This window comes from Lepisma saccharinum, chromosome 6 (genome assembly GCF_977018435.1).
Source record: "Lepisma saccharinum chromosome 6, izLepSacc3.1, whole genome shotgun sequence".
In the NCBI taxonomy this organism is placed as follows: domain Eukaryota; kingdom Metazoa; phylum Arthropoda; class Insecta; order Zygentoma; family Lepismatidae; genus Lepisma; species Lepisma saccharinum.
This window is the reverse complement of record NC_139234.1, coordinates 10,140,131-10,212,219: the sequence shown is the minus strand read 5'-3', so window position 1 is coordinate 10,212,219 and position 72,089 is coordinate 10,140,131. Positions and strand designations below refer to the sequence as shown.

Here is a 72,089-nt window from a genome sequence, read left to right as displayed (position 1 = left end):
CTGTACTCCTCAGCCACTCTCACAATACTAACTGATATGTAATACAAAAAGCTCTTGCATCATAATTTGTTGCATAATACAAAAGCTCTTGCATCATAATTTGATGCATAACATGATGCAAGAGCTTAGTTTTAGGTGTGGGCAAAAAAATATCAAGAGGGGCATATTTTTAACAAGCTTATGGACAACAATCTGACAGAAGTGCTTTTTGTAAGTGTGGACAAATCAATCTGAGGGGGCTCATCATTTCTCAGGAACTTCCGGAGGGCATTTTTACAAAAATCTTGGATTAGACGGAGTACCACACTTGAGCAAAAAGCTCATATGGGCATGTTGAGCAAGTTTTAAGTGTAGCCAAATCTGCCTGAGGGGGGTTCATCATTTATCGAAATGGTTGTAGCACAAATAACACTACTCACCACCTCCAAAGGGTGTTATTTCAACGAAACAACATTGTGCATAACGCTCATTAGGTCTTCTATACACATGTTCAAGCCCGTCTGATGAACGTAGGTTGAATTCTGACTCATCAGAGAATAAAACCTTTTCCCACTGCTCCAAATTCCAACGTAAGTGTTTTGTAGAAAATTCCAGTCTTCGCTTCCGGTGACGTGCTAACAACCTGGGACCTGCAGCCGGCCTCCGAGATGATAAACCACTTTCATTCAGTCTTCTACGAACTGTTCGTGAAGAAACCACAGTTCTATGAACATTTCTCAAATGCTGTGCCACAATATTTGAAGTCGTACGACGGTCTCTTAAGACTATGATACGCATTAAACGATCTTCCCGTGCTGTTGTGCATCGTTTCTGACCAGAACCCGGTCTTCTACCATAGGAACCGGTTGCGTCATACCGTCTGAGACCTTCATGGATAGTACTTCGTGCTATATTTAGCACCCTAGCAATATAGTGTACACTACGACCATCATCGCGAAGAGCTACTGCTTTTACACTACCTCTTCACGTCTCATTTTCAAGCTAGCAGCAAACTTACAATACACTTGCAAGAAAAATACCAGCAATGACAATGTCAATAATATATGTTCCTATGGTTACTATGAACCAAAATTCATGCCTCTCTAGACATTAAACAAAATAACATCAACAGGAATTGAAAATCAATAAATTAAAACAAAATTGCATGAAATTAATTTTGAGCCTACTAAGTGTTCCAAATAAGTAAATACGAGTAAATAAATAAATAAATAGATAAATAATAAACGGAAAACTGTGGAAAATGTTCAATAATGAATGTTCAATTGTTCAATACTTAACTGAGAGCGTAATTCATAAGTAATTGCAATTCAGATGTCAAATATTAAGGAGTCCGGTTTTTTTTTTGTCCAGCAGTATATATAAAATCAGTAGGAATCAGAATTGGCGTATTTAGCGGCGGGGCACAGGGGCACTTCCCAGTCCACAAAACATGACTTTGAAATCGTTTTTTTCCGAACGAAATAAATGTTGGTTTCGTACCACAGTCATTAAGGAACATTTTTCATGATGGAACATGCACTGAGGAGTAGCTAGTCTAGCAGAGATAGATCAATCGATCTCACACCTCTAATTATTTTCAATCGCAATATTTATTGTGTTGTTGAAGCCACAGCAGGCCCGGTTGGCTGTATAGCGCAAATGTGCAATGAACCCCCAGTAATATACAAAATAAACAATAACCGAGATGTTCATAAGCGTAGAGTGCCAAATTCTCTTAGTGAAAAGGAGAAACCGCGGGCCAGAGCCACTCAGCTCCCCTCTAGTTCCGTTTCGTGCAAAGTCTCCGCAAGGCAACTCCTGCAATGCTAAAAGCATAGGACGGCTAGCAGAAGCTCGACCGTACATATGGCGAAAATACATGCAGTCTGAGACTGGAGGAAGGCCGTCTCGTCAAAACGGACATGCGCAGTTCGTAGGATCACCAGCGAGCTGGAGTGAATCACGCTCTTCTCTCTTCCAGTGTTGCACTGTGTGTTTCAATTTGAATTCATTTGGCATTCTCTTTGTATTTTTATATTTTACAAGACTTATTAGATTAATGAAGAGGGTGTAATATAAATGTAGAGGTAACACCGAACGAAAGCTAGAAGTAAATATGATGGGACAAATAAGATAAATATGATAGAAAACAACTTGCCTACACATTCAGAGTTTTCATCTTTAAGATGGAAACACTTCAGGTGGAAGGAGCCGAAAAGTCAAAAATAGCGCGAGGGCGAGGGGTTGCTTATCGGACAAGACTTAAACAACCTTTTGGTCTTCTTACGTCAGACTAAATGCTTTCGTTGACATGTTAGGCTTTTTAGGTTTAGTTGTCTTAGAATATATACACTCAATTTTCGGGGCTTACCGTGCTTGACCAAATTGTAATATTTGCTATTTATTCAAGCCTAACCTAACAATGAAGGCATTTCGCACTTACGTCAGAAGACGACCAAAAAGTTGTTTGGGTTTCGTGCGATCAGTTATACTCTAGCGCGAGAGGGTGTTCGAAGGGACGCGCGCATTTAACTTTGTTACGTGTCATTGTCTCCATACTTGTTAGTTTGTTTTGAAGTGCATGCAGGGACGGCGCCAGGGGTGGGCACGGGTGGGCAAGCGCCCACTCAAAAATTCCTGTGCCCACCCGATTGCCCACCCAATAAAATTCAATAAGTACATATACTTGGAGATATATGAATAATTCGATAAATAAGTGTATTCTGGTGAACATAACATGTAGGCTATATTTTACTTTTATCTATGCTAGAAATATTCACATATTATCAACCCATAAAAAGCCAATTTTGTCATTAGAAAGTGAAAGTAAATACTAGAGCTATTGAAACAAAAACTGTGATGAAATGAATACTTCCATGATTAAAATCAGCTAGTAGGCTTAGGAGGCTCAAAATTATTCAGGGTATGATCAAGATTAAATCAGAACTTAGGGTGAACTTAAGGACTGCAGCTCCGGGCCTCCACATACGTATATAAATCCCGGCCTGGGTATGGTTAAAATAATCTCCAAATAAACAAATAAAATCATCATCTTAGCGTTACTTCCTCCGGCAACACAATGCATTATTTTGACGTTTTAATTATTATTATTAGAATAATTTAATCAAGAAGACTTAGATGGGCAGGCCATGTGACACAAATGGCAGAGGAAAAAATAGTTTACAGGATTCTTGTTGGGAAACCTGATGGTAAGAGACCAGTAGGAAGGCCAAGACGAGGATGGAGGGATAACGTTGAGATGGACCTAAAAGAAATCGGCAAGGATCGAAAAGATTGGATTGATCTTGCCCCGAATAGGGACAGATGGAAGGCTTCTGTTTCTGAAGCCATAAACCTTCGGGTTTAAGTATGCTAGAGAGTATAATATAGTTTTAATTAGCTCGGCATTAAAATTCCAGATGTGTTCCTTTTTTATTTCATTACAATTTTTATATACTTGTTATCTTAAAATATCAATATGGTATGCGAAATATCAACTTTATATTCATTCTATACTAATAAGAAGGAATCACAATAATCACTACAATACTGCAGTGAATAAATTTTAATAAACCAGTTATGTATGGAAAAAGCTACAGAATTATTCAATTGCTAATGAGTGGCTTATCCTATTTAGAAATCCTCGTCCCACACATAAATTTTGCCATATGAATCAGCCGAAAATGTCAACAGAATCTGTAGATGCAGCTGAAGTAAAGAAAGAAAGTTATGTCACGAAGTATCCAGAAGACGATTTTGTTAGTTTGTTCTAAAGCCCACGTTTATGCTCAGATAGGCTAATCGGGACTAAACCTACAGTTTAACGTGTAGTCCGAACCAGTGTGCATTGTGCTTCCACCAGAGGAGGGGGGAGTCGAACACAGGACCTCTTCATTATAATGCGACAGCGTTATGCCTTGGGTAAAAATATACAGAAAGAACTCGCACCAAACGTGGCATTTTATCACCACAGAAGATGCGTCCATTTTAGAAAGGTGATTGCCTGAGACAAATATTTGAGACTTTCGGAAAACAATATCATTGTTCACGGAATTAGCTGTCTTGATCCACTAATGAAACGCTGTGCAATTGAAACTATATCTCAACTATCTAAGAGGTATGAACTAATGCAACTCCATTTTTGGAAGAGTAAGTTGTGGTTGATTTGTTATACAGGGTGCTCGGAAATTCCCCTTACAAACTCCTAGGGATAGTAGAGGGGACTGAGTAGACAATATTTGAAATAAGAACCCATGTCCGGAAACGTACCGTTTCTGTGCAACAACCATGACAATGTGTCGGATGTGCCTGTGTTGGTATGCAACCGGGTAGGCATTACATGACGTCAGAAGATCACCTTATGGCACGTGACGTCTACCCTGCCGCGGTATCCTGCCTGGATCCCCATTCACGTGCCTGTTTGTGAATAGGCCGAGGTGGTCCAACCGCGTGGCCCACACGATCGCCGGATTTAACGCCATTGGACTATTTCTTGCGGGGTCGTATGAAGAGTATGGTGTACAAGACTCCTGTAGAGACAGAGGGGTTGATGCACAAGAGATTGACTGGGAACCAGGTGTGATGGAGCGAATGCACCGGAACATGATTCGTCGGTACAATGTGTGCAACGACGTTGGTGGTCTTCACAATCGAGCCACTGTTGTAGTTGCGCAGTGCCGTATGCGACACATCCAATGCAGAAGACAGAAACAAATTGTTGCGTTTAACTGTCGACGCAAGTGTTATTGTGATCAATGAATAGTACGTTTCTTTTTTGTTCCCTTGACATTGTTACCAAATAAATTTGTTTGTATTATGTACTGAGTAACCCGTCATTCAATTCTGTACCTTACGTAACACCTCATTTGACATCGTTGTAATAAATGATTACACTTTATATTATCAGTTGATCTTCTGACGGCATGTACTGCCTACCCGGTTGCATACCAACACAGGCACATCCGACACATTGTCATGGTTGTAGCACGGAAACGGTACGTTTCTGGACATGGGTTCCTATTCCAAATATTGTCTACTCAGTTCCCTCTACTTGCCCTAGGAGTTTGTAAGGGGAATTTCCGAGCACCCTGTATTTAACCTTTAATACTGTATATCATGGAAAGGCCTTTTCCGAATCCGCCTTCCTTCTGCCGATAGAGCGCGTACAACGTTTACACCACCAGATGTTTTGTCCAGGCCAGCTTCGCGAGGTCCCTCAAGAACACGCCTCCTCCGGTACACGGGCAGTTAGTGATTGACAGGTCGTAAAACCCTTGTCATTTCTTTTCTCAGACATGTCCTAGGTTTTGCTGTTCGGGTCGATTGGCATCTTCATTGCCAAAAGCTGATCTTAGGCTGTGTCCGAAAGCTGCAAGACCATACTTCAAGCGAGCATACTTCGAGAGCATACTCGCAGTGCGGTCTTGAAGCCTGGAAGCGGAAAGCTTTCGAACTGCACTTCGACTGCAGCGCCAACACAAGTGAGGAATGCAACAAATGTTGCTTCGAAACTAAAATTATCAAACATCGACTGTATGTGCCACTCTTGTTTTCCGTGAACAACACACACATGACTCGGCGTGCAGTTTATATAACACAGCACGTTATTAATTATAGAAATATGAAAGAAATTTTCACACATTCCGCAACATGGTTTACGATCGCGGGAAAAGAAATTGTTTTCTCACTTTTAAACACCTTCTCACTATAGGAGAAATAAACCACGCATATATGAATAAAACCAATAAATAAAATTACATAGTATTTTAAAAACTTGTTTACTTACATTTCCACACAATGGAAGAACTACAACTAGCAGCTGATTGACTTCAGACGTCCATTTTTTTAACAAATGAAAAGCAAGCACAGATCGCAAGTGTGCACCGCTCGTGTGCTGCGTCCTCTGGTCTTGTACACTCGTTTGCTTGGCGCTTTCGAACTGCACTACGTGACGTCACTTCCGTCAAGACTGTACTTCAAGTATGTACTTTGTACCTTTTGGACACAGCCTTACCATTTCGTGTCAAAATTCCAGACGATAATATAATAGAGTCCTGCAGCAGCAATATGTGGCTTGTAACATACATAATTGTGGAAGCTTCTCTTCAACGAAAAAGGAGTCCCAGTAGTCTACTATTTGACCTCCGGGGCGAGGTAGTTAGCACAGCGCGCTACGACAGCAGGGGTCCCGGGTTCGAATCCCGAGTAAGACATGGATGTTTATGTTCTGAATGTGAATGTTAAAAAATATGGAACTGAGTAAATACTGATATATGAGAATAGCAGAGAAAATATGACATCGGACTGCCACGTAGTAAAACCAGATTTGATTCTCAGTGTGAATGATTTCAAGCGGAAAATTTTCCAACATTATCCTTGCATAAAACCGACACTGTGAGTGTATTTGGTCTATTTTTATAAAACTTTCACTGATACGCAATATATGCACTAATTTAATCAAACTTGCATATTTTAATTAATATTAGGTCTAAAGCAAAATATGATCATTTAATACCATGTGGTCCAAAAAGATAATAATTGACAAAATGGTCAACTTTTTCTATTTATATATATTTTTGTTGTTGTAACCCCTATGCAAGGGTAGTATTTTCCTAAACTTGACTTCGTTTAAAAATTGCCGCCATGTTTGACTTCGAAAGTAACCCCTCTCTCGCCGCGCACTTTGCGCGTGATTTTTAAATTTTTACACTTATTTCAGAAAAACGTTATATCTATGAGACTATTTGAGCAATTTACTTCGGATAACTTTTGTTTGAAAACAATATCATCGGATCACGCGACCGTGTACAATTCAGAAAGCCCAATTGAGAAAAACGGGGTTAGGAGGGGCCAAGTCCCTAAATTTCAATGAAAAAAAATCTGGCGTTCGCCCCCTCTTCTCCCGTTATTTTGGAAAAAGGGCGCAAATTTTTTCATTGTTTTCAAAGAATAGACTTTTTGCAACAAAGGGAACTTAACTTCTTTCAAGTCTCTACCTCATACAGGCTGAAATATGACGTAATATGTACAATCCCGCATTTTGGCAAAAATGGCTAATTTGCATATTAGAGAATAAATTAGTATATCTCGGAGACTATTTGAGCAATCTACTTCGGAGAACTTTTGTTTGAAAGCAAAAACATCGGAGCGCGCGACCGTGTACAATTCATATAGCCCAAGTGAGAAAAACGGGGTTGGGAGGAGCCAAGTCCCCAAATTTCAATGAAAAAATCTGGCGTTCGCCCCCTCTTCTCCCGTTATTTTGGGAAAAGGGTGCAAACTTTTGCATTGTTTTCAAAGAGTAGACCATTTGCAACAAAGTGAAACTTGTTTCAAGTTCCTAGTTCTCATACAGTCTGAAATATGACGCAATATGTACAATTTGCATTTTGGCTAAAAATAGCTAATTTGCATATTAGAGAAAGGGGGAGGGGGTTGGGTTTTCTTCCACATGACATTTCAATGTCTTATCTCAACATCTGTCAGCGTTTACAACCTCACATACTTGTATGACGGTCCTAAAAGCACGTGAATGTTGTAATCGGCACCATGGGTCATATATGACCTTTTGACCTTTAAAGGTTAAAGTCATTTTTCTGCTAATTTTGATAATGACGACGATAAGGTTCAATGATGATTAGATTTAAAGTTACGAAGGGGCGAAAACAAACACAAGCTGACACTCAAAATACAAACCCTCATAAATTATTACTTTGGCAGTGGTTCCAAGCGCTAGGGACTCGTTGCCTGAAAGAATCAAGTTTCCACGGTGTGCTGCACAGGATAGAGGTTGACATTCTAGTGTGTTCGAAATGGTCACGCCATGCAACCCAAGTCATTATGAAAAATAGATGAATTATTACTGGCACGGTGATCAACTTCGATGAATTCCTTGTGTCCTAAATCATTTTGTTACCTCAAAAAATATGTTCATGTAACCAACCATACGTGTATTGCTTCTCCCGCATTAGTAACATGACAGTTCAGAAAATAAATAGCAACTTAGCTAACAATCTCTTCAATTCTGAACAAAATTTTCGATCTTACTTGTTTGTGAGTGATATTCTGTCAAAATAGACTTTCATTAGCCTAGGAATACTTCATGGACAATGAACAAAGAATTTGATTTCCGTGTGTGTTTTAAATCATTCCTAACAAGACGTTCATTTCAATCCAAACATTCAGTGGCGGTGATTAGGAGGACCGGGAAGTGGGGGATGCAGTTCCCTCGCCAAATTTTGCCACATTTTGCCACCGCACTATGGCCTTTTTATGCTAAGCCTTTTGTACCAAGAAAAAGTATATTGTCCTTGCCCCTCAAATGTTGGCACCCAATCGCTGCTACTACAAACATTCAGATAGATTTCTCAGTTGTACAAACCTTGTAAGCTAAGAAAAGTGACCCCAAGGAATAAGAAAACCCTTTCAGTGAAAAACTCATTCGATGAAAATACTATGCTCAGGAACATGCATTTAAATTACGAGAAACTTCACGATTGTCTACCATCGCACGTTCTACCATTGTCTCCGAATACAAAATCAAGTATTTGCCTTGTATTTGCAACACAAGCTTAAACCTAATTCACATTCATTTCACTGTATTAACATCATGAAAGAATGTGATTAGAATGTATGGCTGAGCATGGGTAAACACTTCCTTGAAATAATTGTGTCCATCAGAGACAAAGCGAAAGGAAATGGAACAAGATGCGAGAATAGATTAGAAAACAATAAAGAGGAAAACAAGAAAAGGAAAGGGAAAAGAAGTAAGAGGAAAATCGGGAGTCTAGGAGAGGGGGGGATACATACGTCTTACATACACATACGTATATACTATATATGGTCCTACATTTATACTGCCCACCCTAATCTATCAATATGGAGCTTCTGCCCACCCGGTCGAAAATTTCTGGCGCCGCCCCTGAGTGCATGGCTGTCGATTGAAATATATATGGCATAGTGATACGTTGAGTGAAGTGAGGTGCATTGTGTATTGGAAGGAGTGTAGTTGTTGCTGTGCGAGAAGTTAACATATTGCATAGAATAGAATCTAATCGCTTTGATTTAGCGATATACTTTCGAATAGTTATATAAGAATTATCTTGTAATCAAGGGGTCTTGGGTTCGATTACTGATACATACTCATTTTAGAAGGCAGAGATTTGTATTTTTTAACTGTAGATTCAGGATCCAGTTCCAATAATATAGTCTATTTGACAGTGGTGGGACCAGAAAAGAGTTGGCAAGAGTGGAAGAGGCAAAATTGAGTCGAGAATATTTTCTGAATTCTGAGATGCCCCTAAATACAATACCATACGAAAATCTTAAATTAAAATGATCGCCCCCTACACACACCCTCCTTGGTGCTGTCACTGTTATCTGAACATAAAGCAAATTAACTTTGTCAGTAATCTACCGGCCAAAATTTGATAATTTTCCCAGTACTATCTCTACGAACAAAAGCGTGTAGTGTCTCAAAAAGTTTAGATAAGTCCACTTTGCATAATTTTGGTGAACCCCCAGGAAAATTATGCACGAGCTGCGCCTGAGCCACAGTTCACATATAACACTTCTTTTTTCACGCGCTTCTCGTCCCTCGGTGAGAAATGCGGGAAAGTCTGGAAGGGGCTACTACTCTAACTGGGTTTTCATCCGCCTCACCAGTTTCAGGTAGACATTTGCGAGAAGGGAAAGGCAAGATTTCTGCCTCTAACTCCCTTGCCCCCTCGTCCCCCGCTGCAATGGTTGAAAAGTCGTGGATTATGGTACTCCGGTCTATCTCCAATAGGAACAGATAGGGGATTGGTTTCCCGATCGGTTCCTTTATATATCCTCTGAAGAACTTAGAAATTTCTGAAGCAGGGTGCGAAATCCCGGGGGGAATTCCCCCCACCAACGATCTTGTCCTGAAATCCACCCCAAGCTCTTCCGGGGGGAGAGTTTTGTTTTAATAACGAACATAAACAATTAGTTTGGGATTCGAATATACGAATAACATACAAAAGGAACGGATAACAAAGATCCTCTCCTCTTAGGACACTGAATCCAGCAATCCCCAGAACACAGAAATTATACCGACTTATTTCTTCTCCATTTCTCATCGCCTTTCGTTAGCAACCACGAAGTATATACATATATCAATAAAACATGTAATAGCACTTATATGTGAATTTTATTATCTTCTTAATGTGTTGATTTTTGTCTCTCTTCTCTTACGTAAATCATTGTTTATAGCATCAGTAATACATCAAAATCTTCAGTTTGCAATTACATTTGGAATGAAAGAGTCAATATGCAGTGATTTCGCACCCTGTTCTGCAGTACTTAATATCACAGACTAGAAATGATGTTCTCTGTATTTACACCACAAATTTATACACGTTTTATGATATGTATGTATCATATACTCAGTCGGTAACGCGTCTGACTACTATGCTCAAGGTCCCGGGTTCGATCCCCGGTCGGTTCAAATCCGGGAACTTTTCTAACGTTGGAAGCGGCCCCGGCGCCCACCCAGCGTCGAATAACATGGGTACCTGGGGGAAACCCTGGGGGGTAAAGGCGGTCAGGGGCGTGATGCTGATCACATCACCCCCACTCACGACCGGATCAAGAAAGTGTGGGGCGTTACCCCCACACGCCTTCATGGTGTGGTGCTAAGCACAGGGGAGCACTTTACTTTTTTTTACTTTTTTCATATAATGTGTAATGTAAAAAAATAGTTTTATTGTTTCTGCAATGGGAACATACAAAAATACTTGGAAATGTTATTATGCTTTCCTATTATTTATTTTTTTCAAATTTGGAATTGCTCACGCTCTCTCTCTCTCTCTCTCTCGCTCGCTCTCGTCTTAGTAGTGTTTTAATTAATACTAATCTCTTGTACTCGAATAAAAAAATGGGTAAGCTAAACAGTCATAAATACGGATGTATTTTTTTGGGGCAAGAGAATGCACGTTCTTATTGTTGCTTTGGTTTGGTTTACTTTACTTCGCTTTTCTGCCACATTTGGTTATCGCGGAAATGAGGATGAGTGGTGATATGATGAAATTGATGAAGAGACCTCACAAACAACATCTATATCCAGGCCGAGATTCGAACCCATGGCGAGCGCGAATTCTTGTTCCTATGTGTTGTAATCTGCAGTGAATAATAAAATAATTTGGAATGAAAAAGTTAAGCAAATTAATATTATTGAAGACAGTAGCGTACGCAGGATTTCATCAAAGCGGGGGGGGGTTATTTCGAAACCTTTCTACAAATTCACAGTACCATTGTTTTATTATACTTTAATTAATTAATAATTAATTAGTAATAATAATTAATTAATAATAATTAATTAATTAATAATTAATTAATAATACTTACAATTAATTAATTAGTTTAATTACTACTAATAATACTGCTAATGCAGCTGCTGTTACTACTTATATCACTACTATTATTAAGTAGTAGAGATCTTCATAAATATATTTATGAAAGCAATAGAACAAAATTATTTTTTTTTTGTTTCTTTGTTACGAAATAAGTTGTTACATTCTAAGTGTGAAGAAAATCCATAAAAACAAGCAAATATATGAAATTTATTGAAATAATCAAAATATGAAACTCATTCAAGGGTCCGCGGTGGTCTAGTCTGACAACCTCGTGGGAGATCCGGGTTCGATTCCAGGAATTGGTTGGAATTTTTCCAGCCTTGTCTCCGCACCCAGCCTCATATCAATGGGTACCTGAGAGCAACCCTGGGGAATAAAGGCTGCCGGAGCATGGTGATGATCACATCCCCTGCAAAATGGCCGAGATCGAGAATGTGTGGGCCCCAGCACACCACTACATGTGCCTTCATGGCACGTGCTATATGCACGGGGAAGTTTACATTACCTTTAGCTATGGAACTCACCCAGGACGATGATGAGCTGCGAGAATACATGTTGCCAAATTCCGCTGAGTCTATGTTTTCGTTCAAAAGTAAGTTTATAGACATTCCAACACATTTATCACTTCTAGGTGATTCACAAAGCACTTCATCAACATTATTTAATGATGTGGATGTAGACTCAGCATCACTTGAGAGTTCACAAGGGGATGCAAAATCAGTACCGGGAAGAACGTTTTGCAATAACGTCGGCAGACTGCGACGAAGCAAGGCATTTTCACAATTCTCGCGAGAGACTGCGCGACTTTTTGCAAAATAATTGCAAAATTGAACATTGTGGCAGGTTAGATTGTGTTTGGAATGTTGTTTTTCTCCATTCTACATTGGAATAATAATTCGAATTATTATTATTATTATTATTATTATTATTACTGTCGCAGATCTTTGACTGATAAATTAGCCATTTTTATTTTTTTCTACAACATTTTCCATAGTATTTCAAAAGCTCAAGGGGGGGGTTTAAACCCGGTAACCCCCCCCTTGCGTACGCCACTGAAGAAACTACAAAAAAGTGTATTTTGTTGCCAGTTTATCCTCCTTTAATACATTGAATTTTTGCCACCTCCCATCACTTTTTTCTAGCTGTATAGATTTAATCGCGATAAGTAGTTAGCTAATGAGCTTATGGAAGTCATGAGGGACAATCGTAATGCTCTGGATAGAAATTATTTGTATTTTTTGAACGTTGTTCTTCCATCATTTTACCTAATTTCTGCCATGACGATGAACGTAGATTCAATTAAACGGGTGAAGGGTGGATACAAGAGAAACACTCATGCCCAGGCCAGGGCTCGAACACGGATCCTTCAGTAACGACATCGTGAGATGGAGGAATTAGGGAAATCAAGCAAAGCAATTTTTCTTTCAAGGAACATTAATCATGTACAAAGATGGTGTTTCAAAAATTCAATTGAAAAATACCACTAAGGAAACATGCAGTTTGCAACGTATCCGAACGCTTAGCGCTTTTCTCTCGTCTCGTCTTTGCAGTCGGCAGACGTCCGTGGGGAGTGAGTGGTTATTACAGCGCGCTACGACAGTACAGGTTCCGGGTTCGAACCCCGATCTGGGCATGGGTGTTCTTTGTGTGTGTTACTTTATTAATTTTATCGTATCATCATCGCGATTAATCAAATGTGGCAAAAAGCGACGCTAAGTAACAAAAATCAAATCAGATCATTGATTGATTGTTTGATTTGGTTTATTTTTCTTCGCTTTTCTACAACTTTTAGCTACAACACAAAGAACACCCGTGGACAGGCCGGAATTCGAGCCTGGGATTTCTGGCTTAGTAGTTAAATAAAATATATTTTTTATTATTTTCGAAAGAGGAGTTACTGGTACATGTACCTTTTTTAGTAGTCATTCCTTAATTTGCAATATTTTCCCCCTTTCACGTTCTTTTTTTAGGAATACTGGGCCTTATAAGGGCTGTTGACCCCATCAACTTCCCTTGGGCACGCCACTGATTGCTACCCCAAGTGTCGACGCCATCGCAAGTCACTGTTAGGAGACAATGATTAATCAAGTGGTTGATACAAACAAGTGAACAATAAAATTAAATAACAAGCCGTCCCCTTTGGCGGAGTGTTTAGCACATCGCGCTACGACGCCAGGGGTCCCGTGTTCGAATCCCTGCCTGGGCATGGATGTTTCCGAGTGTTCATCATCCATTTCGGTACACGAACTCGCTCTAAGCCTACATCGCCATTATGCGTGTGAGAAAACTTTAAGCAGTTCAGTTGCTATCACTAATGTTCACTTAATAGCTAATCACAGCAACGCAGCTTCCAAATAATAAACTCGAAACATGGATGATATTTTAATCTTCCACCTTCCGAAAAATCAACTCACTTAAACAATATCTTCAGACTCTCCAATATTTTGAAATATTAAAGACATAATTATCAATAAACTTACATTTCACAACATCGTCAATGTCCACCACTACCAACATTCCTTTGTTCTTTCTCGTTCTCTCTCCCAAGAGTCTTACACACAGGTTGGTCGTCAACCACCAGTTAAACATAAATGCGTCATACTTCTGAAATTACAGATCTGCACAGGCCTGTTACAATATCATCACTCATCCCCATATTCACAAATTGGCCAAAAGTAGCACAAAAAGCGAAGTAAATAAAGCAAACTGGCGTTCTGATCCAAAGACCAACGTTTTAGCGAGTACAAAAAATGATTAGGATTGTTTGCGGTATTCATCACAATTATTATTTAACTTATTCCATTTTTCTTGCATAACACAACACATTGGCGCAGGCACGTATCCAGAAATTCCTTTCGAGGGGGGGGGGGGCTGAACAACATATTTTTAAGGGGTATGGATAGAACCTCACAAGTGTATGATTAAGGCCAGTGGTGGCCTTTGGTGCCAAAAAGGGGGGGGGGGAGCAAGGAAAGTTTACTTTATCTTGGTAGACAGGCTTAGCATTAAGAGGCCATACATAGTGCGGAGCAGAGGCGTGGCGTGCATGTAGCCGCTGTTACCGCAGGTAACACCAAAATATAAAGAATTGAAGAACCCGTCTTAAAATATTATTACGTACATAAACTGGTAATATTGTCGTAAAGTAAACATTGCAGACTGACATTTTTTCTGACACCGGCAAAAGCGAAGAGGAGGACTGATCCGGTACCCTCCTCATGCAACATGAGGAAAGGGCCCTGAGCCCACGCAAGGAAGACTTCGCGTTGCGGCAAAGACTGACCGCGGGAGGAGGAGGCAGGTTTTTGGCATGCCTGTTTAGCCGGCGCAGTTGCCGGTGATCCTTACCGGATACAGACCAGTGTTGCCATATTCAATTGACAGAAAAGAGCTAAGTCGCCTAATTGGGTCTATCTTACTCTGAAGGTGTCCAGTCAGACTGGGGAACGATGGCGCAGTGGTAGCGTCGCCGCCTTATAATCCAGGGACCCCGGGTTCGATACCCGGTGGAGGCACAAGTGGTTCGGATCCAACTTTAAACTGTCCCGATTAGCATTACTGTGCATGAAGTGGACTTAAATCGCCAAATCAAAATTTTAAAAAATCAAATCACACTGGGGGAAAAGCAAACTACCAAGTGATATTTTGTATTTACACTAAATATCAGCGATTACGAAAGTCCTCTTTGTCCTTCTTCGACATCGTGGGCGAGGAGAGGAGAGGGATGGGTATGATTAAGGGATACGCTGTCCTTCTAAAAATGTCAACCTAAAATTCTATATTTCACACATATAATATTATTTCGGTTACAGGAATTTGTGATAATTGTTGAAAGGGCCTATTGAGATTGACATACGTTGTCGCAGGAATGCAATAATTTCGGATTGAAGCAATGTTTTTGAGGTGGTAGAACTGTTTTTGGGTGAAAACATTACTTACAAGCATAATTTCACGATTGTTATCTTAGCACGCTCTGAAGTGTCAGGTGTCGCAGGTTCGAATCCTCAGCAATAAATGGTTATTTCAATGTTCGTTGTTATTATTTTACTTACATAATTATAAAAATTAATAATTACATACACAAAGAAATAATAAGTTTATTTCAATAATTCACCATGCATCCTCATCGCCACGATTATCCTATAAAGCGAAAGCTTTAAAGGTAGCAAGGGATGTAAAATATACGAAATAGTAGTGGTGTCAGAAATGAGATTTCAGTGGATTTAGCGAAACATGGGAGTGGGAGTAGTTAGGAAACAGATGAAGACTACATCTACTCTACATACGTCTTATTTGAAACGAAAAGTTTCGCGATTTGGGCAAATCTGGTTTCAAAAGAACTAAGATGGCAACAGTAGTAGAACTGGACTTCTTGCAGGTTCCGAAGGAAATATTGGGGAAGCGCCGATGCTGAGAGGGGAGGGGGCAAGGAGGGTGCTTCAAGTGTTACAAAAGTAAACAACGGTTTGCGGGAGGGATTGTGCAGTGCCAGCTTTATGAGTGGTGTCTTTCGTCTTTATGTTGTTTTCGGGCATTGTCAATTAATTAACATGCGGAATGGAGCTTGCTCCGAGTTCCGAGATGGCGGGTTCATCATATCTGAACAGTGTGTGTAATCGTGCGATAGAAGATATTTTGAAGCAATCTTTCGGTTCGGTCTTTTGCAGAAAAAATCGAAATTGTGGCGAAAGGGAGGCCAAAGCCTATTTTGAACGATTTAAATACCAAGTCGTCTGCTGGATATGACCGACATTTCAATGTTTCGTTGTATAACGACTATAAGTGGTTATGTGGATGTGCGCAGTTGTCGAAACTCTTTGTTGGCCATGTACTCTATTTTCGGGTGTAAAAAAAACGTGTGGAATTCAGATGTGGATAACATGGACCATGACCATGACGCACCCAAAAATTCAAATTCAAATGAAAAACTTCACTTTATGACAGCATCATAGAACTTTTTTGATTTGATTTGATTGATTTTGCTTCGCTTGTGCCACTTTTGGCTAAGTTGCGAAGATGGGGATGAGTGATGATATGATGAAATTGATGAAAAAACATCACAAACGTCCATGCCCAAGCCAGGATTCGAACCCGGGACCCCAGCATCATATAACTATTTTCAAAGAAGAGTCGTCGGATTGATCTGCTCTATAAGTAGCCTTCGATGTTTCTGTAAGTGTCAAATTACGTATTATTGTGTCAACAACCAATGTTTGCGATTTCACTTCAGTCCTTATGTCAATTTTTTTTTAATTGCAGACGTACCAGATTAATATTATATGAACTACTTGGAAGACATTGGGGGGGGGGACATGAGGTGGGGAGGCGCCCAAGTCTCCCTTAAATGTCCTACTGATAACCGGCAACATTTTTAAAAATCCCACGCCACGCCACTGGTGCGGAGGCAGAAAAATGGGGAGAGTAGAGAGGCAGCACTTCGTTCCTACGCGTCAGCAAAAATTCGAAGCGACTGGTGTTATGTTACATCCGGTGTAGCGGTGTACGAGCGATTTTATTGTTGAGTCAGCAGAACGTGTCTGATCACGTTGAAGCCATCGGAAGCGGTGGGGGAGGGGGTCAATGGATTTGTCACGTTGTTTTTTGATGTATGCTAACCTAACACGTGCGTATGTTTGTGTGTGTGTGTGTTTGTGGAGGAAATGCGCGCGCAACCATTGCGTATGATGCAAACACATGAAGAAATGATTTAAAGATGGCGCCGAATTTTGCTGTACCCCGAAAGCTTAGCGGCTAAGGTTATTGCTCTGTAAAACAAGAGGCGTCGAGGGTTCGATTCCTGGTAGAGTCAATATTGATTGATTGATTTAGTTTTTTAAGTCCATTTTATGCACGGTAAAACTAATCAGGATTGGACCTACAGTTGAAAAGTGGTGATTCGGACCACTATGTGCCTCCACCGAGTATCGAACCTGGGACCCTTTGATTACAAGGCGACGATGTCAATATTGAATGGTCTCGATTAGCCTGTGTGTACATAAAGCCAACAAAATGGTTGAGTTCGAAAATCGAGTTGGGTTAGTGGTTAATGTTGTCACCTGGCAATGAAGAGGTCGCGGGTTCGATTCTCTAGGTAGTTAAATTAGGCCAATTGTTTAGTCCCGCCATTATAGGTCCCCGATTAGTCCATCTGTGCATAAATAGTGTTTGAATAAAATCAATATGGCGGCCTTGGGTTAGTGGTTAATGTTGTCGCCTGGTAATGAAGAGGTCGCGGGTTCGATTTTCTAGGTAGTTAAATGAGGCCAATTGTTTTGTCCCGCCATTATAGGTCCCGATTAGTCCATCTGTGCATAAATAGTATTTGAATAAATACAATATGGCGGCCGCGTTTTGGGTTCAGCGGCGGCGGGGGGCGCGGGGCGGCGCGGCGCGGCGCGGGGGTGTTTTTTATTCCGCGAGATGTTTTAACCAAGTGGTTGAGGGTTCGATTCCCAATGTTGGTGAAAAATGGATATTCAATTGTATTTGTTTAAAAGTTCCGATTAGCTTTTTTGTGCACAAAGAGAAAATGAACTAATTGGAAATAGGATGTTTATGCTGTAATGAAAAGGTCCCGGGGTTCGATTCACAATGTCAAATTGGCTGATAATGATGTTGTTTTTAAAATAAAAAAAAGAAGTGTGTTGAGTCCCCATTAGTATTTATGCAGGAACAGATATTAAAAATCAAAACAAAATGCCTTTTGATTACATCGCAAAGATAAATTAGAATCTGTTGTTTTGCTGTGTGGGGCCCCAGTACCGATTAGCTTAAATGCATAAAGAGTAGGTAAAATAAGCAAGATGGCCGTCACTATTGTTTTGTGATCAAAGAGGAGTCACAGGTTCGATTCAATCAAAGGAGACAACATTCTATGTTTCAATTCCATGTAAAAGTCTAAAGTTATGTTTCGATTAACCTCAATGCATAAAGAGAAATTAAACAAAAAACAAGCAAAATGGCGACAGATGTGATAAAAGAAAAATTGAATTAGTTTTTTTATAGTGACAAGAAAAAATAGCGAATCACTGTTAGAAATAGAATGAAAATAAAGATACTTGCCTTTGCGTGTCCAGCGCTGTGCAGAAAAGCTCTCATGCTTTATCTCCGACAAGTCCACAATACACAAATAGATAGATATCTCTCCGCTTCAAACTGTAGGTCCAGCCCCGATTACCCCTCATCTGTGTATAAAGCGGCCTTCTAAACAATTTCTCATTTTGCGCACAGCGGCTGATTGGGATTAGTGACAGTTTTTAAAAACTAATTTAAATAGATAGATATGATTCCGCTTCAAACTATAGGTCCAGTCCCGATTACCCCATCTATGCATAAAACGGGCTTCTAAACAATTTCTCTGTTTGCGCACTGCGGCTGATTGGAACTAGTGACAGTTTTTAAAAACTAATTTAAATAGATAGATATCACCCCGCTTCAAACTGTAGATCCAGCCCCGATTACCCCCATCTGTGCATAAAGCGGCCTTCTAAACAATTTCTCATTTTGCGCACAGCGGTTGAACTCATCTTATTATTATCGATGATCAGATGAGGGAATGCGATCAAAGAGTCACAGATTTATTCACAAAAGGGTGTCATCATCGTGATATTAGTCTTTTCTTTATCACTCAAAATCTATTCCATCAGGGAAAAGGGAATAGGGATATATCTTTAAATCGTCATTATATTGTATGCTTCAAAAATCCAAGAGACAGAGCCCAAATTAATTATTTATCTAGACAAGTATACCCGGAGAATCCAAATTTTATAAAAGATGCATATTACAATGCCACCGCTGAACCCCATGGATATTTGCTGTTTGATCTGAAGCAGAACACTCCGGAAGAAGTACGTTTTCGGTCGCGGATATTTCCCGACGATGATATCAATTATGTATATATTCCTACAAAAAAAGCAAGCATAATCACTAGTCGTTTATTCTGTCATCATGGCTCCAAGAGTGAAACACGCTAAAGTGCTCCAAGTTTTGTCGGATGCTAAACCAGCTCTTCGCACAGCGATATTACAAGCTGCTGATTCTTCCTTAGTTAATTCAATCTGTGAGTGTTGTTACAATGTTCTAAAAGGGAATGTTCCTCTTTCAACACCTCAGAAAACAAGATTGAGCCGGTACAAGCAGGTGATACGTAATCTCTCTGCCAAAGGACACTCTACAAAGCAGAAGAAACAGATACTAGTGCAACACGGAGGATTTCTACCTGCGTTATTAGCCCCTTTAATAGGAGGTGTGTTATCAAGTTTATTTAAGTGAAAAAAAATCTGAACATAGAGCATGCCAAAAAAATGGTTCTAATACCTCAAGAATTTATGGATAACATAAGACATCCTGTTATGTCTGCACCGTCTACATCCTTATCGCAATTGGATCAGGATATGCAAGTAATTTTGAATCTCAAAGGTCTTTCGGATGATGAAAAATGGAATCGTTACAGCATTGTGCTCCAAAAATTTCTGTCTATTACTCGAAAACAAAGAGAACCTGTGTCGCTACCGATTACAGAATCTACTGAGAAGTTGACTGATATGAAAGAAGAAATTTTAGCTCCTACACCTAGCATGTATCGTAGAAAAGCCGAACTGTTGTATGAACGTCTTTTACATAATAGTAATATTGATTGGGATAAATATGGGGCAGTTTTTATTAACAATAATAAAATTGAAGGCTCAAATATTGTCGATCTAGTATCGGATATAATTCGACCACGAAAAACAAGCAATCCTGTTGGATGGCAACTGTTCAATAGAGCTCTGGCGTTATCTAATATTCCTGAAGAATATATTGGAAACCCCCGGAGACAGGAGTTTATTCAACAGATTGTTTTTGGCAACCCCGGATCCCATGTTCCGCTGTCCGGAGCTAACCAAGAAGAGGCACAAGAATTAACAGAAGCAGAAGAAGAAGAAGAAGAAAAGGAACCAATTTCTTTTGTATCATCATTTCCAGGGCATAAACGTAAACATACTGTTCCAGTTTGGTCAATATACAAACCATGAGAGAAAATATATTAGAGAATATTTGGTACAATCCATCTCATCCAGCATCCTATTCTACAGCTTCAACACTATGGAAAGCTGTAAAAAAATCCATACCATTGTCAACAATCAAACATTGGTTGACAAAGCAAACTGCATACACTTTGCATAGACATGTAAAGCGTCGATTTCCGAGAAACTTTTATTTTGTGCATAATATCGATGACCAATGGCAGGCTGACTTGAATGACATGCAGAGTTTGCGGAATCACAACAAAGGGTACAGATATATACTCACAGTTATCGATATTTTTAGCAGGCATGCTTGGGCTGTCCCTGTAAAAAATAAAACTGGTGTATGTATAAAAAAGGCTTTCCAGCAAATTTTCAAACAAAGCAAAAGAAAACCTTTGAAATTACAAACTGACAAAGGGCGTGAGTTTACCAACAGTATTGTGCAGGAATATCTCAAAAAACAAAATGTAATTTATTTTACAACAAAGAATCCTGATATTAAAGCTAGTACTGTTGAAAGATTCAACAGAACTTTAAAGGAACGCATGTGGAAGTATTTTACTAAGCAAAAAACCAGCTGTTATGTTAATGTACTCCCAAAGCTTTTGAAAGCTTATAATCATAAAATTCACTCGAGTATTAAAATGGCACCAGCAGATGTTACTCCTGAGAAGGTTTTGAAAGTATGGCACAATATGTATGACAAAAAACTCAAATCTGATTCATCTCCACTATTGTCATTGAAGATGCCATTCAAAATAGGAGATACAGTGAGAATAACAAAAACCAAAAAACGCTTTGACAAAGGTTACATGGAAAATTGGACAAGATACATATTTGTGGTGGAACGTATTTTGAAAAGAAATCCTCAAGTGTATGAATTAAAAGATCTACAAGGACATAAAATCGATGGAACATTTTATACGGAAGAGTTGCAACTGGTCCGCTTACCGGATATGCTTGAAATTGATAAAATCCTTGCGACCAAAGGTAAAGGAGCCAGTAAAAGTTGTTAGTTTATTGGAAAAGTTACTCCAGATTATTTGACAGTTGGATTAGCGCATCGTCCTTGGAGTCAAACAGAGAGAGAGAGAGGCATAAATTTTTGTAGGTATTCTCATCAGTGGTACAAATAACCTTCATAACACATCATGAGAAAAGCAAACGCTTTCTACCTTACTTTGCCTAGTAACAGTTCCATGAAATATTTCCCAAGTAATACTCTAACTAATTACACCACAAAGCTTCAGAACCGTGTGGAGTTGGACACCAACAAATGGGAGATGGCATTGGTAGAAGTGCATTATCCTTATTCAATACTAAACATTACAAGATTTAACAATTATATTCAATATAAATCTATGGATGATGTCAAATGGAACGAACTTAGAATATCCGAAGGCTATTACGCATCTATAAACAGCATTGTTGCAGAAATCAATAAATATTCTGAAACATTAAATTTTAGTCTCCGAAATCATCCTGCGTACAAACATGTGACTGTTGATATATCTACCAAGCAGAGAAACATAAATGTACGAGTGTCACCTCAACTGGCACGGATATTAGGTTTTAAACCGACCGATGATCTATCAGAAGTAAAAATTGGACGCTCGCCTCCAAATGTTGTGAGATAAATTCCTTCCCAGATGTATATTTACACAGATATTGCGGAATCACATATGGTGGGAGATGCTGTCGCCCCTCTATTACGTATTATAAACATTAATCCTATGGAACATACTTTTGGAAGTGATGGTGTGCAAATTTTCGATTCACCACATTACATCCCAGTGCAGAAACATAATTTCGAACAAATAGAAATTGACTTAAGGGATAGCACTGGTGCACGCATCCCATTCTCCTTCGGACTAGTGTGTTTGAAACTTCATTTTAGACGTTGTGGTGAAAAGCTCTGATTATGAATGACCCATATTTTCAATACTACCATCAACAAGCTGGATCTGGTGTGGGTAACATATATTACGGTGCTGCCTATCAAAAAGGACATGGCATTGGAAGTTTTCTTGGAGGACTTTTTCGGTCAGCTTCTTTGCCTCTTATCAAGAAAGGAGCGAAAGCTGTAGGGGAAGAAATGTTAAAAACAGGGGTAAATGTATTAGGTGATGTTGTAGACAAAACACCCCTAAAACAGTCACTACAATCCAGAATTTCGGATGCCAGATCAAATCTTAAAAGAAAAGCTGAAACAAAGCTAAAGGAAATGATTGGTTCAGGTTATCAGGGGCATAAACATTTCAAAAGGAATTACTCTGCTTCGGGACAGCGAACTGGAAGGACCGCTCAGAGAAAGAAGAGATCCAGTGCCAATACAAACACCAAGAAAACAACCAAACGCAACCGTAAGAAAATTCAAATAACATCAGATATTTTTGATTAGATATAACGCTAATTAGGGAGAAATCATGTGAGTGTTTTAAAAGTGAATTGGATATTTTCTCGGTAAAACCTACTCAGACAAGCATCTTAGAACACCACACCATCGGATACAAACCTGTTAGTTCTCTGGCAGAGTTTGTAATACCTGGACATGGTGATGATTATATGGATTTAGCACACACAATGTTGAATATAGATGCCAGAATTGTAAAAGCGAATGGTCAGTTATTGCTACCCACAGATAAAACAATTGGGCCTGTCAATGATTTTCTCAATGCAATGTTCAGCGAAGTACAAATCTACTTAAATAACAAACTCATCTTGTTTCCATCTCACATGCACCCATACAGGTCTTATTTTGAAAAAGCACTGAACTATGACATATCTGCAAAATCATCTCATCTCCAAAGTGCATTGTGGTACAAGGATACAGCAGGCGCTTTTGATAACGTTTCGGAAGACAACAAAGGCTTTACAAAACGTAACCAACTAACAAAACAGAGTAAAACATTTGATATGTTTGGTTACTTGCATTCTGATATTTTCAATCAAGAGAAATTTTTGATCAATGGAGTGGAAATGCGAATAAAACTGATTCCTTCGAAAAACACTTTCTGCTTGATGGGATTAGATGACAGTGAAGGCAAAGTGGAAATTCTGGATGCTACACTATATGTGAGAAAAGTATCGGTCAGTTCATCCATCAAACTTAGTCACAATCGCATATTGCAAAAACATACAGCAAAATACCCTCTAACAAGAGTACAACTTAAAGCTGTAACTATTCCAAAAGATATTGTTTCAAAAACAATTGACAATGTGATACTTGGACGTCTTCCGAAACGATTAGTTGTGGGGTTTGTTACCAACGATGTATTCAACGGCACTCTGTCTACAAACCCATTCAATTTTCAACATTTCAATTACAACTTCTTTACTTTATATGTTGATGGAGTCCAAATTCCCGGCAAACCACTTCAACCAGACTTTGAAAACAACAAGTACATAACAGCATATCACACATTATTCTCTGGAACAGGGATACACTATATGGATGAAGGAAACAATATATCGCGTGAGGAATACCCCCAGGGATACGCATTACTTGTTTTCGATATAACACCAGACGCAGCTGCAAGTGCCATATCCCACTGCAGTCTTCAACGGCAAGGGGCTGTTAGCTTGGAAGTCCACTTCAAATCGGCTTTGGAATCTACTGTGACTTGTGTTATCTACTCTGAATTTGACGCTCTCATGGAAATTAATAATCAAAGAGATATTCATCTGGATTAATTGTATAACAAGGTGAGTTGCACAATATTACTATTTAGTGTCCAGCAATGCTGTCGACTTTAAATTTGCTTCACGGGTTAATATCAAATAGAGCCTTTGACAATCATCATGTGGGGGTTTTCGCAGCTAATGAATTACCTGTACATGTGGAACTACCAGCAGCGTTGATTGTAAATACAGACCCCAACCCCGGGAAGCACTGGGTAGCAATTTACATAGACAGTAACTCCCGGGGGGAATTTTTTGATAGTTACGGAAAACCTCCACATGTGCATAACCATTTGCGATTTTTGGAAAGTAACTCTAAATTCTATACGTACAACACTCATCAGATACAAAGTTACGGGTCTGTGTACTGTGGGCATTACTGTTTTCTGTATTTATTCCATAGAGCCTCTGGTAAACCCATGCATAAATTTCAAATTTTATTCCCAGTACCGATAAAAAACGACAATATTATAACAACTTATTTGCTGACTCGTAAATTAAATTTATAATACTCGGTACGTATACTAGAAAATATTGACAGTAAATACTGTTTGAAATTTTATACAAATTACATATAGTCCTAATAGTATATTAATAATTTTGTAGCGTTACAGTTTACAACAGCTTACTTATAATATTTATCTTGTTTTGTGTCTTTACAGAACAATGACGCAATATCCAGAGATGGGATCTTTCAATGCTAGATTGTCCTCTTTCAGAAACTGGCAATCAAAAGAATTCCCGTTAGTAGAAGCTCTGTCCGAAGCAGGATTATTTTACATTCAAAAAGAGGATAAAACAGTATGCTTCAAATGTGGTGGAGGATTATACCGATGGAAATACAGAAACAATCCAATACTAGAACATCGTCGATATTTTCCATTTTGCCCCCTGTCTATAAACCTAATTTCAGATCGACAATGCGGTTGATGCTTTAATTAAATTAATTAATATTTGTTATCCAATATTTCCTCAATATGACGTTTATGATATTCTGCTGATTTTTCTCTCACCACTGATCTTTGTAAGGCCCCGCCCCCTCCACCTTTTTTGTCCAGCACATGCTTGGTTTGCTACGCGCACATGCGTCTCAAAAACACACCCACGCATTTCTTTAAATGTATACCTGCACGCTGCGACATCCAGTATCTCGCAGTTCTTAGTCATGGAATCCTCTATTTCGATGCCGCTGAAAAAAAGATTTCAACCGTACACTAATTTCAAGGGGGTTCTTCAGAAAGAGAGCGATCAGCATTTACCTGAAGAACAAAAACAAGTAACTAGTCTTATACGCCAGTCGATATTATTTGATCACATCTACTATTTGAATGCTTCGAAAACAAAGGTTATCTCAATCGGACTTTCCTCTCATCTGGATTTCCAACCTGTGGTCAGGCTACACAGAAGCGGGGCGGCCGGTGTTGAACTACAGTTGCAGGAGTGGCACGCACTTCAGGAATTGTTTCCAGTAATCGACAATTACATCGCTATTCCAGGTGAGCAGCCTCGTGTTTCCTACCCACTAAGTGAGCAACACGAATTGCTGATAACCACACTGTACAATCGCCGTCAGATCATTATAAGGAAGAAACCTGCTTACGGTTCCCTGGAGATAGTGTTCATCGCAGAAAGTTCGTGGCGGAACTTTATGAACATATTTGTGTGCATCGAGCATGCGAAAGTTATGTGTGAAACAGTGTCGCCGTATCTGAAATCATATTTTGGAAACTGTGTGGAATCTTGCATTCTCGACCTTCGCGAACAATGTTTCGGTTGCACAGATATTTCCCCTGTCCATGCATGTAATAAGGAGAAGTTTGTGCTTTCCCATCTACATGGATGTACAAAACCTGAGCCTTTGTCTATACAAAACATCGACGGAAAAATACTTTCCAAAGAAGTGTTTGTTTTTTGAGAGAACATGCTTGTGGAAAAAATAGTGAAACATTTTAATTCAGTGGTTGCAGCAGAAAATGGATATGATAGTGACACAATTCCTTATGTGGGTGAGTGAACAAACTTCAAGAATAAAAACTTGTTAAATAACATGCTGTTAAACTGGTGACACAATATAAACATTTTACATATGTATGTGTGTGTGTGTGTGCGGCTCTTTTGAATTTTGTAAATATTGGTAATAAACAGGGATAAAATATATGTCTTGGCTTTTTTTTCACTTATCACCCCCTTTAAAAATCCTCATGGTTTATATTTTTACTGGTAACAATCGTTAATAACAACATTAATAATTAACTATATAATGAAAAAGTGTGTATTATGGACTTGTCGAAGATAAAGCATGAGAGCTTTTCTTCACACTGGTAAAAATCGGTGTTAGTAACAACATTAATAATTAACTATATAATGAAAAAGTGTGTATTGTGGGCTTGTCGGAGATAAAGCATGAGAGCTTTTCTTCACACTGGTAAGAATCTGTGTTAATAACAACATTAATAATTAACTATACAATAAAAAAAAAATGTGTATTGTGGACTTGTCGGAGATAAAGCATGAGAACTTTTCTGCACAGCGCTGGACACGCAAAGGCAAGTATCTTTATTTTCATTCTATTTCTAACAGTGATTCGCTATTTTTTCTTGTCACTATAAAAAAACTAATTCAATTTTTCTTTTATCACATCTGTCGCCATTTTGCTTGTTTTTTGTTTAATTCCTCTTTATGCATTGAGGTTAATCGAAACATAACTTTAGACTTTTACATGGAATTGAAAGATAGAATGTTGTCTCCTTTGATTGAATCGAACCTGTGACTCCTCTTTGATCACAAAACAATAGTGACGGCTATCTTGCTTATTTTACCTACTCTTTATGCATTTAAGCTAATCGGTACTGGGGCCCCACACAGCAAAACAACAGATTCTAATTTATCTTTGCGTTGTAATCAAAAGGCATTTTGTTTTGATTTTTAATATCTGTTCCTGCATAAATACTAATGGGGACTCAACACACTTCTCTTTTTTTTTATTTTAAAAACAACATCATTATCAGCCAATTTGACATTGTGAATCGAACCCCGGGACCTTTTCATTACAGCATAAACATCCTATTTCCAATTAGTTCATTTTCTCTTTGTGCACAAAAAAGCTAATCGGAACTTTTAAACAAATACAATTGAATATCCATTTTTCACCAACATTGGGAATCGAACCCTCAACCACTTGGTTAAAACATCTCGCATAATTAAAAATACCCCCGCGCCGCCCCGCGCCCCCCGCCGTTGAACCCAAAACGCGGCCGCCATATTGATTTTATTCAAATACTATTTATGCACAGATGGACTAATCGGGACCTATAATGGCGGGACAAAACAATTGGCCTCATTTAACTACCTAGAAAATCGAACCCGCGACCTCTTCATTACCAGGCGTCAACATTAACCACTAACCCAAGGCCGCCATATTGATTTTATTCAAACACTATTTATGCACAGATGGACTAATCGGGGACCTATAATGGCGGGACTAAACAATTGGCCTAATTTAACTACCTAGAGAATCGAACCCGCGACCTCTTCATTGCCAGGTGACAACATTAACCACTAACCCAACTCGATTTTCGAACTCAACCATTTTGTTGGCTTTATGTACACACAGGCTAATCGAGACCATTCAATATTGACATCGTCGCCTTGTAATCAAAGGGTCCCAGGTTCGATACTCGGTGGAGGCACATAGTGGTCCGAATCACCACTTTTCAACTGTAGGTCCAATCCTGAATAGTTTTACTGTGCATAAAATGGACTTAAAAAAATTAAATCAATCTATCAATCAATCAATATTGACTACCAGGAATCGAACCCTCGACGCCTCTTGTTTTACAGAGCAATAACCTTAGCCGATAAGCTTTCGGGGTACAGCAAAATTCGGCGCCATCTTTAAATCATTTCTTCATGTGTTTACATCATATGCAATGGTTGCGCGCACATTTCCTCCACAAACACACACACAAACATACGCACGTGTTAGGTTAGCATACATCAAAAAACAACGTGACAAATCCATTGACCCCCCTCCCCCACCGCTTCCGATGCCTTCAACGTGATCAGACACGTTCTGCTGACTCAACAATAAAATCGCTCGTACACCGCTACGACCGGATGTAACATAACACCAGTCACATCGAATTTTTGCTGACGCGTAGGAATGAAGTGCTGCCTCTCTACTGGGAGCAACTGTCCCCTAAATCGTAGCCACCGTTTAAGGCTGCCATTCTCATCAGACATCAAAACATCTATGGTCTTTGAGTGTTTTTATGAAGCTGTTACGCGTACACACGCACGGGATGGATAATCCACTCCACAATGCGAGATTCAAACTGTGGACTGCGAAGTGGACGCAGACAGCTAGCTGTATTGAGTTTTTCTCTCTGATTCGAGCCTGAACACCACTAATGTGTCTTGTCCTCCCATGGCTGCAGCTTTTATCAAAGCCGAAACCCACCTAATTGTTCATATTCCGGCCTAAGCACTCGCAAGTCTTCAAAATTGTCTCTGTCACAGCTTCAGCAGTCTTTTCATATATCGGCACAAAACAAAGGAAGTCTTCTCGAACACATCTGGATCGCGAAAACCCTTCCATTCACAACATATCTAAAGTTTCGTCTCCCGATATGATAAAATGCTCACTCATTTATCTCCAGCGGCGTGCCCAAGGGAGTTTGGCCCAGTATTCCTAAAATAATTAACATCAAAGGCATAAAAAGTTCGCAATATGAGGACTACTACCGAAAAAAAGTGTACGTACACACCCCCTCCCCTTTCGAGAATCCTGGGTATGTCAGTAGAGCAATGGCACGGTATGCCAGAGCCCTGGTTCGGGTCCTGGTAGAGCCTACAATTTCGCCTAAAATGTCTACATATGCAACATCATCTTGCTTTCTCTTCTCGACATTCATAAAATTTTTGGCTATCCCTTTGTGGTAGTTAAGTGTTCGAGTGTTGTCGAATCCAAATGGCTTAAATAAAATCCCTTTTATCCCATGGAAGTCTCGGACTGAATACACCAAATTTTGCCCGGGCAGAAATAAATCATCACTCAAAACTTTGATTTACAGTTGATCTGTGCAGCTTATTTATTATTATTATTATTATTATTTTAATAAACTGCTCCAATATCCGGTACTGCTAACTAAAATATTCACTTTAGAGACCTTCGATCTCTTCGGCTCATACCCTGAACTAACACTACACTGAGGCTCCAAGAGTTCCACAGTCGCCAATATCTTCAACTTTGGACCCGAACTGGAACTAAAAGCAGACTTCGGTACTTTACGGGAATTTGTGTCACTAGTTCTCTTCATTTTCGAATTACTAACCGATTCTGTTGTACTGATCAAGCAGGAAATTGAAGCCGGGTATTTATATTATATTATATATTTTCATTATATTCTAGAATGTTCCGCAGATAAAACATTTCGATAATATTACCAGTAGTTCGACTCCACATCAAGAACGTTACCCTCTAGCGCTTTCCAGAGAATAAATAATACAACGAATCGTCCTACTCGTGGCACTAACAATATTATTAATAAATAAAATGGTTGTAGAACATTCTCCGTCTTGCCTCGATAATTACTCTCCTTCAATTATTTATCGCTACATTATTCAAGAAGCCAAAAACTAATTTATCTAAATTAGATTATCTAAATTGAAAGATTTCCTGCGGGGGGCTCGACCTTCGATACGTGTAATTATCAATAACAGGGTTATGGAACATTCTCCATCTTGCCTCGATAATTATTTCTCTCCATCGTCACATTATTCAAGAAACCAAAAACCTAATTTTAACTAGTGTAAACTGAAAGATTTATCGGGGGGGGGGGGGCTTAACCCATCCCACCTTGGATACGTGCTATTATCAATAACAGGGTCATGGAACATTATCGATCTTGCCTCGATAATTATTTCTCTCAATCGTCACATTATTCAAGAAGCCAAAAAACTAATTTTATCTAGTGTAAACTGAAAGATTTCCCTGAGTGAAGGCTCGACCACTCTGATCCACACCTTGGATACCTGCTATTATCAATAACCGGGTTATAGAACATTTTCCGCCTTGCCCCGATAATTATTTCTCACCTTAAATTATTGTCACATTATTCAAGAATCAAAAAACCTAATTTATCTAGTGTAAACTCAAACATTTACCTGGGAAGGGAGGGGCTCGACCCCCTTGATCCCCACCTTGGATATGTGCTATTATCAATAACATCGTTACAGAACAATCTGTTTTGCCTAGATAATGATTTCTCTCCTTCAATTTTCGTCACATTATTTTATTTCACACAAGAAACAAAAATATTTTTTATCTAGTGTAAACAGAAAACTTTCGGGGGGAGGGGGAAGTGCCTGCATTGGCGTTACTGAATTCTTGTTAGATTTCATTTTGTGTAAATATCTTTTGTACTGGAAACTAGTGGCAAATATGAAACTCGATTTATAAAGGGCTCCCATAATGAGTTTAGCAGGAAAGCCCAAAAAATGCTGCCCTCCTCCCCCCCCCTCCCCACGGAGAAAAATTCCTCTGGGCAACGTTGTTTCTCAATGTTTTAATTTGTCTGAAATTTATAGAAAAAAGCAATTCTGATTCTAGAAAAGCAAGAATACTCACTTGGGAATAGTGCATATATTTCGAGATTCTCACAATGTCAGTAAATTTGAAACAATTCTCGTCACGAATGTCCAGATTTAAAAATTTCCCACATTGTACAACCTTAAGGGAGCAACACGAGTTCCTTCAGTCTAAAAGAAAACATTCACCATGCATGCATGAACAAGCCGAGGTGACACGATGCACGTGATTAAGGGATCTTTCAACCAAAGTGACAGGGGGCTTTTATAAGCAACAGACTGAGGCAACACTGTGCATGGTATTGAGGAAATGGCTCAGTCTGAAACAGATGTAAGTGACAAGCAACATGTGAAGTTTGCTGTCTCTCTTCGGTTTAAAAGGTTGCATTGATTACTGAGGGTCTGTCACCAAGCGACACATGTCACTTTAGTCTGAAAGCTCCTGGAGGAAATCAGGCCAGTCCCATTGACAAGTGCAGCTTGTCACTGTCACTTCGGTCTGCAAGTTCCCTCAAACTTAGCGAGGTGCCTTAAGAAGGAGCAGTGACATTACCAGAGAAACATGGAGGAGACAGGAAGTTTTCTCTGGGGGCTATATTCTCTTAATAACATTGAATAATGCATATTTGGGCAAAACACAATTATATAGTTTTCTTATTTTATGACAAAATTCAAGTACACATCCCTCGCCAGCAATTGATCCATACCTCCCATAAAATATTTCACAAAGGCTCTAAATTTACCCTTACATGCCTTAACCCCCCCCCCCTGCTTGCCTGGGATGGAAAATTCTGGATAAAACCCTACCCCTACCCAACAATTTCCACTTTGAAGTGACTTCAAGTGCAGAGTTTTGCTCCCTTCTGTGGTTGCGAATGAGGGTTACTAAAAAGTCCTGTTGGAAGTGTATACCTCCCCTCCATGAGCAGTCAGTGGGAAACTAGCACTCAAAAGACCTTGGCCCATTGTACTTGCTTTGAGTGTGCAAATAGAACAAACAAATAATCCTTGGCAATGTATCCTTTGAGCAGCTGGTGCTGTTCCACAACATTTATATTGCTACTGACACCATCACATGTTCCTCGAAGAATGTTGATAGATAGAAGCACCTATTATGGCGTCCATAATGTAAAACACCCTAGGCTAAATGGTAAAGTCGACTGTGTTGTTTTTTCTTGTGGTGACTAATGCTGTTACACGAAGAACATGTGGAAATCATACCATTGTCTGGACATGAAGGTTACTCACATCGAAATGCTCGCCGGATTTGAATTTGGACTTTACATTCTGGGGTATCTGAAATCAAGATGTACAGCATGAAGATTTAAGATCTGACAAATGCCATGCAATAGCTGCAGATTATGTTCTGCATTTGCTCAACAATCTGCGATTCTACCAGCACATCCATGTGGAACTTTTCAAAAACACCTGAATATTTTTGTGTAATTTACATCCTCCACTTTGAAGTCTCCTCTATTTTTTATCTGATGCAGCTAGAGATTTCTCTCTTCGTGTATAGCTGTTTTTGATCAATTGATTTGGTTTATTTTACTTCACTTTTCTGCCACTTATGGCTAATCGCGAAGATGAGAATGAGTGATGATACATTGAAATTGATGAAGGGACACTCACAAACATACATGCCCAGGCCGGGATTCGAACTCGGGACTCCTGGCATCCTAGCATGCTGTGCTAACCACTCTGCCGCATAGGCAGGATGCAGCTGTTTTGAACATCTTGTTTGTCTCGAAAATGAATCTGAATGTTTTACATTAAAACCTCATTAGAGTGATATGGTATAACTGCATGCAAGTACTACATTCTAAACATGTGAATACTTTACAATTTTTTATTGAGAATGTGTGCAAAATTGGCATTCCACTGTAGTCAAATTCAAAGATGATTGTATTCCAAAATATCCATCGCTATATTCATCCACTTTGTTTTATATTCTAGAATTGAGACAAAACTGTGAAAAGTAATATACAGCCCTCCCTAACATTGCCAGTATAAAACCACCGTGTAAGCATACAAGATGTAAATTAAGATGACTGAAAATAGTGATGGACAATTTGCATCCCACATACCTTTGAACTCTACTACGTATATGTAGTACTTTCGAAACAAATATTTTCTCAAAGGTTTACCTTATCCATTATAATGATTTTTAATGTTTATTTCATTTATATTAATTATTATTTTAGAACAAGGTTTTGCCTGCAAATGTTATGTGGGCTGGAAGAGACAACTTTCCATATACAGGGTCATCGAGAATGATTGCTGGGATTTTAAACTGTTATTATAAAAACTATTTAATGGATATACACATGTGGCGTCTTAAAATGGTCAGAAAGGTTTAAAGTTTCGTGTGACCTTGTGTGACTGTGAGGCTTAAAACGGTGCATGCGCGGGAGCACCTTAAAGAGAGGGTCGCTGCAGCAATTGCAACTGTAACTCTAGACACGATTCGGAAGACGTGGCAAGGGATTGAATACAGTCTAGACATTACCAGAGCTACAAATGGCACCCATATCGAAGTGTACTAAGGTAAGTCTAAAACTTTAAACTTTGCTGAACATTTTAAGATGCCCCACGTGTATATCCATTAAATACTTCTTATAATAACAGTTTAAAATCCCGGCAATCATTCTTGATGACCCTGTATTATTGCATTACAGATGTGCAGAGAATCAAAGAATGTATGCTAGTTAACAGAAAAGTCTATTGTTAGAAAAAAAATGAAAGCTGGATGCTTTTCAATATTCATAAAGAATAAGTTTCATTTGTACTTTTGCTTTTCTAAGGAAAGCAAGAAGTTTTTAACTTTATTTTACATTTTGTTTACATGATCTACAGGTTTTTTTACATCAGTTTCTGAACCCTGTTTTGTTCAAAGTAAAGTTCATCTGTTTGCTGGTAAGCAAACAATTTTCCAAAAGTAAATTACTTATATTCAAAAATAAGACAGAATTTGACTATTTGACAATAGAGGTATGATATACCTGTAACGATTAATTTTGCTAATAAAACTGTGGCAAGTATAAGGCAGGATGATATAAATAATATAGGAGAAAATATAACACAGTTTTACAATGGTGGCTATTGTAGATACATTTCTCATGATAAAGAATTATCTTTTTAACATTGAAATACAAACATACATATATACGTATTATAATTCATATCTGTAACATCTATTGCACGTAAATATTTAACAACTTCTTGTAATAAACTATCTTTTTATATGCAATAATAACTATCACAAAAGAAAGCAAAACGTATCACAAAAAATGAAGAATACACATAACATTTCCACACTGTCCCCTTACACTTGACTAATTCCTATTTCATTCGCACAAATGTGAAAACTTCATGCCCCTCACCATAAATCTAAAAAAAATACTAAAACTAAATTAAAATGGAATGTAAAACTGGGCAAATACACGCATTGTACACTTGTTTGAATACAAAGTGATTTGGAAAGTAAGTATCATTACATTATTTTTTTTAAAAAAAACTTCATTTTTGGTGAATCTGTGTACTACTACTTGCACTGCTTTTTACAAAATTCTACTGAGGAATTTATAGTAACAAGATACCATTTTGTGCATTCATTCATCAAAGAATGAGGATGTCTGCAAAGACAACCTTGGAGAAGGTGATGGTGGTGGAAGAGGATGTGAACTCAATTTTGGAAGCCAAGAGTTGGAGGAGAAAGTCTTTAGGCAGAGAAGGAGACAATGGATTGATATCAGGCTGCAAAGGCCATACAAGAAGAATAAACCGTACAATACTTTTTTATTTGTGTGCTATGCAGTTGTACAGACCTAGTCTTACACAGGTAAGAAAATGTAACAATGATGATGTCATAAAGAGAGCAGCACAGAAGTGAAATTTTCCACATATGGCCCATTCCATGAGGAGGCAACACAAATTTAGTATCCAGTTATGAATGCCTCCATGAATATTGAAAAAAGTAGTGTAGGACATAGTAATTCTGACAAAAATAAAATCAGTGGAAAATAAATGCCCCTTCTTATTAAGGCTGAGATACCAATGCTGATGTAGTGCTTTCACCCAATACCAGTGTTACTGGTATCGGAAAGTATCTGTTGGAATTTATTAACGGATACTGGCCAATACTTTTCAGACAAAAATGCCATGTGAGCATGGCATCTAATTATCCTGTAAATAATGCACAAATTTTGAAGTTTCCATTCACTTTGCACTAGTACTGTGTGAACAATTGGATTTTGTGATTACATAACATGCATTTTCATATTCTAATGTAATTCTTGAATACGTTAAAGCAAAACTCATGGTAAAGTTATGCACATATGGAGTGGACTACTTACACACTAATATTAACCAGTATTTTGAACAACTTTACAGCACTGACATCACTGGGAACTGGTAAGACTATCGACAACAGCATGGTATCAATTGTTACCCTGCCCCCGTGTCAGGGCAACAGTGTTTTTTTTTCTTATTGTAATATTTATTAATATGTTAATTAATTAGGTAATTACGTGTATAAACATATATATGTGTGTGATTAGTGTAAATCAATTTATTATGTAATTTTAGGTTCATATTATTCCATGTATAAATACCATGTAGCTCTCTGTTCTTGCTTCGTGTTTCGAACGTTCAAAAGAAAGGCGGGCAGTTTAGCTGTTAAAGATTAAAAAATTTTGAAAGAAGGGCGGTTGGCAACAGACGCCAACCAAACATATATAAACTCCCAGATGAGAGTAGGGGAGGTCGGCTGTTGGAACTGAGACTTGGAAGGGAGAGGCTGCTTTGCTTCGGTTAGCTAGGACCGGAGGACAGGTCTCCCGAAACGGATGCTGTAAGAGATTGGATTGCCGGGCAAGCTAGTGCCTTGGTGTCCAATTTACAGGTAAAAAGGTAGTTTGTTCTGGATGTTATTTTGAAGTAATTGCGGTGCGCAGGGCAGCCTAGTGCCTTGTCACCGTGGAGGTTGAGAAATGTACACGTCGGGCGGCCTAGCGCCTGTTAAGACGTTTCTTGGAGTAACGCGAGTCTACCTTGTGACAAGCGTACTTCAGATGTAATTCATGAAATGTAAAGCATCCAGGTACAAACAATAGAGATTCCAACATCAAAATTAGAGTTTTGGCCCGATAAATAATTAGAGAAATGAACGTTCGGAAACGACTTGTATATACATCAAATTTTACGTTAATTAAACTATAGAAATTATCCAAAAATTTCCGTCTTTTAATTTCACACATGCTGGACAAGGTAATTTATCCCCTATAGCAATAAGGTTTCGCAAAGGTTATCCGTTGTCTCTTGTAGTTAATTATATAATTATGTTGACTTGTAGCTACCCACGTGCATTGTCGTACAAAGAAAGATACCCCTAGACAAATCTGAGCCGAGTACGAAGTGCATCGAACCTCGAGTGCGGAGGTAAAGTGTGGGGGACCAGACTAGTAACATATTTATTTGGGGGCTCGTCCGGGATTGAACTTATTTTTTTGAAGGCTTGTCGTAGGATATTGAACTAGATTTTTGCTTTGAAAGTTAAGGAGAGAAACGGACGAGGATCGAACCGATGATCTTGCGAAACAGAAAAGGGGAAGTTACAAGAATGTAACTTTTCTGCGAAGCAGAAAAGGAAAACGGAAGCGATGTTTACAGATGCAGCTGGCAACACTGTAAATTTAAGACAGACGGACGGACAGACAGAAACTTCGCCGCCCGTAGATCTTAACAATAAAGAGATGTGGAAAGGAGAACAACAGAGTGATCCTTACTTGTCGAAATTAATTGGATGTTTAAATGGAGAAGAAGTTGAAATAAAGGATTCTCGAGAGAAGAGAAAATTTGACTTTTATCTGCAACATTCCTGTCTCGACGATGATGGACTGCTTTACCGTTTCGTTGACGAAACCACTGGACTATATCCACCGTTTAGTTCCAGATTGAAGCTGTGGGTACCAGAGAAGTTTAAGAGTGAAGTACTTAAATCTTCGCATGATGAATATTTTGCACACAAGGACATGAGATTTTCATCGCTAAGAGAATGATGAAGGATGGCAGTTCGATGCCCGGAAAAGGAAGGGAAAGTTTCCTTATAGATGGAAAAATGGGGAAGCCATTTTTAAGTCGGGTCGTATGATCGAACGATAGAACTTTTTGAAAGCATTTGAAGCTGAAATTCGGCAGGAGTCGAACCGAGTACTGCAGAAGTCTCAGACGCAAGGACTAGGGGACTAAGGAGCCGGGAGTTCTTCGAATGGACCGAGGAGAGGCTGAGTCGACCCTAGAGCGGGAGCTGGACATGTTCGATGGAAGGTGGAGGAGATGAATCCGTCTGCACCTGTGAGCAGTCCTGATGACCGAGATGTCCAGGAGGTTACAGGATTCCCGGAGGAAGAATCCGTGTGGAAATAGGATAGTTAGTGAAGTGAAATCGAGACTCTTCTTTTCAGAGAGACGGTTGTGATGTGTAGTGAAAATGACGTTTCAGTGAACTTTTCTTTTTTTCAGATACAGTGCTATAACTTTTCTCAGTGATTTTAAGACAATTCACATAGACTGAAATTTAAATTTCAGATTGAATTGTAACGCTGGGGAGGGGGAAATCGACAACAGCATGGTATCAATTCAGAGTGGTATTGGTTCAGATCTATTTTTTTTTTATTAAACTTTTCAAGTACACTTCATATTTTTTATTTTAGTCACAATTAAAACATTAAACCATAGGTTTCTTGTGTTAACAACATTCTTACATTAGTTAATGTAATGATTCCAGGTTAGGTACAGATAACAATATGACTAGCGAGAATACTTTAGTTTCTGCGACGGTTACAACCATCTTCATTTCTTCAACACATTTTTCATTGAGGCTGAACATATACCCAGTGTTAGAAGTGGAAACTGTTGGGTGGGGGATGTTTGCTTGGGCCTTGGGGTTAGCTGGGGTAAATACTCCATGTTTTAACATAGAGACAATGGGACAGCTGGTGGAATGCTCTGCGTAATCCTTCTTAGCTGGGGGAATACCATCTCACTCCACTTCGAACATTGCCTATACCATTTTTAAATTAGCACCAATACTGGTATTAACTACCACCAGAGTTCTGAGTTCACTTCATGCACATTTCACATGTGGCCCCAAAACCCAATCCCTGTCTTGATTATGAAGACCAATATGGAGGTGTGTTCAGAAGCCATGTCAAATTCAGTTACAAGCTATACAGCAACCACAAGAAAAAAAAAACCTTGGACGAAAAGTCCCCGCGCAGTTTTCCCTTCTTCCGTTCAACTCGGGCCATAAGGAAGCATGGTCCACTCTCCCCCTCCCCTCCACGTGAGAGTACGGTGCACAGGAGTTGCAGGTCTGCACAGGTTTCTTTGGTTGTGGTTCCACTATAGGACCACTGAACAAGCAAGTGGAAGGAGTAGAAGTGTTATTATTGGTAAGTTTTAAGTTCACTATATGCTTAGTTACAGTAATGAGGACTGGACCTACAGTTTGAAGTGAGATAGGAACCACCAATGTGTCTCCGCTGGGATCCTTTGATGAAAAGGTGGCAGCAATTTATTTATTATTTATAATGGCCTGCCTCAGGGCATTATTATTTTAGATGGCAATATTGCAGTGTATTTATTATTATGATTATCATCATTATCAATTTTCGATTTTACTCCCCATATAATTTACAATACAAACAATAAAATGAAATTGTGAAGCATTGTCACAATAATAACAATTATTACAAAATATATCTTACATTATGAACACTCCATTTTACAAGAAATGTATACAAGTAATATGATAAACAAATTACAAGACATGTACCATATTCACAACAGGACTAATGGAATTATTATTGCAATTATGTAAGATTACAAACAAAATATATCCTCTTGTGAAGTATGAAATCTGGGCTTGATCTGATTGGAATAATGAAATATAATTTTCCAAATTTAACATTTCCTACAAGTATAGGTGAAACAAGAGCTGATCAGACCTATGAGTTTACCATATTTGATGTACAGTTTATCAATTAAAAATGACTTCAAATATTCAAGCACCAATTGCAATAATAAATTATTTGTCATATTTATGAAAGCCATTTTTTCTTATTAACTTCTATTACATATCAATCAGAACCAGGATTCAAATCTACGACTAATTCTACCTGATGCCAGTGCCACCTGTTGGTACTGATATGAAGCCAGCCTCGGATAATAATCATAAGTATTTCACCTAACATTCATTGGATCTTGTTTTCACTTGTTTACATCACAACAAGTTAAAGATTGACAACCACAACAAGTATTAGTATATTGCACAGTCAGATCATGTAGGAATGTCACATTAACAGACTGTTTTTGCAAACATTCAGGAAAGCCTTATGGAACATGAAAGTTTATTGTGTCCCTAGAGAGTCTGTTGAAATGTTTTGTATTACATTTCATAAATACTGATAACAGATAACAAGTAACCAATACTGTACCTATCCAATACACGAGGGTCATTTCAAAAGTTTTGCACACTGCAGGTTTTATGTAAAGAAACAAATGTATTTAGAGAAAATACATTTACATCAGGGCTGAGAAAATACTGACAGCAATGTATTAGTGTGGTATTTGAATCAGTTGAAAAAATGCACAGATGCCGGCTTATACTTTCCAATTTGTATCGGTTGAAAAAAAGCACAGATACAAACTCATACTTTCCAGTCTGAAAAATGCCATGCAACAGTTTTGCGGATTCTAAATACTCTGAAAATTATGCACAATGCAGAATTATCATCATTGTTGGGAGAAAACAGATTTTTTGATTAAACGATTATCTCATGTGAAATTACAAATATTTTAACCAAAACTCCATTACATCGCTGTGGCACGACTTTTAATAGAAATCTTACATATGAAGATTATGAACTACTTTTAGTTATGAATTTCAAGTATCAGTATTGGCATTGGTGGAAATTGGTAAGAATATTGCCAATGGTATGAGTATCGGTTCAAAGTGGTATCAGCTAATTTACATGTCTTCAGAAACCACTATTTTCCTTATCACAATGACCCAACATTTGGGCAAGTTTTGTATTTTCATCTGGGCAACTTCATTGTTTTGCACAGAGAAGCTAATCGAGACTGGACCTACAGTACGAAATGGAATCTGAACCACTATGTACCTCCACCAAGTACTGAACCTGAGACCACTTGACTACGAGGCGATGACATGCCATCGGGAAGGCCAACTTCATTGTTCATGCATCTGTTTGCTTAGCTCACCTCCTCAGAAATAACCTGAATGGTACTGAATAGTTTCCCATGGAGTGATTTCTTCAAATTTGGAAGAAGTCAAAATCTGGTGGGGTTATGTCAGGTTGGGTAGCAGTTTCCATCCACACTTTTCCAGAATATTTTGTCCTGTACAAGCAACATGTGGCTTTGTGTCATCTTGCAAGATCAGGACACCAGACTTGTCCATTCCAAGCCAGTGTCTCAGGAAAGGGACAAGTTAGGAAGCAAATATACATGACATGCTCTGGACTGAAGTCTGACTTAAAGTTAATATTACAAAATTGATTCATTGCATTATGCTTTGGGTTGTGCACATTCAGCAAAACATTTGAAATACCCATTGTAAAAAGGCAAAAATACAAAGATTCTGAATGGAATCATGTAATGCATTTCAAAAAGGTGATTATTTATACAAAAATCAGACACATAAATTCAGAAAAAATGTTAATAATCTATTGAAATGTTATACGAAAATTGTAGTTCAACAAGGAACTAATAGACTAGTGTGGAAAAGTGACTGTTTCCAGCGATTCACAACACTGATCACAGCATAGACAGCAGTGAATTTGATAGCTGAGCTACTTTCCTTAATGCAGCTTAGCTTGTTTTTCTTTCTTGCAGGGGGGGGGGGGTTATGGTCCAAAGTTTTAATTTCCAGAGTTAATAAAATTTTAAAAAGTATCATGTAGTACATAAGACAAAATTAACTTCCTGAAGTGAAACTATTTGGAAGAATTGAAATATAAAGACTTCAACAAGTAGATAACATAGTAATTAGTCTTATGTGTGTGCTCATTGTTTAGATATGCTTTGAAGTGGTAATGATAGGCAGACACAAAACAACAGCTGCACGTACATGAACCAAATAGTCAAGGAAAGATGTAAAGCATTCTCAGTGCTTATTTTTTCAAAATTCACTGAACATCACAATAATGCATTCTCTACTATATTATTTACCATTGTACGAAATATAATTCATCACGTTCATGGAAATGTTACAAGGAAACATTGAGACACTGCAACAAAACACGCACTTAATACCATGGCAGGCAAACAAAAGTCTTACCTCATTGCAGACACCAGTGCCACTAAGGAGTTCATCGCAAAGTGGGACCAGCAGGAAATGTGTCACACTAGGTATTTAAGGTGATATAGCTCTACCACCAAACTATCAAGCCAACCCTTGGCTTCCCCCAATACATATATACACACCTTAGATCTCTGTGAAAGTTTTATGTTCATTCTGGGTTATTATCCACAAATACTCAACCCCTAATGTTTTTTAATAGAGACTTAAGTAGAATGCTCAGACATTTTCAGTGTGTGCACCAAGAAAGAAAAGGGTTAGTGAAGAGGGGACTAAAGTTAGTTCCATAATGTACTGAAGAAATATATATATATATATATATACACACACACATACACACATACACAAACACACACAGAAATAGAGCAGAGATGATCAATCTAACATTCAGGAACTTTTTTTTTTAATTCAAATAAATTCTTATTCATTTTGCCAAATAAGTTCATGTAGATTTCTAAAAAAATATTCCTTTATTCATTCATGATCCTATTAATGCACATTGTCTCCTTGGCATCTTCAGCATGGAAGCAACACAGTCGCTGTTGACAAGCTCCTGTCACTCGGGGCACAGTACGTCATCGTTCAGATTTGAGCCGGGCACAATGGCTGCCTTAGTCGTGAGCATCAAGTCATACTGTCCATCCGCACTCACCTTCTCGGGCCCTTTCAGGGCTCGGTCCCTGATGAAGCTCCTCACAGCCTCCGGGTCAACTGTCGACATACTCATCCGGCATCCCCACGCAACCAAGGTCAACGGCTACAAAAGAAGGGTTAATATAATTAGCACATAATTTGGGGCATGATATTAATAATAAATGCAATCCCAGCATCATTACTATTACTATATATAATAATAGACCCATTATTAATTCCCTCTATATTACAAAATATAGATACTAACACAACATGAAGTAACACAACCCCATTGCTAGGAATAAAATTATATAATGAATCTATTATATTAATAACTATTGTGCACCATAAATACACAACAGTACAGCATTTTATCCATCTGAGGCTGTAATAACACATTACACCATACCATGCTTGCAAACAAATACTGAACATAAAAGTATGAATAAATAATGACTTCACAGGGTTATAACAAAATTTCTTGTACAACACTATAACATCCTTGTACCTCTAAAGTCTGGTCCACACATAATGTTTTATCGCCAGTTTTGCATGATAATGCCAGATGGATCAAACAAAACATTACGTGTGGACGGTAAGTTAGACGTCTTGCATGAACTGAATGGTCTCATGACAGCTGAAAAGACCGATGAGCTGGAGCTTTGTTTTCAAGCAAAACAGAAGACAAGTGGTTACATGTAGATGAACATCCATCTAATCGGTCCAACTTCGCTTCATTTTGAGCTGGGTCTCGTTGGACGAGCATGTCTTGTTTTTCAATTTCTGGGATTACTAGCATTAATAATTTGCAGCAGGTGTCTAATTGCAATCTTCATGTTCCATCCGTAATTCATGCAACAAATTGACATTTGAGAACTTAACCCTCTTAAGTAACCACTCTCAAGACCACAGTGAAGGATGTGCAAATTTCTTTCTTTCAATCTCACTGCACACACTGAAATTACATTTGTCAATAATGCTTCATCCATGGTGTTTTTGGAAAGACTGAGAGAAAGCATGAATAGTGTAGCTGCATGTTTTGTGTCAGTCTTATCTCTCACACTTACCTTATCATGCAAGACTGACAAAACATTACGTGTGGACCAAGTTTAATGCAGGCTTGTGCATCTCACTCGCACTTTTGGAGGCCATCCAGTGCTCCATGTGGTGAGAGCTTTCTGCCTGCACACCACAGCACACACCAGTAAGCAGAGGAGCAGGACGTGTCCCTAGAACTGAGAGGTGAAATATACTGCAAAGTAATGTGCCCCTTTCTCCTTTACGCGGAAAAAACCTCTTGTTTCGTTTGCTATAAGCACAATGTCGGACTGCACTGTTACGAATCAGATGGAAAAGAAGTTTCCCACTGCACAAATACGACCAACAAAGCCTCGTAGCCCACTCACTCTTTATTTTCTGCCCATCTTATGAGAGTCCTCTTCCACGAATATGGTAGCTTGATCAGGCTTGCTCTAATGACTCTCCCCAACAGATTATATATTGTGACAAACTGACCTAATATAAAATTGCTGGACTTTTTACTGTCACTAAAAGAGTAATTTTGTGTGACCGCCAGATGTTAGAAGTGAAGGAACCAATCATATAATGACCAATTTAATGTTGAAATTAGCTGTGTGGTGACAAATCAGGTGCGAAATAAGAATCGCTCTGCTATTCTACAGTAAACAGGCTTTCACTTAAAAAAAATATATACTACATGGAATTTAAACCATAGAAAATATTGGGGGAGTTTCCACACCAAAGTAACACATAACACATGATGGGTGGCAGGGGACATGCAATGCAGGAGTTTCACACCAATGTCACAAGCTACAGGTGACAGGCAGTCTGGATAAAGTAAAGAGCTTAAACACTTAAGTGGCCCTAATGTTGACTCTAGCACCCTCAAGTGGTGATCTTTTCAACACAAGTAGTCACATCCTAAATAGTCTAAACAGAATGCTGAAGGCGAATTCCAGCCAACAAATGCACATACAGAAGTGATAAAGCCAAAAGAACATTGTATTTACATTTTGAAATATTGTACATCTTGATGCTTTATCATCATCAAACTAGAGATTCATATTTCAGAGATGGCCACCAGAAACCTCTTTTCTGGAATTTATATATAGCTTGCTGAGATAAGGCATTCACTGTGCACAACCAACAGACTGAGGTGACAAATACATGATGCATAGAAAAATGAACCAGTCCGAGTGACAGCAAAGTAACATGTGCAGTGCGTCAAGTTGCTCTGGTGTGAAAGGGTAAATTTATTTCTGAAGGTTAACACCCAAGTCACTTGTCACTCTGGTCTGAAAGATCCCTTATTAACACAATCCAGAATACTGAATTATACTTACCCTATCCGGATCAAGCATACTGTATGGTGTAATGATATGTCGCCTCAAACAGTTCTGCACCAGGATCTTCAACTTCTTTACCTCTCGTGGGTTAGCGCACGGGTGATAAAGCGCCACAACACCTCCATGCTGTAACAAAGAGCAGAGTGGTATAAAGTAATATATTCCCAAGTTAAAATTGGCCAACATTGTAATAATGAAAAAAAAAGAGTACGTACTTACCTCTGCTGAAGAGTGTACCTCACTCCTCTGCGAAATAACACACTTTAGGCTGAACCATTCTGATGTAGTACCGGTATTACACTTTTAACTTCCCACAGACACCTGTTTTATATTTTTAAATCAACTGCTAATACATCACTACAAGCTTTTACAGGGTGTCTAGCAAAAGAAGAAATCCAAAATTCTGGACATTTTTTTTATCCTTCTTAAACTTTATTTATACAACCCCTACTTAGGTAAAGTTGGAAATTAGCAATTACAAAAATAAATATTTAATGAAAAACCCCTACCAAAAGGCCAGTTAAGATGGAAACTGAAGCTGTAGTTAACGAAAGAACTAGACTTGCTTTATCTATCAATGCATCCTGGACTTAATTTGGCTGACTAGGTAGGTTCTGGCATCTGGACACTCAGCCAGTATAATCTTATGTGGTGCTCATATATTTGTGATTGTCCCTTCATCCATCTTATCTTACCACCATTCATCCTCGTCTTCGCGATTAGCCAAAGGACAAGAAAAGTGAAGTAAAATAAACTAAATCAATCAATCAGACATTTGGGACAGCAAAAATTCTTGACCACAAGTATAATTTCTTGGACTTTTTATTGACTTCTTGACATACAGGGTAGGATTCATAAGTAATGAGCCTCACTTTATACTGACGCGTGCGCACCCTGCAGCGCACTCCGCTTGACATGAACGGTGGTGGTGGGTGTTGACTTCGCAGCGCAACGCGTGTCAGTTGGCTCCCAGCTTTCGGAGCGATAGCATCGGCCTTAACAGTAGCCCCTATACGGTGGTGTGTGACACGGCGATATGGAAAGTTCGTTAGAGCAACGCTACGCGATCAAATTTTGCATCCGGTTGGGCAAGTCTCCTTCCGAAACGGTCACAATGCTTCAACAGGCGTTTGGGACTGAGTGTCTGTCCTCTTCTCAAGTCAAAAAGTGGCACAAGGCTTTTCGTGAGGGCCGGGAAGAGGTGACTGACGAACTCTGGTCTGGACGCCGTCATCGGCCCGAACTGACGTGAATGTGCAGAGAGTGTGTGATTTTTTGAACACGGACCGGCGTTTGAGTCTCTACCAAGTAGCAGAAGCCCTGAACTTATCGGAGACAACAGTGCAACGCATTGTTACCAAGGACTTGCACATGCGGAAAGTCTGCGCGAAACTTGTGCCGCGAGTTTTGACTGCAGAACAGAAACAGAACCGAGTGCTCCGATGCGAAGAACTGCTGCAATTGTGCGAAGGCGATCCTGCCATTCTCGAAACAGCAATAAGCGGTGACGAAACGTGGACTTTTCAGTACGATCCAGAAACAAAATGACAAAACGCTGAGAGGCACACCTCAAACTCACCCCGTCCCAAGAAAGCGCGGATGTGTAAATCGAAAACGAAGACCATGCTCATCGCCTTTTTCGGAGTGACGGGGATCGTCCACTACGAGTTTGTCCCACCCGGACAGACCGTGAACTCTGCTTACTACCAGGAAGTCCTGAAAAGGCTGAAAAGAAGCATCGCGCGCAAGCGAAGGGACATCACTGGAAGCTTCACCACGATAACGCCCCCAGCCACACCGCCTTCATCGTCAACGACTACCTGGTCCGAGTCAACGTTCCTGTGGTACCCCAGCCTCCCTACAGTCCGGACTTGTCGCCTCCTGACTTCTTGTTTCCACGCTTAAAATCAGTGCTGAAAGGAACACGTTTCAACTCCATCGAGGACATCAAAGCAAATGTCAAGGCAGCCCTTGCAGCCTTCCCAGAACAGGACTTCGGGGACGCCTTTGAGTGATGGAAAAGCCGCCTACAGAAGTGCATTGATGCAGGAGGTGCCTATTTTGAAGACTATTAGTCAATTGTACCGATCAGCTCAATAAATATGTATTTTTGAACGAAGGCTCATTACTTTTGAATCCTACCCTGTACTTGTTGATTTCTTTACTATTTCTTAACTTTCATTACTGGTAGACACCCTGTTTTAACTTCCTATGGATACATGTTTTTATATTTCTAAACTCCACCACTTTCACATGTAAGTACTTCAGCTTTGATATCCCTGAAGAAGACAAGTGACCTTGGTGAAACATTGGAATATCAATATGTGACTTGTCGTGGTAAGTACTCTTCTTCACTATGTTCCAAGATTTTTTTTCTTCTTCTCCCTTATGCCCACTTAGGCGTGGGGTCCTTTCAGCCACTTCTTGAAAGAAGTTCTATCCTGTGCCAGTCTTTTCACTTCGTCCGGTGTCTTCCCTCTCTTCTGTGCCAGTTCATAAATGTACTGGTTCCAGTTCAACCTGGGTCGTCTCCTTCCTCTTTTTCCTTCTGGTCGGGCCTCAAATATTTGTTTCGGTTTACGCTCTTCCTCCATCCTAATAAGATGTCCCAGCCAGCCTAATTCCCTCTTCTCAATGATTTCAATCAGTGGTTCCTGATTCAGGCATTCTCTTCTTATTGTTGTGTTTCGTATCATATCTCTCCTTGTCTTTCCTACAGTTTTTCTTAAGAATTTCATTTCAGTAGCAGTAAGTCTGCTCTCCAATTTAGTTTGCATTATCCAGCTTTCTGATCCATATAATAGCGTGTAGAGATAGACTGTTTTATATATTTTCATTTTTGTTTCTTTACTGATCTCCTTTTTACCTATAATGGTGTTACTAATATTATAGTACAGATTATTTGCTTTCTGAATTCCAAGTTCCAAGTTCCAAGATTAACAGAAATTAATACATCAAAAAGCCTATGTTCCATGCATTATGACTGTGTTGAATGGGTGCACAGATGCAGATTATTCACCAGCATTGGTAAATTCGATAACTGGAGTCTGAAACCCCATTCAGACATTTCATACTTGTTCTCACAAGTGGATATACCAATGCACTGTCTAGTATAGAGGAAGCGTGATTTGATGCAAGGAATTTAATATTTTATAATGTATTGAAAATTTAATCTATACAGAAATTAGTTCTATTATTTTTAGAGACTTCCAAAGCTATGCATGGGATTTGAACAACCTAGTAGTATTTGCAATATTCTGAAAATAATTTTGGTAAATCAGATAATATAAACAATGGCACTACATACAGGAAACCCTTGAAAATATTACCTAGGTATTTTGGATACCATGAAGTTGCTTATAATTCAAAGCTATTTACAAACCCAATAAGTAGAGGAACATTTTCTTGGTAAATAAAGAAAGCAAAATTTCGTTACAAAAACAGTCAATTTCAGGTTCAAAAGCGGAAAATAAAATAAAATTTCGGTGTTATAGCGGTAAAAAAACGGATCAAAAGCAGTATATAAAAATGACATTTTGGTTTTAAAATTGTGAACATAATCCAAAATTTGGTTTAAAAACTGCACTTATTAAAATAATAAACATAACCCTTCTAATAGGACATTTATATAGTTACCAGAGTAGTTACCAAAGTTTATTCCTGTATGAAGGGGTTTATTCTTACTTCTCAAATATTTACAGTAGAATTAATCTCAAATATTTAGAGTAGAATTAATCAATTTTCCGTGAATTGCATAATTCGCAGGATAATTCAAACTACAGAAAGTGTTGCGTCTGTAAATGAACTCTAAATTTCATGTATAACAGTATATTTTGCACTTTGCGGTTCATTTTGCATCATTTCATGACAAAACAGGGTACTAAAATGTACCTCACACCTTTCAGAAACATTAAAAATTAACATTAGAATGTGTTTTTTTTCTTTTCACATTTCATGTTTTCGTCAAAAACGAAATATGCATGCCCCTTCCAATAAGATAGAATTTCCAGTGTATTTAAGGATAAATAAATCTAAGTACAGACAATATTTAATTGAAAATGATCTTGAAAACCTTGCTGTATACTAATCTGCCACTCTACCACATCCAAGAGGGAGAGAAGAGATTTTCCAACTGAGAAACGAATGGAGAGTGAGAGAAAAAGGCATGGTTCTACTTGCTTCTTCCACTATGCCTCCCACTCACTTATTCTGCTGCAGTCACTGCATGAAGTGTACTTCTTGACAGCACAATTTTACTTAAACTTTAGTACAAAAGGAACAGCAACATATAAGACTTACCTCTAAACTATGAAGCCACCTCTGAATGGGAACAAATGTATATTCACCATAGATAGGCCACAAGGGCCTGTGGTCCCCACTGAAAGAAATAAGAAAACAAGTCTTACAAGTTGGGACTCACTTAGGGTACAAAATATGTTTAACCCTAGAACAGCGGGAGGGGTCAAAATGACCCCTACCTTCACAGTTTCTTTAATAACTATCCCATTTTTTATTTTTTCCCCGAAATTTTGTGACTTTTCATAATTCTTTGTTCTTTTTAAGATGGTATATTGAAATCTACAAAATATAATTTATTTCATGTTATACTCCTAGAACAGCAACAGTTTTTGTAATGCAATATCAGCATTAGGTTGCTGTTCCTGTGTCATCCTGTCTTTAGCACTTGTCACAGTTTACATGTCGTCATGTAGGTAGTGTTCGTGGACTGGGAAGGACATGCGTGTAAAGTAGCAGTTTCTCGTGGTGAAATGTTGTGTATTGTGGAGTGTTCAGTTGATGATCATTATAATTTTTATTTGTAATCAAAATGTATCACAAACCACCTAAACACTTTGATTATAATACATAAAGCACAGAAAATAATATAAATTAAGAACATGTTCCCATTCTAAAAAAAATTAGAATTTTTAAATGCATTTCTTATGAGGGGTCAAAATGATCCCCTTTCTGCTGTTCTATGGGGTATCAGATCCTTCGCCATTCTAGTGTTAAAATGTGTATCCACACCTTGTCTTAGTAAAAAAGTTACAAAAACTGTGTCTAAGCCAGGACTCAAACCTGGGTCCTTTAGATTCTACACCAATGCTATATTAACTGAACTAGAAAGCAAACCTCTTGACTCATTGCAAATTCTATAACATAGGTATTTGTCATATCCAGTGCTTTTTTTTCAGGGGGGAAAAAGGTTCCAGTACTCTTAAAAAGTTTATTTACTATGTAAAACGTTTGTTGCAAATCTATGTGACTGGACTGGGACCTGAAGTAAGATCACAACCATTGTCCAATATGCCTAGACTAGGCATCAAACCCATAACCCCTTGATTACAAGGTGATAGCATTACCACTATACCACTTGATCTGCATGAAGGGGGAGGGGAGTTCATTATGCAAAGTAACAATCACAATGTGGTATGTTAATGTATTGGGTCGGTCCTTAAGTCCTGGCATTTTTTTTTAAGTGAAAATTTTGCGTGAAAAATAAAATGTGTTGGCAATGCGTTTTATGTTATTCAATAGAGCATTAAGTGCTCTACAAAATAGTGTGTTTAGTTCTTTTTAATGCTGATATACTTTTTGTTCTTTTCAGGTCATTAAAATGGAGTGTCAAGTCGACAAAAAAGAGCATTTTCGACACCTTCTGCTGTTTGCGTTTAATCGAGGTGCCAAAGCCACAGAAGGTGCTCGAGAGATTTGTGAAGTGTATGGCGAAGAAGCAATGCCTCTTAGGATGGCTCAAAATTGGTATAAGCGATTCAAAGACGGCAATTTCAACCTCAAAGACATGCATCGTACCGGACGCTCCGTTCAGTTCGATGAGGGGCAACTGAATCAGCTTATTCACGAAGATCCACGCCAAACGGCGAGGGAATTTGCAGAGATAATGGAATGCTCCCACAGTACCATAGAGTGTCACCTTCACTTGATGGGAAAGGTTCAAAAGCATGCTTTGAACGACAACAACAGAAATCAACGAGCCACGATCTCCGCCGGGTTGCTTCCCCGTCATCGGTCAACTCATGGACACAAGCAGAGATTCCTCTACCAATTTTGAGCCGTCCAAAGAGGCATTGCTTCTTCGCCATACACTTCACAAATCTCTCGAGCACCTTCTGTGGCTTTGGCACCTCGATTAAATGCACACAGCAGAAGGTGTCGAAAATGCTATTTTTTGTCGACTTGACACTCCATTTTAATGACCTGAAAAGAACAAAAAGTATATCAGCATAAAAAAAAACTAAACACACTATTTTGTAGAGCACATAATTCTCTATCGAATAACATAAAATGCATTGCCAACACATTTTATTTTTCATGCAAAATTTTCACTTAAAAAAAAAAACACCAGGACTTATGGGCCAACCGAATACAATTGTGCATCTGTTATTTCATTCATTTACACAATTGATTATTATTTGTTGTTTGAGAAGACTGACAGGATGCTACACAAAAAAAAGAAAGAAAAAAAAAGGACTGGTTATATTAATAACTATGAAGAGTAAAATAACTATAAAAAGTAATGTTATGGGAACGTTCCCACTTATCATTTCAGATATTCAACCATCCAAAACATACAATTCAGAACTCTTCAATTACTGCAGCCAAGAAGCTAATTAAATTGAAAACAGTTTTCATTCTTTGCTACTACCAGACATCACAAAAAGCATGAAATTTTTCTCAGATTTTTCATATTTTTCAGTTTTAACAAAATTTGACTTTTTCAGGTAAATGGGAATTCTCTGAAAGCTATCAGCATTACCTCCTGTCCTTCCTTCCTTCCTCTCTCTCTCTCTCTTTCTCTCTCTCTCTCTCTTTATTTCTCTTTCCTTTCTCTCTCTTTCTTACAAGTTTTAATGTTCTATCTTTTTCAACCATAATAACTAATATCATTTAATTTACAGATTAAATTAAGTTTAATGAATTATGGAAATAAACGGAACTGAATACTTACAATGTTGGAATTGGTCTGTCATATCTAATAGGGCTGTTCATACATATATGTTGTGGCTGAAAAGGGGAAAAGTTATTAATTTATGCAGATATTTTCAATTCTCTCATTTTACACCATCATTAAACTGACAGTATTCATTTTTAAAAAAATCTGCAGTTCTTGTAATAAGTCATCTTTATGCACACAAGGCTAATCGGGACTGGACCTACAGTTTAAAGTGGAATCTGAACCACTATGTGCCTCCACCGGATATCGAACCCAGGATCCCTTGATTACAAGGTGACAAATGTGTCATTGGGGACGCAGTGAATGATATGGTTTCATACAATAATTGTGGAAGATATACATAAAATGTGAGACATTCTGAATATATGTTTATTGCATTAAGTGATTCAAACTCATCTATTAATATATATAATGAACTAAATAAGTGATTGAATGTGATAACAGACAATTGTAAAGAATTTCAAGTCAACTAAATGCATGTTTTAACTACTGCTGCATAAACCCACAAATATTTTATTGTGGATTTTACTGTGTACATGGATACCATAGAAAAACAAATCCAACTTGTCTATCAGAAAGTGCTGCTGCTATTGTAAACTTTTTGTCGACCTGACAGTCATTTGGATGAAGTTTAATTGTATGTATTAACCTCATGAAAGGGCAATTTTTATATTTTTTATTCTTTTTACTCATACTTAAGCTGTCCAAATTTGCAAGCATGGAGTTATGTTGTTCCCCATCACTTTCCTCAAAGTCGTCCGAATCGAAAGACTTCCACATAATAAAGTTGCCACTTTTCAACCGGGAGTCAGTAAAAACATGAACCACCATGCTTGGGGGAACAGGTGCACATTATGGAAGGAGAAGGCACAAAACAACCAAACATCATAATGTTTCCCACGTATTTACAATTTACTGGAATTTATTATTCCAGTGTGTATGCTCATAGTTTTTTTACATTAGAGTTTTGAAATAAGAGGTATGCTTTGAATGCTTATTTATGCATGCACTTTTCTCTAGTAATACTTATGAATGTGGTAAATGACTGGTATGGTTCCCATGCAAACTCAAAATCCATTTTCCCTGAGATTTCCCTCAATCCTCATATTTTTTCCAAAGTATTGAATGCACAGTAAATGACTGTTATATTTTTACAATGGCCTCCACCATTTCCCCTCATAGTCATACCGTCCTCACCTTCTTTATTACTGTTGTTTTCTGATGCAAATAACAAAACTAGTTTAATAATAAAATAAAATTACACTTCTTTGCATGTAATTAAGAACAAAGATGACCAGTTTTCTAGAACTTTAAACAACTCTGAAACAATTTCTAACATATCTGATATAGAACATTGAAATATTTTCACACTTTTCATACATGTTTATAAATGGATACAATATATATTAATCTGTAATGCGTACAATAATAGTTAAGACAAACAAATTATTGGAATTTTTAAAACATAAAAATAAAGTGACAATTATTAGTACAGATTTAAAAAGGAATAATAAGTTACTGAGACTGAAATATAAAACAAGAAATGTACTTAATGTCTGATACAGCAAATTAAGAAACTTTACTTCTCAGAAGCTTCAAGTTTTTTTAATTGCTCTGCAATAGCCTTTGCTTCTTCTTGCATCATTTGTTGTTTGGCTTGTAAAGTATGGATCTCAGACAATAGGCCTGAAAGAAACAACTCCGAGGCAAACTGTCAATTTGTTATTCTTTTAAAGTACCAAGTTTCACAACCGTATATTACGGGCATGCTGAATAAATATTAGAGTATTCAGACATTTGCCTATAATGAGGCCTATTATTAGTTATACGGAAACGGTGTAAAATTGTTTTACAGAGGTGTGTGATCTATAAGCTCACAAAAACACCAGTAAGCACAATGTGTGTTCGAAGTGCTACATCTTCGTCGAAAGTTAACTTTTTGCAGTCTAAAAACGTGCTCTTTATTAAAGTTTATCATCTGGTAACCCTACAGTCGTTGCCGTATATTGTTTTCTAAATTCCTTGAAATACAGTCTGTATATTAAGGGCAAGCAATACAAAAGTATTCTGGACACTGGAAAAAAAAAAAAAAACCAGCAACCTGTGCCACACACACATGGACTGTGCGATTGACGCAAATCAATTCCTACGCACTTCAAAAGGACCTAGACCGCACCAGAAGACTTTCTGATACACCCCTAAAATCTGCAAATGGACCTGCCCTTCCCTTTACCCCCGCAACCTTTCTCCCCTCATTTGGGGGATCTTCTCGTGAGCTGACTGCTGTACCTACTATAGTGGAACCACGAACAAAACAACCTGCGCAGACCCGCGACTCCCGTGCACCTTACCCCCACGAGTAGGGGAGGGGGAGAGTTGACCATGCTTCCTTATGGCCCGAGGTGGAGGGAGGTTTTTTCCTTGTGGTCGATCTATAGTGTTACTACAGATTAACTGGTACTCTCAAATCTAAAGAATAAAAAAACATAAAAAGGTGGTTAAAAGTGGCTCTCTTTCCAAAATATGATGTTTTGACTTTGTTTCCAACACATTCTTCAGGCTTTCTAGGACGTTTTAAACACTAAACAAACAACATTTCTTATGGTGGTAAAAAGCAAGGCTGAGCCAATGCCACTTCGAACAGATATAAATGTTAAGATATAAGTTTTCCATTCAAACTATATCATTGCAATGTACCCAAATTTTAGAATTCAATAAATGAAGACTAAAATTGGTAAACGCTGTAAGTGTCACAATAATTCAAACACAGTTTTCCACGTTAAACTGTGAAATGTGCCATGCTTTATAATACGGTAAACGTGAAATGTGGCTGGTAGCCCTCTAAGTAGTTCAAAGGGCATGTAAAGAGGTCACTGCTGTGCACGTTCGTACGGGCTGATGTGCGGAACAATGCGATTTCCCAACACTTTCACTTTTGGCACTTACAACGTTTACCACTTTTAGTCCTCAAATCATAATTTCGAGAAAAATTTAATCACAAAATCCATTTCTCCCCATATTCTTCTTACTAAAATAATGAAAATTATACATTTTGCAGAGCCTACCATGTAATACTTGGGCACATTTTCACATTCGGTCAGGGGCTCTAAGTTTCTGTTTGGAACATATTTGTGCGTTGGGTTGTAGCATGTGTAGTTCACAGGTGACTTATACCAATCCACTGTCAAGTTTGCCTGGAATGAAATTATTATAATTATTCACATACATATTAATTACAATTTTCTCCAAATTTGACATACCTATTATTACCTAAACTAAGGCACAACAGCCCTCAAAGGACCAGAGCAGCTTTTCATTGAGTGATGCGTAGTCAGTGCATCGGATCTCATCGCCACTGTTTTCTGGCTTTCATCATTGGAGCCCGCTACTTCTTCTTTTCAAGTAGCTTCCCAATTGCCCTCACGATGTTGGGTCAACATCAAAATTTTGGGGGTTCCCACCAGGAATCGAACCCAGGATCACTCACACCAATAGTAAAAGTGCTAACCACTTGGCTATGCGGGAGACCATTTACTATTACCACTGTTTCAAAATTATTCCTTTCTTCTAATTTACTGTTGTTACAAGCAAGTTAACATGTTTCTTGGTGTCATGTTTCAGGAGAACACATATTCCCTTTAACAGACATTTACTTGCAATTTGAAGATACTGTAATCACTATTACAGTTTTATAGTAGATAATGTTAAATTCACTTATTGTAAGAAATAATAAGAAATGTTAAACACACAAAAAAGCTAAATAAATCAATGACAAAGATGGAGTAGTTCAAAAACATAGTACATAAATATATCTTAGACCTGAAAGGAAACAACTCAAATATGAAATCTGATGTAGGCAATTCTGAAAAAGTAAAAAGGACAAGAAGAAAACTGCCATTTCATGAATGAAGTAGTAGTACTTATTCTGTTGTTTGCTAACCTATTAACACTGATTATTACGAGTAAAAACAGATAAACCATGGGATTTTTTTTTAAAAAAAAGTGTCGATAAGGAAAATGAAAACGAAAAAAAAAAAAAAAATATAAAGAATATGGAAGACAGAATCAAGAAGCCACCCCACTGATTTCATCAAGGTACACTGTAAGTCATTTTAACCATAACCCCGTCTAGTTTGCTGCACTTTTTGACACTCAGTGTAGTGCAGGTATATCCTGGTGTCAGGCTGGTGCAAGGAAATTATGTTGAACTAAGTAGACGGATAGTGGTGTTAAAGTTCAAAAGATTCAACAAATGCCTGATTGCTGCTTTAAACGTTAATTTGATTAGTTAGCATGCACCACATGACCATACACCACAAATTAAACAGTTCCAGAACGTAGTACAAATGGTGCAGACACCAAATCAACGAAGTAGACGAGTCAATGTTGCACCATGTAACCAACTAGACGTGCAAGAGCAGAGAGAGTCAAAAAGTGCAGCGAACTAAATGGTGCTCATATTTCAATTCTTTTTACCACACCTTCTACTTTTAATCTCCCATCACTGGAGAAGGATGTAGTCGATTCGAAAATTAGAAATACAAATCATAGTATTTGTCTTGGATTTTATTAGTACTATTATCAATTGGTTAGCATATCAAAATACCACAGAATGGTTTTCAAATCTTTCTTCTATCAATACGCTAGTTCAAGAATAAAGTAGAATTTATTTTCATTCTCATATCTTGGAATTATCAAAATTCATGAACTTTTCCACTGATAGATTAATTTCCATAGCTTTCAATGGTTTTTCTTGACAGTTGAAATCCTGTTACAGAGCTATTCAACTAATACTACCCTCACGCTGTGTCTATATAACAAAGAACAGCAGTCAGTTACAAGCAACTCCACTACTGTATGAGGTGTGGCTTGAAAAAAACCGGATTGATGTTGCTGTCGACAAACGGCATGCAAAGGTCAAGCGGTGCACGAGTGTATAATGTGATATCCTGCCTATCGACTGTGTGATTGCCCAGGGTGCGCAGCGCTCACTTCCGCTGTAATGAACCATTCATCTGTGCTCCGTCGAAAACATGTTAAGTGTGAAAAGTGGAACAGCGTATCAATGTGAAGTTTCTTATGAAACTCGGAAAATCCACCACAGAAACTTATGGTTTGTTGAAGGAAGTGTACAGAGATGAGTGTTTATCACGCACGCATGTGTTAGAGTGGTTCCAAAGGTTTAAAGAGGGACGAGAAGTGATTGCCGAAAACTCGCGTCCTGGATGGCCTTGAACGTCAAAAACTGAATCAAACATTGTAATTGTCGGTGAAAAAATTTGACAAGATTGTTGCTTGAGTATTCAAACTATTGCTGAATTCACAGGAATTGACAAAGAAAGTGTTCGTCATATTTTACACGAAAGTTTCAACATGTACCAAGTGTGTTCGAAATTGGTTCCACGAAACCTGACAGTGGAACAAAAGGACACTCAAGTGAAAATTTGTGGTGACATTTTAACAAACATTGAAACAGATCCTACATTCTTAGAGAGTGATAACCTGTGACGAATTGTGGTTTTTCACGTACGATCCTGAAACCAAGCGCCAATCAATGCATTGGAAGAGCCCGAGTTCGCCACGACAAAAGAAAGCTCGAATGAGCAAATCAAAATTCAAAGCCATGATGATTGTTTTTTCGAAATCCATGGGATTGTGTACGTTAATTGGGTACCCGAAGGTCGAACTGTCAACCAACATTATTACATTACAGCGCTGACGATCCTTTGTGAGCGAGTGAGAAGACGATGACCTGATTTGTGGAAAAGCAAGCCATGGATTCTTCATCAGGACAATGGTCCTGCCTACGGTATTGTCAGTCAAGGCTTTTTGGCCAAGCATGGGATCCCAGTGTTAGAACATTCACTCTATTCGTCTGATCTCACTCCGTGCGACGTTTTTTTATTCCCAAAGGTCAAATCAGCACTGAAAGGAACCAGATTTACGACCGTAGAATCTGAAAGAAAGAAAAGAAAAAAAAAAAAAAAAAAACCAACGGAGGTCATGAGCATGGTTTCAGAAAATGATTTCCAGCAATGGAAGGTTTGTATGGAGCAGTGTATCGATAGTGCAGGGGAGTACTTTGAAGGGGATAATGTTCATATTGTACAAAATAAACAATAAAAAAATTGGTAGCAACAGTCCGTTTTTTTCTAGCCACACCCCGTATATGCTAAAAGAGTAAAGAAAAATCATGCAATTTTCTTACCTTACCATCATCACACACCCCTGACGGAATACCCATTTTTATGCCATGCTGCTCGTCATGAAGATCAGGTGGTTTAGTTGTTCTTTCCGGCAACCATCTCCCAGTCCACGAATCTGCTGGTTTCTGCGTTGAAGGACCATATATGCTACAAATAGAGAAGTTAAGAAATGTTACAATCAAAGATTTTGAACTAGAACTAGAAAGAAATTGACTTTAAGAGATGGGAACCCATAAAAATTTCAGTGCTTCCCTAGAATTGTGAGGACAATTGGGGGAGCTACTCAAAAAGTAATGGACTTCAGTCTCAAAAGCCAGAAAACAGCAGTGATGAGACTTGATCAGTTGATGTGCCTCTCAATGGAAAAATCACTAGGCAGGCCCTGGCCTCAGAATGCTGTTACACCATAGAGTTCAGTTTAGTTTTTAATATATCAGAAAATATGTTTCAATTTAGTACTTTTGTTGTAATTTTAATGGATATCAACATGTAATTCCTATGATCTAGTTTTGTAAAATAAATGTCTAAATACATAATTTATTCCTCTAAGAAAAAACAACTGCACTCACTTGGTTACATAAATTAATTAAGGAGATTAATGAACCATTCACGTTCTTCATGGAACACCTGCAATTTAATTTATTTATTTATTTCAGATCCATTGCTAAAAGACCATTTTATACTGAAACTGTGCAACGAGGAAACAAAAACAACAAGACAAGACAATACAAGATGGTAGTTAAAAAAAAAAAATGTTACATGTACATTTGGAATTGGCAGATTATTGGTTACTGGTATCTGTAAATTTGATATCAGTAAATTATAGGTATCGAGAAAAAATTTATATTGGTCTATCCTTAATGCACTGTTGGATGGCAGAAGATGCACTTAGCTCAACTGGATGAATCTAAACGCAAAGGACTTGAAACTATGCTGTGCATTTCAGATCAGCATTTCCTTCATATAGGTTATGTAAACCTTTGAAAGTGGAACAAAGATAATTTTTACAGGACTTGTTTTCTGAGTGCATTTCACTGCAGGCATGATCCGTATTTTGCCACTCACATTCAGTTAGCATAATACACCCTTGAGTTCATGGTCATGGTCAATATACCCATACATAATTATTGATTCTGTAAGGGATTGCTATTAGTAGCTACAAATAACCTGTAACTTGGTGTAAAATTTAGGACAATTACTGCTATTAATGTTGTTATTACTATTATTATTGGAAGTTTGAATTTTTAAGAAACTTAGCTGTTCATCATCATAGGCTTGGAGAATCTTTTTACCAATTTATTTTTATCCTAACACAATTCAAGCACATGAAAGGAGTAACTGAAATAAAGATATTTAATTGAAAGTTCAAACTTCTAATATATAAAACATGTAGATATAGTTTCAACTTATAGTGATCTATGATACCACACAGACAAAACAAGGGGCACTTTGGTTTGGTAACATAATTATAACGCTTCCAGCATATTTCTAAGTCATGCATTTCATGTAAATATATTTAAAATTCCAATGGTAATGAAGCAATATTGAAGCTTGATGTATTAATATATCCATGTTAATGGCAAGGAAAAGGTTAAATGACCAGTGGCGTAGCGTTATAGTACGCCCGGCGTTCCCAGATTTAAAATTTCAAAAATGCGTAAATGCTGTAAATATAAAGTAAATCTTGACTAATTTCATATATGTCTGACCTTCATGGCATTATAATAACTATTTTTCGCGATCCACTTGCAATGCTCCACTAACAACACTCGTTCTAGCATTTTTTTTTTCAATGCCTTTCCTGGCCGGACGCCGAGCAGGTTCGGCGTACAAGGACCCTATATTCCTTGCTGCCTTTCTGGAGGGAAAGCTTGGATCTCTAAAGCACGCACCCAAATGCTCTCTCTTACGCCAGCGTACGGAGCAGAGGGCTACTACGGTGATTGGTTCACGTGACCTTCCTGCCTTCTGAAGTAGACGACAGCGGTAGAAGTCCTACCCGGTTCTTCGCGCTCGTGCCACTCGTGCTATGTGTTGCTACAATACGCAATATTGACTGACATAACTTTACCAAACTGAAATATAGCACTTCTTAATGGCCACTGCATTGTATATTTTATCGCACGAACAACAATGTGCATTAAAAACTAAAAGATCAACACAGTTTTTGTCACATAAGTTGCTGAAGTCCTCGTGGTGGAAGTTCAGCCTGTGCCTGCTCTACCACTTAATAAAAAAAAAAATATAATAGTTTTGCGGGTTATTATTTCTTTCGTTATTATGTAACTGCTTAATATTGTGTCAATGGAAATGTTTAGCATTCATTTGAAAACTCTTAACATTGAATGGTCTCTGGACAAAATTATTTTAAAATGTTTATCAACATTCTCAAGACATAATAAACAGTGGTCTGAATTACTAATCAGCACTGTTACGTTAGTAGAGTGTACGATAGTTGGATCATCCGCCCACCTCCGTGTCAGAGTGTTTTGCACAGCACGCCAAGACGACAGAGGTGAATCCCGGGGTGAGCACGGGTATTCTTTGTGAGTGTCCCTTCATCAATATCATCACCACTCATATTCATATTCGCAATTAACCAAAAGTGGCAGAAAAGCGAAGTAAAATAAACCAAATCAAGCATTAGTTGGATCATTCACAACAATGACATCTACTGTTGTCCAGAGTAGGGATCGCCAAACGGATCCGGATCTGGATCCAAAAGTTACGGATCTGGATCCGAAAATTCCAGATCCGGATCCGGGTCTGAAAGTTTCGGATCTGGAACCAGATCCGGATAACCCCCCTCCGATTTCCATGAAACTTGGCAGTATAGTGGGGCCCAAAGGAAGAATTACGTGTTTTTTTGTTTCAGCTAAAAAACTGTTTTAGGGGGCAAAACCCCCTCAAATGTCAATATGAGGACAAATTGAAGTGAGGATCTGACCCCTGTGTCCCTCCGATTTCCAAGAAACTTGGCAGGTGTATAGTGGGGCCCAATGGAAGAAATACGTGTATTTTTTGTTTCAGCTAAAAAACGGTTTTACAGGGCGAAACCCACTCAATTGTCAAGATGAGGACAAATTGAAGTGAGGATCTGACCCCTGTGTCCCTCCGATTTCCATAAAACTTGGCAGGTGTATAGTGGGGCCCAATGGAAGAAATACGTGTTTTTTTTTTTTGTTTCAGCTAAAAATCTGTTTTAGGGGCAAAACCCCCTCAAATGTCAATATGAGGACAAATTTAAGTGGGCATTTGACTTATGTGTCCCCCTCCGATTTCCATGAAACTTGGCAGGTGTATAGTGGGGTCCAAAGGAAGAAATACGTGTTTTTTTTTTTTTTTTGTTTCAGTTAAAAAACTGTTTTACAGGGCGAATCCACTCAATTGTCAAGATGAGGACAAATTGAAGTGAGGATCTGACCCCTGTGTCTATCCGATTTCCATAAAACTTGGCAGGTGTATAGTGGGGTCCAATGGAAGAAATACGTGTTTTTTTTGTTTCAGTTAAAAAACGGTTTTAGGGGGCATAACCCGCCTCAAATGTCAAGATAAGGACAAATTGACTTGGTGATCATCTGACCCCTGTGTCTCCCTCCGATTCCCATGAAATTTGACAGGTGTATAGAGAGGCCCTATGCCCCTTTTTCTACCTATGCCATATTTACGTGGTTTCGGGGTCAGATCCCCACTTCAATTTCTCCTCATCTTGACATTGTATACACCTGCCAAGTTTCATGGAAATCAGAGGGGGAGACTTAGACCTCCATTGTAAGTGTATTAATTAATTACAAATCGCGCACGCGCGCACACACACTATATATACAGGGTGACTGGTAATTAGATGTATTCCATGAAAGGGGTTAAAGTAGAGACAATTTGCAATAAATTTGACCATATGATACCCCTTACGAAAATTAGTAGTTTTCGAGATAATCGAATTTCAACTGATTTTTTTAAAAAATGACAATTTTCCACATAAAAAGATGAATGGAGAAAAAACTGCTCATTGTATGGAACTTATTTTAGCGTTTTCTGATAGCTAACAAATAAGTGGTTTGTTGAAAAAAAAAAGTTTTTCCCAAATAACAATCACATGTAAGTAACGGGTGGGTCTAAACTTACAAGTGATGATAAAAAAATGCACTCTTACTTTACTTGGCAACGTATTAATAACAAAAATGGTATGACACGAAGCGTACAAATTACTTAAATTACTTCCTTGTGACATCTTCTATCCAACAAGGTACAAATGTTGCTAACATTCACATTTGTGTACAAGAAATAATACTTTGTTCATCTTCATGTGAATGGAATCAACAATGCAATTAAAGAACATTACACGTCTTGCTCAAAGTGGGCACCTCCGTTACGAATGCAGGCACGCAGGTTCTTACGGACATTTGGTCTCTTAACTCATGATGTGATGGTGTCCTGGATGTGTTGACCAGCTGTTAAAATCCTCTCCCTGAGCTCTTCTTGCGAGTTTACCGGTGTCTTGTCATACCATTTTTGTTATTAATACATTGCCAAGTAAACTAAGAGTGCATTTTTTTATCATCACTTGTAAGTTTAGACCCACCCGTTACTTACATGTGATTGTTATTTGGGAAAAACTTTTTTTTTCAACAAACCACTTATTTGTTAGCTATCAGAAAACGCTAAAATAAGTTCCATACAATGAGCAGTTTTTCTCTATTTATCTTTTTATGTGGAAAATTGTCATTTTTTAACTCTTTCGCTGCGGTCGTCGCATTTTCCGGATGTGAAAATTCCGGATCCGTAACCAATCCGGATTTCGGATCCGCCAGGATCTGGATCTGACCATCCCTAGTCCAGAGGCTTGTGATTCAGGTAGGTTTTATAATGATTTGTGTCATGCCGAAAGGTATAAAACACCAGAGTTCAAAACATTTGTTGCATAGTTAGGCATCTAATTTTCTAGCTAAAAACTGCATGGATGATGATGCTTTATTGCAAACCCAGCTGACTTCAGGCAAATAAACAACACCTGTAGCGACTAATTCCATAAGTAAATTATTAACCAAAAAAGGGCCGACATTTCCTTCGGACTTGGCGTTCCCACCCGAAATGCCCATGCTACGCCACTGTAAATGACCCAGATTAAACAGTTGAAGGTAAGTCTAAAAGTTGTTCACTTTACATCTTCTACCCTTACCTATTATGATAGGGGCTACCTAATTCACTTTCCCTCTTCTCTATTCCACCTGGAAGCAGACTATTGTAAATATAGTTGGAATAGTGGCCACCATTATCTGCAAAGAAAAAATTACAGTTGTTAAGAAACTGAAAACACGTTTAGCAGAATAAGGAACAGTAAGAAATTAATGCAACCTATTGTACCAAAGTGGCATGACAAGCTGCACATGTCCTTTGCATATCACTTGGACTGGGTGATTTTCTCAATGGCATGCAGCTAACTAACTACTAACTAACTAACTCTCTAGCCTTCTTAAACCCGAAGGTTCATGGCTGCAGCAACACAGGCCTTCCATCTTTCCCTATCTTGAGCAAGATCTATATACTCTTTTCCATCCCTACCGATTTCCCTTAGGTCCATCTCAACGTTGTCCCTCCATCTTCGTCTTGGCCTTCCTACAGGTCTCTTACCATCAGGTTTCCCAACAAGAATCCTGTAAACTCCTCTTTCCTCTCCCATTCGTGCCACATGGCCTGCCCACCTAAGTCTTCTTGATTTAATTATTCTAATAATATCTGGACATGAATACAAATTATGTAGTTCTAAATTATGTAACCTTCTCCACTCGCCTGTTTCCTCATCCCTTTTAGGTCCAAAGATTTTTCTAAGGATCTTATTTTCAAATACTCTCAATTTATGTTCCTCTTTCAATGTAAGGGACCAAGTTTCACATCCATATAATACTACAGGCAAAATTACGGTTTTGTATATTTTAACTTTTAGTTTCTTAGATATTAAACGAGAAGACAAAAGTTTATGAAGAGAGAAGTAACATGCATTTCCTGAATTAAGCCTACTTTTTATTTCCTCTTTAATATAATTTCCATTTGTTAATATTACTCCTAAGTATTTGAATTTGGAAACTGATTCAAACGAGTTGTTATCAATAATTAGATTTTGATTATTACCTAACACTTGGTTTCGGCCTGTAAACATATATTTAGTTTTCTCTTTGTTAACTTCCAAACCTATCTCTGTAGCAGTTTTGAAAAATATTTTAGCATTATTCTTAATTGTATTCACATCATCCCCCAGTAAGTCTACATCATCTGCATATGCTAACAACTGAGTCACACCATTTAATTTTAGTCCTTCTTTAGTTTCTTTTACCTTCCTAACAGCATATTCTAAGGCAAAATTAAAGAGCAATGGAGATAATGCATCTCCTTGTTTTAACCCATCATGAATTGTAAATTTGTCAGACATATTAATACCCACACGAATTATACTTTCTGTTTCACTGGTGCATATTTTTATCATACTAACAAGCTTCTTAGGTATTCCAAACTCTACTAATATATTATATAATTTCTCTCTTTTGACCGAATCATATGCTTTTTTGAAATCAATGAATAGCTGATGGACATTTTGATTATATTCCCACTTTTTTTCAAGTGTCTGTCTGATGTGAAAAATTTGATCTGTAGTTGATCTGTTACGTTTAAATCCACATTGATAATCACCTATAATTTCATTAGCATATGGTGTTAGTCTTGTTAAAAGAATGTTAGACAATATTTTGTATGTTGTTGAGAGTAGAGAAATTCCACGGTAATTATTGCAGTTCATTTTATCACCTTTTTTAAACACAGGAACAATTATGGATTCTTTCCACTGTTGAGGGATTTCTTCTTTATTCCATATTAAACAAATTAATTTATGAATTTGACATATTAATGAATTTCCACCATATTTAATTAACTCAGCTGGTATTAAATCAATGCCAGGTGCTTTGTTATTCTTTAGCCTTTTAATAGCATCTTTAACTTCAGTCAAGTTAGGTTCTGGAACTAAAGGTTCTGCTGTGTGGACTTCATTTACTTCTGATTTATCTCCTACATGGACATTTAAAAGGTCATTAAAGTAGTTCTTCCATCTATTTAGAATATCGCTTGGGTCAGCTAGAAAATCACCGTCTTTATCTTTTATCAAGTTTACTTTAGGTTGCAACCCCTTTCTAAACTCATTTACACCTTTATATAAATCTCTGATATTTTTATTTTTGCTGTTTGTTTCAATTTCGTTAATTTTACTTTTCAAGTAATCTCTTTTTTTACTTCTAAACGTGCGGTTAACTTCTCGCTTTATTCTATTATAATTGTTTAGATTTGTATCATCAGAGTTATTTAACCACCTAAGTCTAGTCTGATTTCTTATTTCTATTAGATTATGACATTCATTATCAAACCATGGCTTACTTTTTCTCGGTTTATGGTATCCTATACTTTCTTTAGCTGCTGATTCTATTGCATTACGTATCTGCTCCCAATTATTATTTACGTCTGTTTCATTTATATTTTCATCATCATTTAAATCCTGCAAAACATCAAATCTATTTGACAGTTTAATTTGGTAATCTTTCTTAATTCTTTCATCAGTAAACTTTCCTGTATCAAATTTTAGAATTTTTAGATTTTGTTGCTTATGATTTATCACTGAGAGTCTTTCTCTTAATTTAGCAATTACTAAATAATGGTCACTGGCACAGTCAGCACCTCTATGTGTACGAACGTCAATTATACTAGTATGCCTTCTCTTATCAATGAGAATATGATCTATCTGATTATGAGTTTTACCATCTGGAGAAGACCAGGTATATTTATGGATATCTTTATGTTTAAAAGTGGTACTTTTCACAATTAAATTCTTTGAGGTTGCAAAAGTAATCAATCTTATACCATTATCATTACTTAATTCATGAAGACTTTCTTTACCAATCGTGGGTTTAAATGTCTCTTCTTTGCCAATCTGTGCATTACAATCACCTAACAGAATTTTCATATCATACTGAGAAAATTTATCAAAGACCTGTTCTAACTCTGCATAAAAATCATCTTTAGTATTATCATCTTTATCTTCCGTTGGTGCATGTATGTTTATTAAAATAATTTTACACCACCTACCCTGTAAAACTGCATATGATATCCTATCATTAATAAATTCTACTGTTTTAAGAGCCGAGATAATTCTATTATTTATGAAAAACCCTGTTCCAAAATTATGATTTTCAGTACCACCATAGAAAAAAGTATAATTTTTAGTTTTACAATTCCCTTCTCCTGGCCACCTAACTTCCTGGACAGCTACTACATCTAATTTATACTTAACTATCTCATTAACTGTACACTGAAATGCCCCAGGCCGGTAAAGACTTAGAACATTCCAGGTGCCTAATTTAATATCCTTATTCCTAATGTAGATCTTATCCTTAGTCCAGGGACCTCCCAAAGTAGTCCCCACCCGGAGATCCGAACGGGGGACTATTTTACCTCCGGAATATTTTACCTTGGGAACATCCATGCCCTTATATTGCTGTTTCTTGACATGTCTTTTTACAGTGCAGAGTTGTCAGCTCTACGCCTAACCCCCAATATGAATGGAGGAACTACTACACAAGACAAACACAAACACATTAGACAGCACAACTACTACACAAGACACACACAAACACATCACAACTGAGTAATTTTTATTCTTTTATTTATTTATTTCTGCTTGCGTCCCAGTACCAGGGCATGAACACTTGTAGTTTCTGGGATGCATTACGCCAAAGAGAAGTTAGGGGTGTTTTCCCAGTACATCACTCTCTGTATTTATACCCATCTTTTGCCTGGCTGCCCCATTAGGGTAACGGCAATGAAGAGGGTGAATGACAATTAGGTGAAATTTATGACACAAACTAAGGAATACCCATGATTGGACAGGGGCTTGAACCTGAGGTCTTTGGTAGTCAGAGCTGAGTCTTGGTATTCAACACACTCGTGAAAGAAGGGATATAGATGCCTCAAGTTGATGATTCCAGCCACCCCACCCCACCAAAAAAAAGTAAGAATGGATCTTTCAGGGCCTCCTTGAAGGCCTAATTGTCCCAAGTTTGATACCTGATGGGGGCACATTGTGGTTCACATCCCACTTTCAACTGTAGGTCTAGTCCCAAGTAGCCTATCTGAGCACAAGTGCACTTACAAGAAAACTCAAACTTTCAGGATCATACAGAGTTAACAAGCTTAAAGAATAAAATAATTTCCTCTAATACACCATTACAATATGACTGAAGATGACCGGACCCCTCTCCGATTTCCTTCATATTTGGCATACTTACTAATTGAGGCCTGACGAATCTGAAGTTAAAATTTGTCGGAAACGTCTAGAAATTGCAAAATAATTGCGAACCATTGACGATAGTCCCACGAACCATTGAAGTGTGGTTAGGTTAGGCAAACATAGTTAAAATTTCGTGTTGTGGTAGTTTCAGGATCTAGAAATTGCAAAATAATTGCGAACCATTGACGCTAGCCCCACGAACCATTGATGTGTGGTTAGGTTAGGCAAACATAGTTAAAATTTGGTGTCGTGGTAGTATCAGGAATATATATATTTGCTTGTGAAACAAAAATTTTTTGCAAAAATCGACGGTTTCCATTTCGAAAACTAACACCTTATTTTCGCTTATTTTGCAATTTCTAGACGTTTCCGACAACTTTTAACTTCAGATTCGTGATTATGAGGCCTCAATAAGTGAGCATGCCAAATATGAAGAAAGTCGGAGAGGGATCCGGTCATCTTCAGTCCTTCCCACCATTACAGTAGGTGTACCACATTAAATGGATTATCAAGGCTGGTACAGCATGGACTTGTAAGAGTATTGCTTCCACTTTGTGGTCCCCAAATAATCACTCCTTACTTATGATGACATTAGACAGTTATATCATGCAAATATACTTACTATATTTAGCATTTCTTGGTTCATCATCAGAACCATACATGTAATAGTCTTCATTCACAGATGCCCTGTTGTCTAGCAGCATACCTCTCACTGATATGGCAAGGACGAGGATTGTAAGACTGCCAGAGCGAAGCAAAGCTGTTGGACTGTGGAAACCCATTGCACTAGTGTGGCATCCGGAGGTCATGGGAAGCTAAAAATAAAAAGTATTTATAATACAGGGTAATTCATAAGGATTACTACAATTTAAAAAAATGTTTCAGCTTACAACATGGTGATGAGTGGCCACCAATGTCACGGAAAACTAGTAAAAATTTCGGTACTAGTTTACTATTGTTCAGACAGATTTCTTCAAGAAACTACTTACCGTAATAAGTTCCTGTAGTATTGTCTAACATCGGGAAGGTGTTTTGTGTGATGTGGGAATGTATGATAGGGGAAATTCATGTTCATTGTTGAAAATTAATTCTCCAACTGACAATAGCCTTTGGTGCGTACAACTTCGTACATCATCACGTGTTGTGATTGTGTTTTGTTCATGTTCATTGGGTATCCAGTGTTTCGAACTGTCTGTGTTTGCAACGAAAGTTAGAAACATGACGTGTCGTATGCATGGTGAAATTCGTACCGGGTGTGGAAGATCCAGTGGATTTTTTAATTTAATTGAACACTGGAACGTGAAGAAAGGAAAGGAATGTCGAAAATGTGGCAGTGAATCTAAGCGACTCGTTAGAAGGAATGGGCTGTGGGTAAATGCCTAATATGACATGTCGTGGATGCGTGGTGAAATTCAGGTAAGCTTTCCGTATCCTGGAAATGGATTTCTTCAAATTTAAAAATTTGGGGCTCATTTGGGGGCAGGTGATTCCGGCCAATTTCTAACATGCCATTAACAGGGACTCTATTCGCGATTAAAATGACCACCTGAGCGCTAGTGTCGCTTCCAATATGGCCGCTCTAAGTAGGATAGATCTTTGTTTACATTCATTACATTCAGCAGTAGTACAAAAGAGCAGCGTGTTGTCATGACTGACATGGTAGAAAAGGTTTAAATTACGCATTATTTTTAAATATTGCGAATACGATGTGAATTCCAGGTACTCTAACAAACGTAAAGCTGTACTGAGAACGAAGCATTTAATTATGATAGGCAAAAATAACACGGAAAATGCAGACGAAACTATCTATACGCACTGGTTGTCCAAAGCAGTGCTGTATCATCTGCACGTCATGTAACTGGGGTTTTCGGAAATTATTTGAAAATAAAGGAATTGAAATTGACCTGTACTTGAAAAGCTGGGACAGGAGAAAATTGCGAACATATCGTTGCAGTTCTTTCTCGAAAGAGAAAGGCTGGTTTAATAATAATATTCACGATTTCATGACCAGGCTATACTCACTGAAAAAGGACATCGTACTGAATGAAACAGTAACATTAGCATATCCACTTTTTTTCTGGTTACATTTGACATTAATTCATTCTCAAACTATTTTCATCTTCCCTCTTAATCGACTTGCACCTGCTCCAAATTTCACACATACGTAACACCGGTAATACATGGACGCATTGGTTAAGACGCTTCATGATTTTTCGAAAAAAAAAAAGCTTTATTTATAAAGTACAATTTCAAACTTTACTTTCATGGAAATATATATTTATCTCTCGATAAATAAAGTAAGCAGACTCGTGCATTCTTCGTAATTTCCTTGCCGAATTACAGTGTTATATCCCCCATACCAATCTTCTGTCAATTACGTTTTCCCTGATTTATTAACAAATTTCATTTTGTTGATTTCACGGGGTGGAAACACATGAAAACTTTTAATTTGTTCTGACCCATAAAACTATTTAGAGCAAAAAAAAAAAAAAAATCCTGAACAGTAGACCTTACTTTCTCGCATATTCACCATGCTTTAAACGACTTCAACACAACGTATCCTACTTAGAGTACTTCCTGAAATTCCCGGCAGATGGCATATTGGTTAATTTTAATCGCGAATAGAGAAAGCCGGGGAGCCGGAGTGGAGCGGAGGCGGGGCCACGTTAGCAGTTGGGGGCAGTAGGTCAATTACCCCAGGGGCGAAGCCTGGAATCGGTGGAAAATTTGGACTCAAAAATTTCAAACGAAAATAATTTATTAGTTTAAATTTCCCACCGATTCCGGAATGGATAGCCCCAAAAACCATTCACGTAAAGCGCCACGAAACATTATAATTTCCTTCGTAAAACAATGTGAAAAAGTTATTAAAAAAATGGATCAGATGAGCTTTGTTCACGGGTATTTCTTGGGTTCCGAAGGTTGAAACACTGCATAATGAATGAAAATCGACAAACACAAGCACGACGTGCGATTATGTGGGAAGGTGTACGTGCCATATTGTGTCTCAGGCAAGTGAAATGACTACGAGAAAGAAGTACTCGTAATGTGAAAAATTGCAATTACTTTGATGAAAAAAACGTCAATACACCTTAAGGAATGTTCCGCGAAGCAGATAGGTAAGTACGAATGTCAAAAATTGACGAAAGTAAGAAGTTATAGGTGTCCAAAGGATAGTAAATTTTTACCGTATACCATAAAATTTAACTGGACACACACACATGAAAACTACAGCTGCGATGATCTACAACAAAGGCTGTTGTTAAGTTAGGAGTGTTATGGTTAATGATGCGTTTTTAGCTTTATATGTGTCCTGTCCATGCAACTGTTTTAAAATATAAAAATAAAAATGTGAAATTGCATCAGGATACAACAAACTGAACAAATACTGGTCACATGCATAATGATGTATTCACACAAATATATTTTTCATCCCAGCAGCAATGTAGCGAGTACTGCACATCTTGAAGAAGTGTATGTATGTATATTTCTTGACAGTGGTTTTCCCTTAGATTGGTTTCATTTGGTAAGGAGTGTTAGATTTGTTGAAATTTCAATGTTCTTTGGATTAATAGGCGTACATATAACATTTTGTTGGCAATGGTTCTGAATCTTTAATGACATTTTAAAAGTTTCATGGGAGAATGATGAAGTATTGCAGAATTGTAGATTTTTACTGTTTACAGCTTACAGAATGTTACAGCAAAAAAAAATCTGTAAAAAGTACATTGCCCATTGACACGGCATTTTTCATTCATACAAGAAAGATAAAGTATAGCAGAATTGTGGAAATGATTGTGAAAGTAAATTCGAAACTTTCATAAAGAAATTAGCAGTTCCCAAAAGTCCTATTTATAAGCGAAAATCAGATGGAAAAGGTACCTTAGGCTAATATCCCCGCTTGCCCTTGACAAGGCATTCCACAGACTAAGGCCGACAGGAGGCTCGAAGGGGGATGGCATGCTTTAGGCTGGCACCAACATGATGAGATGATATTTGAATACTAAGACCCAACTGCCTAACTTAACTATGAAATCTCTTCGCACCACACATATGACCTAGATGGCAGCAGCAGTCCATAACAAAGACGACAGTAAACAAATGGCTGGTTGCAAGAGAATATCATATACAGTGGGATCCATGAGTATTACTGTGCAAATTGTCCATGCCTATTTTTATTAATATTTCTCTCACATCTTATGTGTTTTTAAGCGATGGATTTTTATGTATACTGATGCAGAAGTTGTCAAAAGCTTGTTTTGAGTTTTCTTTTAATTCTTGAAGCTCTTATTGGGTCAAATAAAGTGCACGAACATGGATCCCACTGTACGAATATACTATTCTCAAGCAAACACGTAGTAAGTAATCGCTAAAACTCCGAAGTATGTGCTAACAGACTTAAAAAGCCTGTGTACCATGATGAAATTGAATTAAACAATCGGAACTTGGGCCGTTCTGTTGTTAAAAAACTGAAACTGCTCCAGATACAAGAAATTGGATGAACACTGGTCACACTTTGGGGCTAATTATCTCGGTAAATTATGGTTTCCGCATTTTGAAATAAACACGTTCGTCAAACACTGAAATCTATCGATCAAATAAAGTTTTCAAGGGTGTACAGTCAGTCACCGCTTACATTTCAGCTGTTTTTGTAAGTTCTGGACTAATACAATTACTTCAATAAAGTCACCAAATTGCATTCCTTACCTCAAAAAAACTACATAGATTTACGATTGCATGAAGTGAAATATAAATCTTCCATGTAGAACACATTTTCACCCAATGTTGTCACTTATCTACAACTAATTTGAAACGTTGATCTTACATATGTTAAAAAAATAACAGTGATAAAGTAAGGAAAACGCTATTAATTTTACCACTATGACGGTTTGAGCTAAGGATACCTAACACAAATAACTGTCATATGAAATTATTAACTGTCAATCAGCTGGTAGACCATGAAGTGCTGCCATATGTTGATGAGGAAATGTCGCATCTTATACGTTACGAATTTCACTACACTAATCACATAGCATACATGCAACACTTACACTTGTGGTGCAGCGGCTAGAACACCTGTCAATAGCTCTAGCTAGCGACACAAAAAGGAATTATCTGTCTTTTCAACGTCCCCTTCTTGCTCGGTTGTTCTATTTTGCTCCAACCATGCGCAGTGAAATAGCGCACGAGTAATCAGTGTTGCATACTAACAGAGCTAACAAATTACTAACGTTACTTTTTCTAAATTTTGGAAATTGCAATGAATAATGATGTTTTTGATGATGATGGCGCGTGCCAAGGCATTACATTACGATATTCCTGGACACGTCGTTTTGCGTTTCATTAGTGGCATACCCAGTATGGAATTGAAGGGGTTAGAAAAACCTTCTCCCTCATCTACATTTTTTTTCTTAAAAATAATAATGAATAATAAATAACATAAAGCTGTGCATACAAAGATGGGAAATAGAACACCGACTACAAAAAAAAGGAGGTCACGGGCCCATTTTCGGTCATGTCCCACAACCTTACGAAATTTCTCGAAACACCACTATAGGCTATGGATCT

At 38.0% G+C, this 72,089-nt stretch overlaps 1 protein-coding gene across 2 annotated transcripts; it reads right to left on the bottom strand.

Moving 5' to 3' along the window:
* Window positions 1–33,335: 33,335 nt before the first annotated feature.
* LOC145988557 (uncharacterized) lies at window positions 33,336–71,696 on the bottom strand. 2 transcript variants are annotated; one of them, XM_083123491.1, is made up of 9 exons: window positions 71,573–71,696; window positions 67,144–67,336; window positions 62,376–62,472; window positions 57,199–57,343; window positions 54,056–54,184; window positions 50,985–51,040; window positions 48,314–48,392; window positions 44,012–44,140; window positions 33,336–41,772 (listed from the first exon to the last, which is right to left on the bottom strand). In XM_083123491.1, the coding sequence occupies exons 2-9, from the start codon at window positions 67,328–67,330 to the stop codon at window positions 41,572–41,574; spliced, it is 1,023 nt and encodes a 340-aa protein (XP_082979617.1). In that variant the 5' UTR covers window positions 67,331–67,336; window positions 71,573–71,696; the 3' UTR covers window positions 33,336–41,571. The 2 variants fall into 2 exon arrangements, with proteins under 2 accessions (XP_082979617.1, XP_082979616.1); XM_083123490.1 differs by lacking the exon at window positions 71,573–71,696 and adding an exon at window positions 71,229–71,396.
* Between the last annotated feature and the right edge of the window lie 393 nt (window positions 71,697–72,089).

What these genes read in the sequence shown, in the direction of transcription:
- LOC145988557 (XM_083123490.1), bottom strand. Translation starts at nt 71,294, where the DNA reads ATGTGTTCTACATGGAAGATTTATATTTCACTTCATGCAATCGTAAAT. An exon ending in ATCTATGTAGTTTTTTTGAG is followed by an intron (nt 67,337 to 71,228) that starts GTAAGGAATGCA and finishes TTTTATTTTTAG; the next exon opens with CTTCCCATGACCTCCGGATG. An exon ending in GTATGCTTGATCCGGATAGG is followed by an intron (nt 41,773 to 44,011) that starts GTAAGTATAATT and finishes CTTCTTTTGTAG; the next exon opens with CCGTTGACCTTGGTTGCGTG.